Source organism: Coloeus monedula, assembly GCF_965178545.1.
Source record: "Coloeus monedula genome assembly, chromosome: 8".
Lineage (NCBI taxonomy): Eukaryota > Metazoa > Chordata > Aves > Passeriformes > Corvidae > Coloeus > Coloeus monedula.
Window position 1 is genome coordinate 21,061,819 of NC_138788.1, and position 72,089 is coordinate 21,133,907.

General features: G+C 39.3%; 2 protein-coding genes across 3 annotated transcripts; both read right to left on the reverse strand.

Annotated features, from left to right (window-relative positions):
- Positions 1-2,328: 2,328 nt before the first annotated feature.
- Positions 2,329-7,243, reverse strand: LOC309575844 (bone morphogenetic protein 2-like; the record flags this gene model as incomplete). The annotated part of the gene is given in 6 exon segments (XM_082286678.1): positions 2,329-2,777; positions 4,386-4,587; positions 5,731-5,847; positions 6,558-6,697; positions 6,791-7,123; positions 7,126-7,243. Coding segments are annotated over 6 exon segments (1,359 nt in total).
- A 7,175-nt stretch (positions 7,244-14,418) lies between these two features.
- ERCC6 (ERCC excision repair 6, chromatin remodeling factor) lies at positions 14,419-57,740 on the reverse strand (the record flags this gene model as incomplete). Of its 2 annotated transcripts, XM_082285893.1 has the most annotated exons (21): positions 14,419-15,260; positions 15,687-15,765; positions 16,090-16,291; positions 16,873-17,565; positions 17,650-17,795; positions 19,577-19,671; positions 20,678-20,797; positions 21,239-21,349; positions 22,070-22,288; positions 23,038-23,133; positions 24,513-24,629; positions 25,964-26,140; positions 26,578-26,748; positions 33,701-33,836; positions 37,746-37,904; positions 41,636-41,761; positions 49,048-49,771; positions 51,434-51,542; positions 53,842-53,962; positions 56,397-56,830; positions 57,608-57,740. In XM_082285893.1, 20 exons carry the CDS (start codon positions 56,825-56,827, stop codon positions 14,832-14,834), a joined length of 4,461 nt encoding a protein of 1,486 aa, XP_082142019.1. In that variant the 3' UTR covers positions 14,419-14,831. The 2 variants fall into 2 exon arrangements, with proteins under 2 accessions (XP_082142019.1, XP_082142018.1); XM_082285892.1 differs by lacking the exon at positions 57,608-57,740 and having other exon boundaries at positions 56,397-56,896.
- Between the last annotated feature and the right edge of the window lie 14,349 nt (positions 57,741-72,089).

Consider the following 72,089-nt stretch of genomic DNA (forward strand, 5'->3'; position numbering starts at 1 on the left):
CTAGGAAAAACATAGGGCAGTTCTCTGGGTTGAGCAGTGAAGGATGAAGCTGATATACAGCTGATGATGCTGGAAGCATTTGTCACACGTGGACAGAAGATGTGATGTTGGACACAGAACCTGCTTCTGCCAATCCACTCCAAATGCTGCTAGCAAAAACTTCCGGCTTCAGTTCTTAGGGCCTCTCCCAAAAGAAGCAGAGATAAAACATTAGCTGAAGTCACCACTCAGAAACAACCTCGTCCAGACTCTCACTGTAGATACATCTTGCCACGCCCAAGGTATGGTTCCTACAGACTTAAGACACCACAGGTACTTCTGCAGTGAAAAGAGAAAAGTGCAAAAGAGCAGCTCGGGAAATAAACCAGTAAAAGGAGATCCTTTATGGCCCTCTATGCTTCCCAAGGTCCCTTTGCCAATGGCACTGAATCCCAGGCTGGGTGTGGCTGATGCAGCAGTGAGAACGACCCTGCTACTAGATTTACATTCCACTTTACCAGGGCGACCAAGATCAAAATGCTTTCACTTGAGGAATAACTACAGGATCCTCCCTGAAGGGAAACATGTCTATTCTGCTTATCTGTTATACTCCTTAACACAGAGTCAGAGGACTTGACACAGTATCCACTGAAGCCACTGGGAATGTCCTCTCCTCTGGAAAATTATTTGATTCATGACTCCAGGAAAGAGGTTCAAATACAACATACAAACCATACCAATGTTACATTAAATTTATTCTAAAATTACCATTTCATATTACAGATTAATATACCTCAAGTATTTGGGTTTTAAATAAAATAAATTTATTATAGACATCAGTATTTACAGAAAGAAAAACATTACATATTTTTTTCTAAGTTTCACTGGAGTAAAAATATTCTCCATGAAGACTCTGCCCAGGGGAGATGTCACATTCTGTGAGAGGTCAGCCTCCTTCAAGATTAATGGAGACAAGAAGCCTAACCAGAGTTAAGATATAACTCAATGAATTGATTGGGGAACTGCAATGGGCTGGTCACCTGCATGAAATCGTAGCTAGACTGAAAGACCTCTAGGGGCCCATTCCAAGCCTGTGTCCTGTTCTTCAAGTAAGGGAAGGGAATCAGCAAGTACGCTCCACCAAACTCGCCTCATACACGGGACCAGGCCAGCATCTAGCATTGTGGCATAGGAATGTGAGACTCATAAGCTGAGAGCAAAATGAATCTGTTTATTGCAGAGTTAAGACAGTACTTACACACTCAGTGTGAGAATCTCTGTTCACTCCTTCGCTCACAACCCACTTGCAGGCCTGTAATAAATCCGTCAGCCTGACAGTTTTTCAGTTTCCTCAAGGTTTGCAGGCTTCGAAGAAAACAGGATGCCTTTCCTGTTCTCAGATAATGTGTAATTTACTTTCTTCTGTGCTTCCCAGGAATTTTCTGCAGTGTCAGGCTTGTTTCTTTCTCACATAGCATGCTCTCATGGACCTCCAAAGCTTCAGTTTTCTTCCTTCTTGCTAAACCATGAGCATTCTGACCCAACCTTAGGATCCCATTGTACAGCAAATACACAAAGGTTTCTAAATCTCTGGTGCCACACACCCCAACAGCCACAGCAGACTGCAGTGGAGGGGAATAGTATTATGGAGAGAGGCACTGGCCTCACCATACAGAGTTGCAGCCCTGAGTCAGAAGCCAAGTATGCTGGTTCCCAGACAAATACTGACCTATGTGCTCCTTCAGACTGGCTAGCAAGTCCCATGGGGACTTATGAACAGGTCTCTGCAGTTGGTAGAGCTGCATAAAGCTCAGGGGAAGAAGTCCATTTCCTGGTAACACATGATCTGCAGGTGGTAGAGGCCTCTGAGATTAGCTCTGGGCAAACAACTACCCTGAAAGCTCAAAGTAGGACTGCACATCCCCACTGGATCATGCAGCCAAAATTCAGTAAGGTTGTGTTAGACACTTTCATCCCTTCCTGGATTGAGGCAGGATGCCATGCCTGTTAAATCACTGGAAACTCTGAGCCTTGGTATACAGAAGATCTTAATTTGAACAGTCAACTTAATGTGTTTCAACTCCTTCATATAGCAAGTTCCTGATTTTAATAATTTCCTTGGTGTACAGGCACTCAAAGAGCTCTCCATGGAGGTCTTGAAGTCCACAGCTCTTCACAAGCCGGCCACCTTTCCACACAGCCATAGTGAGAGGAGAAGGATTTGAAGCGCAGACGAGTTTCTGTCTCTCCTGCCCTGTAAACTGAAATGCCATCTCCTTTGGTATCTTCAGTGGCAAATGGGGAACTGAATCCAGGTGCACACCAAATGCAGAGAAAAAAAATGTCTCGCTAGTGACAGCCACACCTTGTTGCCACCATGTCTTTATAATTTTTAAGGACAACATTCTGTTTGTCATCAAAGTAGAGAAGATTGAGGGACTTCAATTCATCTGGCACACAGCAGGGCGTGCTGACATCTTGAGACAGTTTCAGTGTATAAACAATGGACTGAACTGTAGCATGGTTTGTTGCATTTAGGCTTCCCCCCAAAGGGAAGAGACAGGATCCTCTGCAATAAAATGCATTGTATCCACTTGGGTGAATAATCCATCCTGACCAGCCAATAGCATGGAAGTCTACATAGAGTTCCCTTTGGTGACACGCTGTTATTGGGCTTCTGGCAGCAGCGGCTGCGGCAGCTCGAGGTCGCCTGCTCATGCTGGCACTGCTGCTTTTGATGACACCAGCGTCATGAGAAACACGTGAAGCATCAGATTTGGCAGGGTGCATTTCTAATTCTGAAAGGAAGTTGTATGTTAATATTTCACAAACTAAGTCAATTTACTAAGTACAGTATTCTGCATGAAAGTCTAATTAATAAGTCTACATCAAGTCTTCAGAGTAGATTTTGAATGAAAGTATCAGAAGGGGTGTATGTTCAATTGCCATTTCAGCCATACTTCTGAATCTGTCAAATCTTGTGTTCTTGTGTTTCGCTTTGTGTCCTGAAAAAGCCCCAGTTCAGCAGAAATAGAAGGGAAAAACACAATGATCTACCAAATATTGTGTGAATTCCACAGTCCCTCTTCAGGGATGAATCTGGTCAGAATGGTATTAACTGTCTTCATGTGGCCACTCCTACAACACACATTATTCTGGGCAGTGCTAACAGCAGGTGGAGATCACAGCCTTTTTCTCTCCAGTATTCTCCCAGGAACTCTACCCATACACTTGTAAAGCAGAGTGTGTAGTAACCTGGAAACGTGTAAAGTAACTTAAAAAAAAAAAAAATCAAATTTTTGATCCAAAAAAACCATCACCAGGTTTACAGAACACTGCTGAAGATTGAAGCTTACTGACAATAGGATGCTTTTTAAAATATCTTCTGAGAAGCCCTGAGGTCCATGGAGATCCATGTACACAAGCTGAAACTCACTGATATGGAGAACAGTCTCTGTAGTCACTGACCACTAAAGGTCTAGACAGTTTCTTCGTTGAGAAATTTCTCAATCCTGACACAGTATCCCGTGCAGAGCTTGATGCTCATTAAACTGGCATCTAGGATTTCACTATTAATTTTTATTTGGGAAACAAAAATGAACAGACTGACCTCATTTTTAATTTCAATCAATTTCACAATCTATTTCTTAATACTGATCCAAGTCCTACCTAGCTTCTTTCTTATGCAATACAACCGTTTACCAGAAAAGCCGGCAAAGCCGGAACATCATGATTTTTGCCCCTCCTCCAAGCTTTTGCTCTTTGCATTTATCAGGCCCTAAAATCCAGCCTTAGTTGATTTTACAGGAAGGCCAGTGGGAGAGTTAAGACACTGTTTTGTATTTTAAGGCACGAGGGCGTTGTCTTTGAAGAAAGCAGCCTTTAGTGACAATGCTAATTAGTCGTTGAAGTTAAATAGGTGCTTAAAAACCAAGCCAAGGACAGAGAAGTTTAAATTGCTTAATTAACAACCTCTTTCACTCTTAAAATCACACTTAATGACTCTACTTACAGATACTTTACCAGAATTTTCACGAAGTATTCCAAGTCACTGAGTTTCTTCAGCCTAAACTTAACATACAATTTTCATGCAAATTTCACCACCACAAAAATAATATGAGCCGTACTTAAAAAATAGAACTCCCACCCCCTTACAAATTAAATAAACCAGGCTCCCCTTAGGATTAATGAATATTTCTGGCAAACACAGTTTATGTGAGGGGAGGGGCAATTTAGGATGCTGGTGACCTACTAGCAAGAACTATCAAATAAAAACTCGATCACTGACAAAGCTGAACTTCAAACCTGTTCAACACTGCAAGTAAATAACTGAGGTTAGGTCTACATGAGGTAGCAGGTGGTAACAGAAGATGAACAGGCAATTCATGTTCTAAAAGTGCACTTACTTGTAGCAGAGGATACAAAGCTGTGAGACCTCTGTTTGTTACTGTTCGTGAACAGGACAAGGAGAGCATTTCTACTCTCCTGCAAAGCACCCTGGCTCTTGGCAAATGTAACCAGGTTGTGTTCCATTCCATTGTTGGATACATGTGTCGTAGTTATCCAAAAGCCGTGGTTGGAGCTGCTGTTTCCAACCCACTTGGAAACCTGGTGAAGACAGGGAAAAGAAAAAAATATTGTTTCAATAATCTAATTACGATTAATCAACGTTTATATTAGGAGAAGGGAATAGGCAACAAGCTATGAGAGCATAAGGACATATATTATAACAGAAGTGAGGTAACTGTATAGCTGAGACTCCATTGAGTTTAATATTTAAACCAGTAATTCAACACTTAAAAATACAAAATAGCATATGCATTCCCCAAAGCTACATTTACAGAAAGATAATTAATTTCAGAGGACTTACCAGTGAACACTTGAGTGTAGGAGTTAATATGAAAATAAACTCTCTCTGACTTTCAGCAGAAATTTATTTTTCATAGCTATCTTAACAGAGTAATATGAACTCTCCAGACTTTTCACACCATTAAGACTCATTTAAAAATCTAAAAAGCATGACATTTGAAGAAACTCACAATCAAGCAAATTTACTTACCTAATTGTTATAATTGCAAACTGATAGATAAGGCCAGGCCATTCTCAAGCAGGAATATCATGACTTAAGATGGAATTCAAGCAATCATCCAAGCATGCTGTTCAGTCTGATCATAAAGCTTAGACAATGAAAAACACTGTCCCAGAGTACAGTTTTAAGCCATGTGTGTGTTCTTTTGCTATGGAAAGGCATTCACCTACTGTTACAATTTATGGGTATCTACAAAACAAATCTTGAAGCTCACAATTACAGAAGTCTACGGAGGAAGTTAAATGACAGGCAAGCCAACCATGATAAACTCCAGAAACAAAACGCTGAAGCATGCTGCTCTACAGAAATGTTGCCAGAATAAAAAGGAGAAACGAAACCCTACTCTTAGTACACAACCAATGCCAAATGCTTTGGCAGTCTAAGGACTGACACAAGGTTTTAATCATGACATTCTGATGTCCCTCCATCGACTAGGTTTGCATTACTCAATTGTCACCATGCTTGTGCTCCTAGCAGCTCATAAACACTTCTTTAATTCAGGTAGCACCAGGTGTACTTTTAAGGGCAGAGAAAGCTTCTCCCTCTGTTGCTGTTCTTCAGTTTAAATTGACCACAAAATCCAGCACAATGACAATGCTGGAGTTATGAGGTGTCACCTTAAAAGATCTACAAATAAAATTAAGTCAGACTTCTCTGCTTACTGTCTGCGTGACATTGAAGACTTCCCAGCCTTCTGCGTACAGGGACAATAATCTTGATGTAATGAGACGTTTTTTCTGTGGCTTATTTTCACTCGCCAAGAGCTCATACACTTCCACCTAGATAACAGCAATACAACAAAAACAATAAGAAATTAATTCAATTGTTCTTACAGCAAAATAGGAGGATGAAGATTATGCAGGTTTCTGCTACATCAGAGCTGTAAAACTGTATCGTCATTCTAAAAGACGCAAAAAGTAGATTTTGGACTTAACAGAAAAACAGTTATTGCTACATACATCTACTTCTATACGTGTTCAGAGGCAGGATACCAGACTATAGATATTACAGAAAAATATCCTGACCATCCCTATCCTGTTTTGAACACCTGATACCATCAAAGTCTTCTGTTCCTCCACTATTTGTCTTCAGGTTTGCAAAAACCTTTGCCAGAGGAACAGATACACCCAATTTCCTTACCTGCCCTGTTTTCCCATGAATCCCTGGCTGCTATTACTATTTTTCGGAGCAGCTCCAGCAGATAAATTTCAATTCGAATTTCGAAACATCTCAAGTCGCAGAAAAGTACAGTCTGATTTGGGATAGGTCTGACATTGGTATCTTTAGGGAAAGCTCACTGCCATAGAACAAAGGACAGCCAAAGTGAAAACTTTGCATTACTTCTTTGCACGCTGGAGGCAAAGAAAAAGTGAGGACGACAAAACAAAAATAACAATAAAGCAGGTGGTACGTAGTTACACTCCACATTTTCAGTATTAGTAACAAAGATAGCACTATTAAGTGTTTAACTGATAATTTCCCCACTTACTTTGCAGAAGTGTTGCACGTCGGACCTTCTGGACACACGTGTCCTCTTGAGCTTGAAGACTCTGAACTCGGCTTTCAGCATCTGCTCTCCCTTCTCCATCGCGCTGATGTCGAAGTAGAAGTGGTGGTGGTCCACGTGAACTGGAAAAGACCCTTCCTTAGGACCACCGCCCGACCCCGCCGGGCCTGCGCCCGCATGCACCGCGCGGCTCGGCCCCGCCGCCCCGGGCCCACCTCGGTTCTCGAAGCTGCGCACCACGTCGCCCTTCAGCAGCCCCGGGGCGCGGGTGATGCCGTTGGCGTCGGCCACCTTGTAGAAGAGATCCACCATGAACTGCGGCGGCTTCTTGCGGGGCAGCACGTCGGGCGGCAGCTCCTCGATGTCGAAGACCTCCCGCAGGCGCTGCAAGGCCGCCGCCAGCACCTGGTCCCGCGGGCCGGGGCGCAGGGGCAGGGCGTTCGCCGCCCGCAGGCTCAGCAGCCCGGCCAGGCACAGCCACAGGCACGGCGGGCGGGCCGCCATGGACGGCGGCCGTGACCGCGCGGCGTGAGGGGCAGCGGCCCTTCCGCGGGCCCGGCCCGGCCCGGCTGAGCGCGGCCAGGCGAGTGCGCGGAGCGCCGGGCAGGGCGCGCAGCCCTGAGGGCCAAAGGCCCCGGGCAGGGGCGGCCGCGCCGCGCCCGGGCCATCAGCGGCGCTTAAGGGCTCAATGGGGCATCGCCGAGCGCTCGTTGGCATCGGAGCGGCCGCCGGGCCGGCTCGGGGGCTCGGGCTGCCGGGGAAAGGGCAGGTGTCAGCGAAGAACACCGCACTTGCGAAAACCCTATTCTTTAAATCTACCGTCTTTTTTTTTTTTTTTTTTTTTTTTTTTTTTTTTTTTTTTTCACCCGAGAAAAGCTTTGATTTGGAGATTGCTGAGCCCAGGTGCTGTTTCCTGTCGTTGCTGCAGCAGTAAAAAGTATACTGGGACCTGGGCGTGAGCTTCTGTACTTCCCTGCCTCCGGAATGCCCGGGATCGCCGGTACCCTCCCGTCTGACAGCCTGGGGAATGCCCGGGATCCCCGGTACCCTCCCGTCTGACAGCCTGGGGAATGCCCGGGATCCCCGGTACCCTCCCGTCTGACAGCCTGGGGAATGCCCGGGATCCCCGGTACCCTCCCGTCTGACAGCCTGGGGAATGCCAGGCTTCAAAGTGTTCAGAGATAGAGGCAGGAATACACATTCTGAAGAGCTATTTTAAGGCTTAACTATTTCCCAGAGTCAACCAGCTTTCAATAATTTGCCTTTTTTTCTCAGCCACTGGTTGATGAAGGGGATTCCACACCCCCCACTCCCCAAAAATACTAGAACAGAAAACCAACCCAAACGAACCCACCCCAGCCCTAACGATCCTGCGTAGTAGTCCTTTTTCACAGTAGTCTTTTTTAAGGCAGTGTGGCAAGTTACAGAGGAGCAAACAGAGCTTCCTGATGGTTCATGCAGCAGTGCCTGTTCTGCTTGTGCCACACTGCGCTGTGTTCTCTTTCCAGGCAGGAAAGCAATGGGAGGTAGTTCGTGGGACAGATAAAAATGTCTACTGGTTCCTCTGCTTAGCCACACGATGTTAGACAGGAGTACTTGCACTGAGCAAGCAGGTGGACCTATAGAAGAGTAAGGGGGAGGCAAAGAGACCACGGTTCCACACGGTCCCAAATGGGCCGTTTGAAAAATAAAAAGTTTAATCTGAATTGTTCAAACACCTCTGACACAGGAAGCACCCACCTTTTGCTGCTCTAAGGCTGAAGTTCCTTGGCACTTGGCCATGCATCTCTTCAGTCTCAGACTCCTTCCCACTGTCACTCATTCCAGCCCTCAGCTATTGTAGCCACGTTTGAAAAGAAAAAGGAGTTATTAATGCTGTATTTTGGTTCATTTTTTCGCCATGAGACAAATGTGCTGATCTACTTTGCAGCATGAAGTGCAGGAGACTAGTGGAGGAAAAATGAGAAGCAGTGATGGATTATCAGACCAGTGTAAAGAGCACTGTTGCTACACATAAAGCTTCAGCCAACTTTGATCCTCAACACTCTCGAGTTGTCTTCTAAGTGCTGCAGGTATCTCAGCTCATGCCTATTAACAGTGCTGGATAAAATAATACCCATTCAGCTACCTGCCTGAGAGCTTGGAAAGAGACCAGTAAGGTACAAGAAATCATCACCAGACTGTTTCTCAGTTAACCTAAAAAGCTTTGCTTCCACTCCACTGCTTCTTCACATGCTTATCCTCACAAACCCTATCCTGCCCTTGGGTCTCTTCATTTACTCCCCGTATCCTCCCTAGACATATACCTTCATTTTTACTCTCATGGTGCTGCTTCCAGACATTTATGTCTGGGAACACATAGCTAGGGTTCCCAAAGAACCTTAACTCTACCCCAGAGGCAAAGATTTATGAAAAAAATCCTCTCTGTTTAATATAAGCTGGGACCACAAACAACGAAATGCCTCTATCGTAGTGCAACTGCAGAAATTCCAGCCTACAGTTAGCCAAACGTAACCCACTGAGTGCTGTGTTCTTTTATTTTCATATTTCTGATTAGGCAAACAACATAATGAAAGCCTCTCTCCCCATTCTTTTGTAAGACTGCATGACTCACCACTTATGTAAGCCTTATGCAGGAGTTGGTCATAGCTCCTCTGATGATTCTAAGTCCTGGTTTGCAATTAGTGCAAGGCTTCAACCTCCCTGTTCTGTACAATAAAAATAGGTTCTCTCAACTTACATGTTGTGAGCAGTGTGGCTTTGGGAGCCCAGGAAAAGCTGGGAATCTGTAGGGAGCTATGATAGATAGTTAACTTAAAATTTTAGGTGGATTCTCTAGAGCTCAGCATTGGCATTGCTTTCCCTTCTCTCTCAAATGACTGGATAAACAGCTTGTTGGGTCTGAAGAGTTCACAATCATCTGGCTTTCAGTTATAGCTTATGGGTAAGAATGGTGGTATTTATTATATGGCCTGCCACATCATCTTTGATGCCATTGTGGTGAATATAGGATAGAGATATTGAAAAAGCAGGGTTCTTGCATGGTATCATTAGTGGGCAGAGCAAACTTGGAGCCTTCACTGTGCATTTCAGAACTTTATCAAGTTTGGACTGAAGGGCACGTCCAGCCCTGCCGTTGCAAAAGGAAGAGCTCAGCTCAGAACACACTCTCCCTTCTCTCATTTGTGTCATATTAGCATGGACAGTAAGAGCCAGGGGATAGAGCAGGCTAGAAGTTGCTTCTTTCTCAACACAGCTCCCTGACACTTCCTATGTTTTCTGTGCTGGTTCTGTAGTTCCTGATTTAGTGACTCACAACAGATCTATTCTTTCTGGGGAAAAGATCACTTTTCTGCTCTGTGAATGAAACAATGATGCTCTGCAGTCTTCTCTGGGTTTTTCAGGCAGGGAACAAGAACATGAAGTGTTTCACTCACTTCCATAGCAGCTTAGGCCCATTTAAGAAGGAAAAGAGGAATGGCCCTTGCATGAAAGATGTCAGACTCCTCTTTACTTTTAGTAGTACCAGAGGCAGAAAAACCACACCCACCAGAGTAAGTTAAGAATTACTAAGGAAAGCTTCATCTTCTAAGTTTCTGCTGAAGGCACAGGACTGTACCACATCAGCAATACTATGTGAAGTAGGAGTGGTGACATCACCCCAGAGCCTAGAATAGCAATCCCGTGAGGGCTGGGTAGATGGAGAGAGCCACTGAGTTAGTAAGCATTTAGTATATTCAGCATTTAGCCTGAATGTTGGAACATGGACATTATAAATGGCCCTAAGTAGCAGAGAGTGTTTTTACCATGTATCTAATATATAAATACCTTTCCCAGAGGACATAAACTCCCTAGTGCAGACTTGCCAGCACATCCTGACTCCTAGACATGTGCCCTATGCAAGCCCTTCAAAAACTGGACTCTCAGCAATATTCTATGATAGTTTTGTGTAAATTAGAGTTGCTGAATTAATGATCTAGACAATAAAATGCCATATTACCTGTTTTTCCAACCAGGAGTTCTTTGTACTATACTATCATTTCCTGAAGCATTTTTGAAGGACCAGAAAGATCTACTGCTTCCCTCTTAAGACTGTATCCATCAGATGGAGAAACCAATGCAGGAATTAGAGTGCTGCATCCAAATTACCCAGAGATGTATAGCAGGAAATTCCAGACACCTCTGCTCCTAAAAGAGCAAGCAGGTAGATTACTCCACATTTTAAATCATCTCAGTGACTGTGTTACCGAACATAAAATATGAGGAAAAATCAGGAAGAAATTCAGTACTTTCTTAGCCCATACACTGGAAATAAGCCAAATTTGGATAAAGTTGCTATAGGGTCTCTTCATATTTAAATTTTGCACCATCTTTATGTATCATTTGAGAAAGCACAGCCACCGGCAGCACAAGAGACATTGCATCATTCTTCCTTGCTGAATCACTGCAATACAGCTGTTCCACTGTTCCTTAACACCTCCTCCCTTCAAGAGAGAAAACTGCTTGAACTGTAATCACTGAATTTTACATATGAATCACAGCAGTATGCAAAAAGAATCCAAGTTAGATATTATCCCACCAGTTTAATTATTTATCTACCCAGTTCTTTATTTTAAGGATAAAATCATTGTAGAATGGGAGAAAAAGAAAATAAACTATCAAGTTTGTCCCTACTATTATAGCTTCTTGAAAGGCAGAGAATTCTACTAGAGGCACTAGTAGAAAACAGTAAAATTGGCCAAGTTTAGCAATCTTGGAATCAAAAGCAAAGTTGGCCTTATGACTTGAGTACCACTGTCTACAGGTGACTGTCATCCGAAGCTAAAACTTGCAGATGTAAAAACCCACTTCTTTACAGCTTTATTTGGGAGGATGACATTTATTATCTGCAACAGACTCAATTCTCTACATGGTGCAGCCCTTTGCAAAGAGGCTGAGCCACAGACAGAAGTTAGGCATTTAAAAATCCCATTTTTAATCACCATTTCTAATCAATCTATCAATTCAGCATCTTACATTTCTTTTGTGGTGGGTCATTATAGTCCAGAAAAGTCAAAGGCCTACAGCCTTTAGCTGAGTCTTTTTTCTCTATTTAGTTCTATACCAGAGATGTGTTGGTTGGCTACACATCTTCAGCAAAAGGGTGAACACAGGAGAGTAAGCACCTGGAATACTGTAAAAGGAGGACTGGATGGGGGGACAAGGGAAAACATCCTAATAAACAAGAGGGGTTTTTTTACCTCCCCTTTACAAACACGGTTTGAAACCAGAAGGAACAATTAATGATGTTTTAACTTCTGCTGTTAAAGTATCACTGCAATACGTTTTACCCAAACAGGGTACACAGTTCACACAACTGCTTACAGAGCAATCAAAATTTCTGCTATTTAGCTTTCTAAATTTTTATTCAACTGCATTTGCCTGCTTAGCTGTGTGGATGGTAGCCACATCCCACAGTTGCATGGTGCTCAGCTTTTTGCATCTTTACAGGAAAGAAATTTTCAGTAGTTCCCTGTAGTATGCTTGTTTTAATTTAAACTTTATAATCACTGTTCCATGCTGACATGTCTTTCCTTAGTAAGATTTAATGTTTTTTCCCAGCTTGATTCCTAAATTAACATCTGTATTTTGATTTTTCTTTATCCCCTTTTTACTGAGGTAAGAAAACAAAATATAAGAACATTAGCACTCCACATGAGTGATTTTTGGAATCATGCACAAATAAAGTAGCAACTACCAACTACAGCATTAACTACTTGGAAATTGAGACAGCTAAAATACAGCATTTGTTTGACTATGCAATATTGTTAGTCAGGAATTGCTTCAGATATTCTGTGAAGATATCAAAGGAATTCACTTTACACAGAGAAAGCTAAACAAACAAAAATCAGATAATGCTTTATGGAACAAAAGTAGAAGTATTCTGAAATAGCTCTTCTACATTAAAATGTATAGTAGCTATATTATATTCTAGAAAAACGTACGTATAAATCAGCCTGTAAATCTTTAATCACATATGCTTTTGTGATTAACTACTTACAAATACTTTTTGAGTATTACATTAATACTAGTTCAGTCCTTAAACATTTTCAACAAACACAGGTACTGGAAAAAAGCTACTTGTTAGGATGCATGGTTTGAAATTGTATGAAAAATAGAAATACGATTAAAGATAATATGAATCATTTGGTCAGTGCACAGATAATGGAGAAGGTGCTCCCTGCCCACTCTCCCCAGTGCCCAATGACTTCTAGAACACACTTTCGTTTTTCCTTTTTTAATAAGTCCATAAAAGCCAAGGATTTATAAAAAGTACATGCAAATCTATTTACATTAACAGATTGAGAAGCTGCAAACTCTCCTTAGTATACAGAAATTATGTCTTTAAAACTGGGAGTAGAAACAACAAGACACCAGTACTAACAGATAAGGTGACAACAGCAGCTTTGCCGACTGCTGAATTCCTGGTTTGTTGCTGGGATAAGCAGAGATGCATGAGGACATGACACCCAAACCAATTCAATTCCCTATAGCTTTGAAGAAGACAGCAAAACTGGTTTGTTTTTACTCTTTTTCTGATCCATTTCAAGTCATATCAACAGCAATTGCAGCCCAAGTTCCTTGTTTCATCTTTCTCTTGAAAAAGGGAATGTAAGTGAATATAAATGGGATCAGAGAAAGAGATGTCAGAAGTCCCATCTTCAAATGCTGTTAGGAAAACAAACATTCTTGGACTGCCTACCCTGTCCAATTGCAGTCCCTGAAAAGCCCATTGACCAGTTACTGAAACAGTGAAGCACCACTCCTTGCAAATCTCTACAGATCCTTTATCACTGAGTAAAAACAAGGGTAAAAGCCATAAGTGTCTTGAAGTTGCTTTTTTTTTTACAAAAAGAAAGTAATTTTATATTCTTGCTTTACCATTCATCTTTGAATATTTGTACTTCCACTTAAAGTAAACAAGATAATTTCAGAGTGAACAAAAAAAGCTAAAAGTAGCTCAGCTTTCCATAGCTTGGGGCTAGGAAGGACATTAGGCACATTTAACTATTCCTAGTTTAAGCCATACAGTAATTTAACTGCAGTTGCTGCAACCATATGGTTTTCTCAAAATCTGTCCACATTTTCCACCTTAAAATTTCCTTGTGTAGCACACGAGTACCTTGAAGACAGACTCAGTGTTGTACTTGGATTTGCTTAGAACTTCCCAACCGTCACGAAGCTTTAAGTTTTCCCTACCTATAAAGATGAATGAGGTGTAACTTCTATATATGCTCCAACTATGCCCAACTATTATGGTGAGTAAAATACACTGACACCCTTCCCCCTCTGACCAGCTAACACCCCAGTCTATGTTAAGGTATAAAATTTTAAGTGCTAGGAGGTAACTGGAAAGTTTTGGACATAAATCACAGTGAAACACATAAACATTTAATGAGATTTCAGTTGTAAGTCCAAACCTGTGACAAACATAACAGTTACTGTCACCTCAGTGTTAAGAAATACTGTAGCAAGCACTTGCCAGTGGTGTATAGGACTGTAACTGGATTGCTCATTATGGTGTTAATGGGTGTTCTGGAATTTAGTAGGTTTTCCATAATTATCAATTGTCAGTTAACTCAATATCCTGCCATGCTTTCCATTTTTTGAGATTAAACCTCCATGGCAGTAGAATTATTTCCCAAGTTAGTTAAAGATGAAAACAAAATTCTCACTACTGATGAAAGTTACATAAAATTATTCTGATGCACTTGTCAGTACAAGTGAATATCTCATGTTGACTACTATCATCTCCCCCCCTGGCCCCACCCTTTTTTTTTTTTTTTTTTTTTTTGATGGCACACTGTGTGCCCTTTGACCATTCAAGTAACAAACAGGAAATCAAGGAAGCAGTTTCCTGGAATTTCACAGAAATCAAGTCTTACAACCCATGGCAACATGCATGGTTCTTATTATAATACAAGGTCAGTATATGTTCTTCATCCCATTTATATTAAGATTTCTTTTAAAGAAAAGGTGCTGATATGATATTTTGTATTGTTTCATCTATGAGGTAGATGGCACTTTCATATAAATAGTGTAAATCAGAAAATAAGTTAGCTTTAAGCTTGCAACAAGTCCTGCACCACTGACTGTTCAAGGCATTAATTAATTCAGAAATACAAAATACTTAAAAATTTAAAAAGTCAAACAATGTTCCTCCTTTGAGTGGAGAATGGTGGTCAAGTGGACAGAGGTGCCTTTGCTGGTCAAGGGTCATCGGAATTCCGGCTTTAGCCTCCAGACCCCTTCCCCATTTGGGCTCCTATGGAAGGTGCAGATATTGCGGAGCAGTTCTCTGAAGACACAGGAGTGCTCTGCAGGCAGTTTGGACTCAAATTCCTGCAGCAGCTCCCGAGTGCTGGCCTCGCCGTCCACGCGGCCCTGGAACGCCAGGAAGTTCCGTAGATCTACGAGCAGCTCATCGTATTCTGTTGAACCCTGGACTGGGGCTGGTGCTGGGTGATGATTCTCATCACCCTCATTCCTCGTCTGCTGTGGTAAAACAAGGTGGTTTCTTGCCCTCATACGAGCTAATAAAGATGAAGAGTCCAGAGCACTTGATGACGATTCTCCAGATTTTCCATTAAAGTGCTCACTGGAACTGCACTTCTTTATAGTTTGCTTCTTTATTGTATCTGCATCCTGCAAATAAACATACAGACTATGAGGAAAGTTGGATTTTGAGACCCACAGAATCCATTTAACAAAATCTGCCTGTTGTTTAGACTTAAATAACAAACATGATCATTTAGAACTTGGTCATCTGAAATATACAATAAAGAGGTGATGTATTCTGGTCTTAACTTCAGAACTCAGGAAACAAAAGAAAAGCATTGCTGGTCTTGAGAGACAGATACCCAAACCATGGTGAAATTTGTGACTGCTGTATCTAATTAGACTTCATCAAAACAAAAAATCAAATTCACAGGTAACAAAAAATTCTAGAAAAATAATCATACAACAAATGTATATGAGACATCTATAATGTAAGTCAAATTTATTGCATAAATCATAACACTTCACATATACCAGCTATTTAAAACAGAAACATTATCTTGTGTTTCTTACCTTGTGCTTCTTTGCAGGTGATGCACAAGTGGAAAGTGAAGAAAGCAGCATGGAGTTTCTTTTTTGACCAAACCGACTCCTAAAAACCCATGAAAAAATTAACTCCATAAAACATCCTTCTCAAAATCACTAGGATAGTTTTTTCAAAGGCAGACTGGGTTTGTGTTTTAGGGTTCTCAAAAGCCCTCTGCTGTGCTCTCTCTTCTACTGTGCAACAATGCTTTCTTTGTACTTCAGAATGGACTACCTACGCTTGTAATATGCTTTCATGTCTATATTAAATATAAAACATGAACATGACTTTGATGCATGTTATTGCAAACACCAAGGCAAAAAATATAAATCTTTAATATTCTAAGTAACTCCTCTGTTTTTAGGAAAGCAGAGTGAGAACTGAACTCACTTTACTCCTGATGGTGCACCTGAGAGACCACTCATTCCTGTCCAGGTTGGGACACCAGAAGCAGCTCCTAAACATTGCTGACGAGAGAGTCTTAAGGCTCTCAAGGCATCCTGGGCCACTCTGCTTGCTTCTGCTTCCTCCAGCACATGATCTGCACTGGAAGCGTCCATAATGGCATCATGCTTCATAACACTGTGTACCCCTAAAACCAGAAGATACAAAAGATGAAGGAGGACATCTCTTAAGTTATGTGAAAATCGCTCACTTCTTAAGTGAATGCCAAAATTGCATTTTTCCTTCTTCAGAGTGATTATATCAAGCACATCAGTACAGTAATTTCTAATGAGAGAACCCCCTTCTTTATCAGTTAAGTAATCATTCTGACAGCAAATCACTTCTGGTGTGCTGATGAGGTCATTATTCACAACAGACCTGGCAATTATGTGGGTAAAGTGATAATTTCCATTGTTATGGACAGGACTGACAGAAGTGAAACACTTGTGTAAATGAAGGTTGATTACATCCTGGAAATATCCAGGAGAACACAGCATATACTTCTATATCCAGAAGTGCAGATCTCTCTGAACAGTTTGTGCTAAGGTAATTAGCAAATTCCTAACTGGAGCATTTGAATAATCAACATTTTAAGGTTTCACTATGGTAACAGAACAAACGTGTTTTGTATTTTAGCTCTAACCATCAGAGTAACAGATCTGCTCTTTCCCTCATTTGCATAGGTGCTAACTACCTCTGTTTAGTCAGCAGCCAAACAACAGCTGTTACCTGATTTTTTGAAAAGTTTCTGCAAGACATAGTCATCATTTTTCTTTGAGTCTTGCTCTTCTTCACTGTTCTCCCTTCTATACTGCTTTTGTTTCACTAGATGAGGAATGCGCTTTCCTTCAAATTTGGCATCTTTGTGATGCTTCTTCTTAGACTTATCTTTGTGGCTCTCATGTGACACCATATCCACCCTGTGCTTTGTTTTTGAGATACACTTAGAATGATTATTATCAAATTGCCCATCTTCAGTTTTAGCCTCCTGCTTTTCCCAAGAGCCAGCTGCACCACAAGAAAGGGTAAGATCTGCCCTGGCATCTGCTCCATGTCCTTCACCAGCCACCACAGCAGTCACACACTCGGCATTCTCTGAAGACCCTGCATTGCATGGCATCGAGCGGGACGTGCATTTGTCATCACCTTCCAAGCATTCCTCCTGGCTTTTATTGAACGAATTTACATCAGTACCAGCTTGTGCATTATCTTTTGTGTAGCTATTTTGGTCAGAGGCTTCCAAATTTCCCTTGGTTTCCTCACTTGTGTCTATTGCTTTAGAAGAAGAATCTTTCATGTGTGTGGTGGAATAGGAATTGGAGGACTTTATCTTCTTGTGCGAGCTGCTTTCTTCAAGATGGAGATCATGTTTAGAAGTGCCATTATCAGGTGGCTTTGGGACTTGAACATCTGAACCAGTACCTGAGGGATGAATGAAATAAGTATCCATTTAGCAAACACTTAAGACATTTTTTCTTCCAAACAAATAGAAAAAAAGACATGTACCTGCAAAAATTGCACTTGTTTCTGTCCCCTGAGATACATCTGGGCTGTTCAGAGTAAATAGTTCATAAAGGTCATTGGATTTGAAGAAGCGATTCTGCTTAGGGTCTTTCAGCACTCTGTTTGTTAAAAACTGTTTGAAGATTTGTCTAAAAAAGAAAAAAACAAGTACTTTGTGCATGAAACAATGTCTAGCTATGTTTAAGTACTGAGTACAGTACTTAAACAGAAAACTATAAGCACAAACATTACCCTGCAGGACAATTAAGCAGTGGGAAGATGATGTTAGTTTCCAAAAGACCATCTTGAGTTAGTAACTTTCAAACAAGCAAGTAAATTGTTAAACACAGGGATTTATTATTTTGCAACAACCCCATAACACAACAGGTAATCACTATCCTGAGATGTCCTATGAGGCATCCCTTAACTGAGCAATAAATAACTTCACAGCTAGAACTTTCTTGTCCATTAAAATTGAAAAGCTTGCATATGTTACAATAAAACAATCAGAAAGCTCCTGAAAGAAAAACAAAAGCTTGTAAAAATGACAACATTTTATGGGTTCAGTTGATTGGAGGAGTTAAAAGCAGCAGAGTAGCTCAGTCTGATGGCGGTAAGTGGATGACAGCCACTGAAAAGGGAAATCAGACTTGTGGCTGAGAAGAAAAGAGCCCACCTGCAGAGGACCAAAAGGAAAAATCTGTAGGAGAACAAAGCTGCAACAAGTCTTCTAGGATTGGTAAAACTGCTTCTGTGCCATGTTTGTACTACATAGTGCCTAGAGCAAAAGCTGTTTTACTCTGTACAGAAAATACATCCCTAAATAAAACTGGAAATCAGTTCTCTCGAATAGTTTTTATCATGCTTTTGGCTCTGCTGACATTAAGCAGGGAAACTATTTTTAAATCCAGTGGTCAAAAATGAAGTTTTTATTTGCAGGCAAGAAAACACAGGAAAAGAGAAAAGACAACTGCTTAAAGTTCAAGGTCCATTGCACTGTTCTGGAAAGGAATTAATTTCTGATGGCTGTCCTGACTGTTAAGAGTCCAATTTCTTGATGCAGTCAGTGTTCTTCAAATAGAAGTGTGCCAGAGGGATGCAAGCCAAACAACAGCAGATGCTTTGTGTCCACGTGGCAAAACGGACTAAAAAAAGGCATTCAGTAAGTGCGGGAATTTCATTATTTAGAGCTTTTTGTTCATCTGAATTTTCCAAGAGGGCATTTCAGTTCTGAAGAGTAAAGTCTAGACAGAGGATTCCCATGTACATTCATTTGGAATTCATGTGAGTGAAGCTAACTACTGAGAAAGCTGAATGGGAAAGCAAACCGAAAAGATTTCATTGATTTTGAAATACAAAAAATTAAAAGGCTTTAGCTACATTTTGGAATAAATAACATGAATATGACTGGTAGTTATTGGGATTTAATTCTTTCACTTTGGAATGAATTGGGAATAAAATTAAATTGGGTTTGCACAGTAGTAAATAGATGTATGTACCACATACATCTTGATCTATCCCAAGGAGAATATAAAGAACTTGATGATTTCAATTTGCATTTCAGACTTGTTGAGTCTCATGTTCTGAATAAGGTGCTCACTGTTTTCTGTCCATGCCTTGTACTCTCTTTTACAGTGAATTCTGTGTGCTGGACACAGCTGCTGGAACAGACTTGTAAGGTAGCCTTTTAGCACATGGGTCTTGCAGCTAGAGATGGAGCAGCACAGCTGGGAGTCTAGTACGAGAAAAAGGTTCTCCATTTCTCAGAAGAAACTTTTAAAAGTTTTCCATGATGTGCCCATCATGACCAAGGTTGGGGATTACAAGCAATGTAAAGTGTGCACAGGTATGTCACTGTTACACCACCTTGGATTTGTTACAAACATTTTCCTGAGCATGCAGCTGTACCCAAGAAATCATTCTGACTGACCTGTGGTATATCTTCTCCTCAATAGTACCTGCAGTGAGAAGCCTGTACACAGTCACCTCTTTCTTTTGGCCTATTCTCCAAGCACGTTCCCGAGCCTGCAACACAAAAGGTTTGGTCACCACACATGAGCCTCTCAAACGTGTCTGACAGAGAGCTAATGATAACACTGTTTCAAACTTAGTTTGGACATTTGACACATGCTTCAAGAAGTGTTATTTCCAGACCATAGGATAACTCAGCAGGAGAGGAAAAAGATTTAGGAAGTCTCCAATTGTACAAAGAAATCTATGCAAAAATTATGAATAAATAGATTATGTTAAAATTGGAACCTTTACCTAGAATATGTACTTTATATAGACTATTCCAGAAGGAAATTTCACAATAGAGCTTTAATACACACCTTTCCTTTGAACTTTTCTTCTTTAACTTAACTGAAATCTTTCCTACAAACATCTTGAACCAACTGCTAATATAGAGCACTCTACGTCAGACACTTGCAGATTTCAGAGCTACACAGGATTTCTACAAAAGTTTTTTCCTCTCAAACTTGTAAGCACCATGTAACTGCTACGTGATTTGATAAATCAGTCTTACCACACCATGAGATAGCGAACAACTTCTAAAAGCTTAGAGCAGCTCTGTAAGGTCACAGCTACATATCATTATCTAGAGAGAAAGCCAATTTGAGCAGCATCTGTTCTCTTCTCACCCTGCATTGTCACCACCAACAGTCCTCTCCTGTCTGGTCAAGAGCTTGCACAGCTGTACTTTCCCTTCAGAGACATCTGATTTATTTATTTTAGAAACACAGGCCATTTGAACTGGTTTTTTGACTGCACTGTAACTGACTACATGAATCAACAATACTGAACAGTGGTAAGGTATAACAGCATAAAGGGGATGTGGTGGGAATCACTTAAATTGGCTTTGCCACAGGAGTAATCATAATGTGGAGCTGCACCCTAAGTGACCATTGCTGGGAACAGCAACTTAGGAAAGAGCAACATAGTGCTTTAACACTATCTGAGGAGATAAATGTCATTTCATCTTCAGTTTTATTTCAACTTAGCTGGTAAATGGAATGTAATAAACCAAACTCACCTGTGTGTCTACACTGGGATTCCAGTCAGGATCATAGATAATAACGCGGTCAGCACCAACCAAGTTAACTCCAATGCCACCAACACGAGTTGTTAGAAGAAAGAGAAATATGGATTTGTCCTGTAACCCAAGTGAGAATTTACTAAAACAAGAATTACCAAAATGTGACATTAAAAAAAAAAATTATTTCCTGGATTATTTCATCAGCATTATTTGCAAAGATGCAAAGGGAGCCAAGAGAAGGAATATATTTCCTTGATCATCTAGTATTTCTTTTGGCAAATAAAAGTAGTCTGATCTAAATTTCATTTACTGTTATCCAATGAAATTGCTTTCCCCCCTTCTCAGATGTGGGTTTTTTTAGCAGAAAACCCAGTTTAAGTGTGAAAGAAGTCATGACTTTTTTCCCCTCTCTCACAAATACAGCGGTTTCATTTCACTGAACTTCCTAGTTTTGTGTCTCCAGTCTAAAGTAGTATATCTAAAATCAGAAGAAAACGGAATGGAAGAACTCAATCATACTCATTAATATGTATTCATGTGTGGGATGCAACATCTCACCTCATTGTATCTTGTTACAAGAGGCTGCCTGGAAGCTACTGCTGTGGTGCCATCCATCCTGAGGTAGGAATAGTTTCTATATCTCACAAAGACTTCAAGTATCTGCATCATCTGTGGTGATGGAAAATATTTAATGAAATCCAGATGTGAAGACTGTGCAACTGTGTGATCAACGTATAAGAATTTCTGGTACTAACTGCAGTGTCAAACAAACGATGACAACCAAAAACTTAAAAAACCTTCTTAAATGACAGAAAACCAACTTATGCAAATGGGGAAAAAAACCCTATTTCACAGCTGAATGCAGTGGAACATTTGTGCTTGGTTTGGAAAGTCCAGGGCCATAGTCTCAAGACAATTAAACAGACTGGGGTGCAGCACCCCAGGGAAATCCACAGAAGGAAGACAAAATTTTGAGTATGCAGGGAAAACAAACAAAGGTCACTGCCTGTGCTATGGTCCTGAAGGGACTGATTCTGAGGACCAGACATGCACAGGCACTACACAGAGCATGCAAATTGACTACCAACTGTATCCTGAAACCACACAGCACGGACAGCCTGGTAGGATAGGGGTATAACTGATACAAGCTTTGACCCAGTATATTGAAACCAGGCCACTGCCACAATGCTGTGTCATTCCAGTAAAGTTTACTGAGTTTGGGAACTGGTCTCTGATTACTCCAATGACAGTCATTTCAGTAACTTTTTCAATAAGATGTTAATTTTATGAGAAAGACACTACAAAAGGTGGTTCTAATTGCAAGTGTTTTTGGAACTCACACACATGTTTTAGTAATAGCTAAAACTAAAAACAATTAGCTCATCTTACCTGTCTTGACTGAGTAAAAAACAACACTCTGTGACCTTGCTTGTGCCATATTTTCAGCAAGGATTCTACCACTATCATTTTTCCAGAACGTTTCCAATATCCAAACTGATCTGGATCCTCCACTTCAGCATCTGGAACACTCTTCAAAATTCTGGGACTATCCGCAACAAAGTCAGGGTGGTTGCAAATCTTTCTCAAAGTTGATAGTCCTAAGAGAATCTAAAGAAGTTAAGAAAAAAGTATTTTTATTTTCATGACAAATACTTTTATCCATAGGGGCTGTGGACAAGAAAAAGCGGTAGATTATCCACTCACCATCAATGTTTTTAATGGTGTTTTGATATTAGTATTTGTTTCAGGGAAAGTTTTAGGAAAAATCAGTACAAAAGAAAATGACTGAAATTTTATGTACTTATGAGCCTATTCTGGTGACAATGTTAAGAGAATTCTGCAACAACTTCAACATTAGTAAAACCAGTCCCTCCCTAGCTGTAAGGTCAAATTTTTCTTATTCAAAAGGAAAAATTCCACCAGTTTGTTTCTTGAAATTATCATGTCCTGCTTTCTGTCAATACTGTGAAATCATCAACTGTTGTATCACAAAGTTATCACACCTGAACTGTACTCTCAGGACTAACTAAGCTTTTCCTTTGCTTTGCTTCTGCAGTTAGTTAAAAGCATGCATACAGTTACCTACAACAGGTCATCCAACAAGCCATAATTTGTTCCCAAGATCACAAACATATTGTGAAGCTCATTCCATTCCTACTTTTACCTGGTCACGTCACTAACTCGAATATATTTCATCTAACATTTCTGAGAAAAAAAAGTAGACAACTACAAAAGCTGAACAGACATCAGTGTGTTTGCTTCCTTTTCTGCTCAAAATCCAGCTAGAAGAATGCAAAGGCCACGCCATGATTTTCTCTATCAAACCCTACCTGTCATTATCCTTATTTAATGCCCACCTGCATGTCTCCATTGAGAATCTGGTAAACTTCTTTAGAGTTGATGTAATTTTGATAGATTTGACGCTGCTCCTCTGTCAAACGGCAAAAGAGGACCTACAAAACAAACCAACCACTTAAGCCCAACCCGTGTGAATTTTAAAATTTTACCCTGTGCTACAACGAAACTTCACAGATGTCTGACATACTGAAATTCTAAGTTAAAAAATACTGTATGCAAATCATAAGAAAAAAAAAAAATTAGAGAATGAACATGATAATTAAGATGAGTTTCATGAGGTTTTATGTGCTCTTTTCACAGTAGTTACATTTCCCCCCAAACTGTTTTAGTTTTTCAACTGCTGTCATTCTCTACTTTAATGAGGTAACTGTGCAACATTAACAATCTTTCAAAGCTATGTTCATAGTAAAATCTTTGCATTGTGCGTCTGTCACATCCCTTACAACTTGCAAATTCTTAGAAGTTTAGCAGATGTGATCTGTCCTGTCTTTAGACCTTGAGCATGAAATATGATTTCTCAGGTGCTCTGATGGGCTAAAATGGTACAAAATCACTTCCTTGCATCCTGCAAGGCACCCAAAACGATGCTCTAAATCAAACTGATGTAGTGGCCTATAACTGACAAAAGCAAAAATCAAATTTGTTTAAACTATGATCACATTCTTTAGATTAAGTAGCCCAGACTCTTTAAAGTATATGGAAATTAAAAAAATTGGTTAAAAAAAGATCATTAGACTGCATATACACAGTATGACCTGCTCCTTAATTATGCACCTTTCAGCACTGTCTTACAAAGACTAACATGTCTACTTCTCTTTTAGAAGGAGAAGACAGGAAAGGACTGAGGACGGAGCATGAAACCCTGAAGCACTGAAGCCTGAAGAAGCAGCTAATAATTACTACAAGTGAGTATTTGTAGCAATTTCAGTTAACTAATACTTTCAACCTCCTCTACTTTGAATGAAAATGTTTCCTAAAGAAACATACCACCTTTAACTAAAGCAAACAAGTTTTACACCACAAGGCTAATATTCTGGAAATTTATTAGAATGTATAGGCCAGCTAGCTTGCGCTATGTACAACTGCCACCAAGTATTTCTCTATTATTTGCTGCCCAAATTAATCTTTCTACAATAGGAAACAATGCTTAATTGTTTCCTGCTGTAAAAAAGAAAACAGACAGACAACTCATTTCAATGCATTTGAGACCCAAGGGACAGTATTAAATAGCCCTGACTACACTTCATCTATCCTTTGCTTTTTAGATGAGTGAACTCATACAGACCCTGCAAGGCAGCGATCATTTAATACTCCAAACACTGGTGAAAGAACATGAATCTTGAAAGCTCTGCACCTTATCTTTAGTTAAACCAGCACTTTATCTGCTACTAGCACAGATTATTTCCAAATGTTCATGCAAGACTGAGTTTTGGGGAGGGAGAGGACTCAGATCCAGTAGTGAAACTAAGCAAACCTGTTCATTTTTATCTGGAAGCGAAAGGCTCATTTTTACATCAGCCTTCATTCTTCGCAGCAAGTAGGGGTTTATGGTGTCCCGTAACACACAGGCACATTTGTACGCAGTTTTTACCTGAAAAAAGGAAGAAAAGGCACAAGTTGTATTTTGATTCTTGATATTAATTTTAGCAACTAGCAAAATTACATAATTAACAATAGGAAAATCCTAATAAAATTAGATAGCTTATTTTACATGGATCTACAGTTACATGTTCAACACGAGTTGCAATAAAATTCACGTTAGCAACAATAAAATTGAGTAAGGCTTCCTCAGATACCCCAGATTTGTCTTTAAAAGAGATGAAAAGTAAGATTATTTAATTTAGAAACCAAAGAAAGAAGTGAGTATAAATCGGTACGAAACCAAAATCCTCATGAAAAAGTAGCTAATGCATATACTGAAGATCAAAAAAGAAGCCTGCAGCAGTGGTGGTTACTGGACAATAAGTGAAGATTAGTGCTCACTTGAGACTTCAAAAAAAAAGGGTACAAGAAAATCCCCATGATCACAGAAACTAAAGGTCACTCCAGCCCTAAAGGGAGCATATGGTTCTATAATGGGTAATGGATGTGTGAGATAGGTATTAACTGTACATAATGGCTAAAAATACCTTAATTTGTCTTGAAGCAAAGCAAACAGCAGAATAAATTATTGATATTAAAAAAACAATTCAAAAGCCAACTTAGTAATGTACTAATATTTATATAAGAGAAGTACTTGCACTTGAAAAGAAAACTTTAGCAATGCATGCAAAACATTACAAACAGTAGTTAAAAGGATACAAGTTTATTAGCATTTATACAAAACTTAGTCTGCAGATTATGAGGCAGACAATTTGTCATCTAATTAGAAATCAATACAACAGCCTGCCATCAATACTGAGAACCACAATACAAAGACTAATAGACACTTATTCAAAATAATTTCCCAGATAATTTTTTGCTTTCAAAATTAGTTTATCTACTTCCAGACTTCCAACACCTAATTTAGCTTTTTAAAATAAAAACTGTTTTCAGTTTGGATTTAAGGATTCCTCTTATTGCATAATTTGCCAAAGCTTGATAGCAAACAGGAAAGTTCTATTTAAATACATCAAAATGCAGGATCAGTAACCTCCCACCCCAGTTTGTTTATCTTTACTTCATATCAAAGAATACTTCTAATGACTTAAACTTTAGGGCTTTTGACAAGAAAACCTTGTATATAAGCTGCACTCCTGTATAAATGAAACAGTCTCAGCTGAATGGTTTTTTTACACAACCAGCAGTAAAATGACCACACACAACTCTTTCTTGGGTTAGTGTCTAGAACATACAGCATTAAGTACATTTAGAAGTCAGTTTAGAAACAACAGTAAGAGTTGGAAGAGTTTCCTTCAAGCAAAATGCTATTTTGGATGCATTTACCTGGACAGGAGAGGCATTGCAATATCCTCCCATGGTTATTGGGACAGAAAACTGCTCCATGAACACAGGTAGTGTTCCCAGTTTTCCTGGGAATATAAAGTCAAAAAGGGACCAGAGCTCCTTTAGGTTATTTTGCATAGGGGAGCCAGACAAGATGATTCGATGGGGTGTGCGGAACTATTAAAAAACCACAAAAGAAAGTTATTTTCATGGCTCATGGTGTATCCTGCCTCCTGCCTCAGAGGATATTCAATTTCACCACCAATAAATTCTTGTGTCAAAATATGTGGCCTCACACTCATAAAAAGTACAGGTTTCTGCAATACACTGTTCATATACTGTTAGCAGAAAATTCACACCAGCAATCTGACATTTATCCCTACTGGTAAATTACTATGCAATTTAAAATTTCTAATTTTTTTTCCTCCACAATACTTCTGTAAATTTACCCATGTAAATTCATTAAAAATGTTAAGTAAGTTAAATAGTCAAATATAGACCATTGTGATTTAAGCTTTTATTCTTTATTAATGATCAAACATGTATTTTTATGATAGGCTATTAGATACTGGAACCTCCCTCCAGAGCAGTTAAATTTATTTTTTATAAAGTACCTGCTTGCATGCAAGTGTGACTGCAGCATTTGGATTTCGGATTTTGTGACCCTCATCCAGAATGACATAATGCCAATCATACGTGTGGATGTTGTCCTGCATCAGTCGAATGTACGAGTAAGACGTAATTAAAATTCCATGGCAGGAAGCGATTTCATGAATTAATTTCACCTAAAAGCAAAAGGTGCACGTTGTCAGTGAGGCAGAATTCTCAGACCTCCTGAACTACACACACAGAGATTTGCTATCCAAGGTACACCAAAAAGTATTCTAAAAGCAGATCTATAATATACTTTGCAAAGAAAATAAGTATAGGCAAGATTTTGATTATAGGATTCTTAGCTCCTCTGTCAAAGAATGAAGCACTTGAATACTGTGTTATAGCAAATCAGAATTTGAATGAAAGCCTGGTCAGAAGGAAACAGTGGTTTTTATTTATAATTTTTTACAGGCAATGTCTGAAAAAACAAACATTGGATTTGTTTCAGGTAACTGGTCTCTTCAAGTTCTCCTATATTCACTTCACAAACCCAGCTTTGCGTACTGCAAGCAAGATTAAGAATGTTAGAGGAAAATTAAACAAGTGCAATACTGAAAAACAAATACAAAAATCTATTTGTTTAATCCTAAATTCTGTGTAACCATTCTCATTAACAGGATTACTATAGTTGCTATCAGCCTTCAAATGTTGTGCTTCTCTTGTAAGCTTTAACCTTTCCCCAAGTTTTAACTAGCCTTTATAGCTGCAAGTTATGTAGGGCAGGAACAGTCTATGTCACTTTTGACACTGTTCAGGACTCATCTTTATTGCATTGATCCTCCACATAAAAATCTAGAAGACTCAAACAGCAGATGATGAGACAGGAAAACAAGAAAGTACAACCACCACCACATTTGCTAAAGGAAAGACAAACCCCTTATTACCAGAAGTATCTTTAAGAAAAAAAACACCCACAAAAAAACAATTAGAAAAACCAAGCAAAAGGGAAAAACCCGTGTCAAAAACTCAGATGGTGTCAATATCCATGATCTTTTATTGTAAAATTACTTGCTCACACGTACCTGAAGATTCAAAAAACTCTTTTAACTGTTCAAGAATATCTGCTTTCTGATTATCATCAACACATTATTTAATGCTGATATAATGAGTCTCAAAAGAATAAGTAATCTTTAGAATAATTTGTATTTCAGACAGAGTAGGATTTCTCTGCAGGTGTGGACATCTAAAGCTTAATTCTACCTGGTGTATTATCCACAGTCTGCAACTTTTCTTGAGTCTCAGCAATGGTCTATCATAGAATATTGTAGACACCTCTACCCAAACACTTAAGACAAATCATCTCGGGTGATTTAAAATTAAAAGCTTGTAAAATATGTAACCTCTCCTAATTTTTGCAATTAAAAGGGTATGTCTGCAATTAGCCTGACTTACAGAATGCTACTCTCTTGTCATTAAAAGATGTTTTGTGAAAGTGCTGCTGTTATTATGGAGGCTCAAGAGACCAATCCCTCCTAGAGGGCAAACAGTGGACTGGTAGAAAACAACAGCCATAAATCACGCTGTCAGGTAGCAGAGAGAACAGAAGTGAAACACAGGCACATGAAGGCCATTCACTGTAAACACACCACAGCAGAATCCTAGTCAGGATTTACTGAACCTGTAATTAATTAAAGTTTCCTTCAAGCTAAATTTTTAATAAACAAGGATTTGTGCTGACAATGAAGAAATACAACACAATTTTATCAACTCACACTACAACACTTACTAAGTCTCATTTTACTGCATTGAGTACTTTTTCAAGGTTGCCTTCACTTTAGGTGCAGTTCTTGGAATAATTTAAAATATTTTAAAACATGCTAACAGATCTAATATTGGACACAAACTCTTGAGGGAGTGGTATTTCATAATTTATCCTATTTTATAATGTATTCTTTAGTCTAGAGTTCTTGTTTTGTTAGATTAAGGCACATCTAACTTAATTTTATTTTTTCTCTGGAAATACACTTCAGTGAAATATTTCAGGTCATGCACTGTTAACACTAAATTAAAAACAGTCTGCTTGAGAGAGGCAAATCCTACTAATGCCAAAAGATTGGCACAGATAGATACACAGCAGTTACCTAATTTTGAAATTCTGCACTCTGGCCTTTATCTGATTGATGCTAATGAATAGAGGAACATGTGAGTAAATTGAGTAATTATGAACTTGCATTTTTGTTCAGCACAGTACTTCAGGCCTTTACAATTCAGGGACAGTATTTTCTCCCAGCCTTGGGTGATAAGATGATGGTGTTGCCTTGTCTTCACTGGACCACGTAAGATGTACAAAGACTGGATGATTTCTGGCAAGCACCATTTCTTAAGGCTGAAAGATTTATGATTTATTCTAAGGACATACTCCAAGCAAATACTTTTTTCCTGTTGGTACCTCACTGTACCTATAAGTTTGCTTCTGAAGGTACAAAACCAGGACCATTGTTTGGACTGATGCTTAATAAGGTTTATCGTTTTTTGGGATAAAGCAGTCTTTAAAAAAATATTTAAGAGGACCTGAATTCTGAACTCTTATATATTATGTATTAAAAACGGTCATTTTCTTGGACAGAAGTGTGTACGTTAAGACTAAACTTAAAGAAATAGACTAGTGATAACTACAAAATTCACTAAACATTCAGATACCTTTGAGGCAAGCGTGAAGTCAGAGATAGTATCTAGTCACTTATACAACCATATAACATCTATGAATCAAAAGTGCATTCTTCAGCAGGCTTATCGCTATCTCATAACCAACCATTAGGCCTGGGGATCCATAAATTCAACATATAAAACCTCTTTATTATTTCCCTGCCCCAACAAAAAAATCTAAATGGCACCATGAAGAGGCTTCAAAAGAACACATTATAATGTTTAATAATGTAAAAGTTGCAATAAAAAGAGCTAAAGCACTTAGTACATATTTAACAAGAATGCTACTTCTTGGAGTACAATACTAATTTTATCCAAGTTTGGTCCTTAACTCAGAAATAGAGCCTTTGGCTAAAATACAGGTTCCATATGAAATCATGCCAGTAACTGTAACCTCCAAAATTTATTTTCTTCACATGTAGATTATGTACTCTACTGTGAGGCTAGAAAGTCTAAAATTTTCCATGTGTAAAGTCATCTTCAAGTAGATGGTTTCACAGCTGCAAGCATCATGAACTGACAACTACTTTTTAGGGCTGAATTGTGTGTCCTGCATTTGACCAGAATAAGGGAATGCAAAGTTACACATTTACAAATGGTATGTGACTAACATCAGAAAGAATTGTTAACCTTGGTGATACCTGTTTCAAAGATTAAGAAATTAAAAGTTCAGCCTTGAACTTAAAAAATACAGCCTCCTGCCATATGTGAGATGTTGAACAAGATAACCAAAGTCCATGTTGCCTCTTACATTCTATGATTTACAAATGCTCATGTGCCAACAGAAGTTTTAAAACACCAGGACAAGCTCTTTGCTTGTCAGAAGCAAAGAAGGCTTTTCCCCCAACACTATCAAAGTTTTTTCTCCTTACCTTCTGTTCTATACCATAAATAAAACAGCACTTGTGATACACTACATTAGATTGAGTTCTTTGTTTTCTCTCATGCTTAGAGGTCTCAGAGCACTCAGTGTTTACAGATCAGATTTGAGTGTAAACCACAGTAGGAGCTTAACAGCGTAAGACTGCACTGCAGAACACATTTAGCCACAAATGCCATACCTTGCTCAAACTGAAAGCTGACTTCACAGGGGAAGACTATCATTTAGATGTGGTTCCACCTACTGCTCAAACTTAAGCACATTTATCATCATAGAAGAGCTAAATAATCTGTAATCAAAATTAATAATAATAATAATAGCAAGTTTTACATTTCATCTGAATGCTTTAAACAAGCTCAAAACTTGCTACTGTGTCTTCCTTTCATCATCTAAAGTAGCAATCTGCCTTCCTTTGTAGATAGCTGAAGGCCTTTAAATTAGTCATAGTCCAAGGGGTGAAACTGGAAATTTACACTTCCCTCTTTTACTGTCAGAATTTTCTATCATTGTTATTTTAGAAAAGGAATAACACAGTCTCTCTTTGAAAGCTTCACATATGCTAAAAACCACACAAATATTATAGCAGCAAGATGTCTCAGTGACTAAGCTGAAATGGGCTGACAAGGTTTGCAGCCAATCTGTTGCTCACAATTCAGGGTGCTATTTCATACCATTATTGTGAAAATCCTATAACTGCTTGCAAAGAAAACCAAAATGGACTGGTAAAAAGATAAAAATCAGTGAGCTTTTCACTTACCACATTGGTCAAAGTCCATTTGTAACAATAAAGAAGTGTCACTAACTGAATAGATGTGGGAAGTGTTGCCTAGAATCAATTTATGATGAAACAATCTGAACAGATGTCTTCCCCACTCTTCACTGTCAAGTGAAATACTTCTGTGGGCAACTCTGAAGAACTGGGAAACAGGCTCTTGCATCAATGCTTGTGTATCTTACAAGGTACACCAGAAAATGCCTATTCATAAAGGCATATAATTTCACCAGTGTTGAAAGATGTAGTATTTCCTAAGATTTCAGGGTTCCTGACAATGTTATGGTAAAAATTATGTACATCCATCTCACCTAAAATATCAACTTAAATTTTGTCAAGTGAAACTTCAGCTGTTGCCTGTTTCTGCTATGAAATACTGTCTTATGGGACATCTATCATTGCTTAACCCTTTTTCTCCAAAATTCTAATTCAATAGTTTTACAATTATTCTTTGCTCCTTAGAAATCATGTGCTCCTCTTTCATAGACCTGTAGAGACTCTTTCACAGACCTGCAGAGAACAAGCTGCATGCTGTGTTTTACCACAACCTGCTGGCCAACCACTACAGGATAAGGTAGTCCTCAAAATCCATTAGTATCTTCACTGTCTGATGTCCGGTTAGTCTGGAGAACAATTATGTTCCTCCACTGGTTCAGAAAATTGTAACCTCTTCAGAGGCTGAAATGACCTTTCTCACTCCAAAGCTGGTAACAAAGTTCAGTTCCCCAATCCTCTCCTGGAGCTGTCCAGCACAAAAATCTTCTCATTTACTTTGTGATAAACTGTGATACACTAATAGAACAGGTGAATCCTGGTTAATTCCCAACAGGCCTCTGCAACACTGAGACCCCAGGTGAAAAGGGAGCTGGCTTTTAACCATGTAAATTTAATCTCAAAAAATTTATGCAGTCTAACCACTATTCTGATATTCTTTAACTTACTTATTCTTTTATGTATTATGCCAGAGCATAAGGGCTGAATGGTCCCTGGATGAACATTACAAAGTTAAGATATGTAAAAGTGGTCTTCTGTAATGCAATAGGTTATCAGCAGATGGAATTTCTGGCAAACTTTTATTGCAGGTAAAAGGGGAACTAGAATGGGAAAGTTGGGTTTCTTTCCTTACTTTAGCTTGCTAGTCTCTGATTAAGAGGCATCTAGGAAAAAGATGTGCATGAGGTTAAGACCTTATCAGCAGTGACACTTGTTTAAAGCATTTTTGCAGCTCTTAGAAGATGAGGCATTAGGTTCAGTTCTCTAAATCTGCTTGAAAGTGCTAACATCTTTAAATTGTTGAATATGCATTTGATGGACAATGAAATCTTGAAAACCTGACTATTCCTGCAGATGGAAAAATTTGAGTCAGTCTGTCAAGGCCATTAATTAACCAACAGCCCAAAATAAACACACATGATTTAATTTAGGAAGACATGCAACCATGTTATTGAGGTCAACAGACTTTTAGGGCTTGAAAACACACCAAGTTAATTGAACAACAGGAAGCTATTAGCACATTAGAGTGTGCTACTCCTTTTTTGCCATGTACTGTAACTACATCAATTACTTCAGAATACGTTTAATCAAGTGCAATTAAGCACCATATAATCTTAATGTTATTACAAGAAATTCAATAAATATTTAAAGAGAAATTTTAAAATGCTTTGCTGAATCCTAAAAATCCATTTAAGCATCTGAAATATAAGGCTAGGGGAAAATAAAAATCTAAGTTTTCCTTGTTTTGCTCCTGCAAGGTACCAAAGTTTGAAACTTCAGACAAGTCAGACTTTCCAGCTTAAGAAACAGACAAAGAACATGCATATGAAGAGACTGACACAGAAAACTGAAACACAGAAAGGGCTCTGCTTGAAACAATGAAAACTAATGAAGTAACTCTGTCATTAAAGAAAATGAGACTAAGTGATATCAACTGACAGCAACCAACTGCAGAGAAATTGCCCATGCACGCAAACCACATTTGTGGTGATCTGTTTACCCACTGCTTTTCTGATCCCATATTGTTCCCCCACTTTCCCCTGCCCCTAGTCCTGGCCACTGCCTCGGGCTCTCCCTACTGGTTCCTGTACCCCAACTCTGCTCATGTACCAGCCCTGAGACCCTGAGAAAACCCCCCTGCACCCAGATCACGAGGTCTCTCTGCCTCTGGGGGTGCTGGGACAAGATGTAACCATTAAAGGTCCCTGATGGAGAGCCCCTTCTCGCCTCTTTCACTGGTTGCAAGGCTGATGGCTGCTGGAGCAAGAGTGCGGAGCCGTCGGAAAAGGACTACGGGAGGGCGAAATGCTCGCTCTGCCCTAAGCAGCCCTGCTGAGCTCTCAGGGAAAGCTGCAGCTTGCTAAACCAGACCTAGCACTACAACACACATTAAATATCACATCAATGACATAGTGATGCACAGAAATGCAAGAAGAGAATTCACAAGTGCTACAAGCATTTAACTGGTGTACAAGCAGTCCCATCACAAACTCCTAGCACGGACTAGAGCACAAGGAAAGCTCAAGCAAGAAACCTGTTACTATGCTTAATTTGTTCAGGCAATACAAGTCTTTATCATAACATACGTGTATTCCATGTCATCCCCCTTTTAGTCCAGTTTACTACGAAATCTATGCAAGACAATGAACATTTTGTTCTTTTAAGACATTCAGAGAAAGGGCACAAGCTCTTTCCTACACAGAAGCATTAAGCAACAGGGGATTTTTTTTTTGCTAGTAACAAGAAAAAAAAAAGAAGCCTCTGGGATTACAAAATGGATGTCAATCATTACCTTACTCTTTGTATAAGAACCAGTTTCATGGAGCACAGCGACTCTAAATGGAGGCCACCAAGTGTGGAATTCTTTTACCCACTGATGCAACACAGTAGCTGGACAAACAATCACTGTTGGACCCAATCCCTGGTACCTAAAATAGAGTATTCAATAAAAAAACCCTTAATGTGAAATAAATAATCTGTATTAAGTGGCTCATTAAAATACACACATATTAAAATGACATATTTAACAGCTGAAGTGGAATATGAGAGCTATGGAAATTAATTGGCAATTTGTTTTCCTGGAAGTCTGTTTTTTAAAGGAAGATGAAGAGGGTACTGCTAAAAGATTCTACCCATTGACCAGTTAATGGATGCATCTATCAAGATAAACAGGAATAGAAAAGCTCCAAACAATATGGCATAAGGGAACTTCCTCCTGTGATATTACAAATCATGTTTTAGTGACTGCTGTTTCTACAGGCAAAAAGAAATCATTAACAAGCAATTATTTTATTACTTCTATTATACAGAATGTGTAGCTAGAGTCTCACAAATGGACTTATACACAGGTGTTCTGCTTCATGTTGGTAATATACTGTACTCTCATCACCATAGTTTATACATAAGAGAAGGATTCTAAAGTGGCAGACTGTATTATCCATGGAAGTTGAGATCTGAGCTTGGCTCAAACTGTCTCATAAGTTTCTTATTCATAATTATATTATTGTTTCTGAGAATTACTAAAGAAGTCTGAAACAAAGTCTTTCTGTGTATTAAGTTGAGAGCTGCTCTTAAGGTTATGAAGGGAAAAATCTTTTGCACACTAGCCAAATAAAAAATACTGCTGCCACAAATACATATCAACAATCATGTAAGAAATACATTAACTAGTGGTTACTAGCAGTTACTTTTCAAATATATTTGCTCTTTAAAAAAATGGAACAAAATGATTTTGCAAACAAAGGCAATAGCTTCAGTTTTCATACACTGACCTGTGTCTATGTACTATCCAAGTGGTAATAAATAAACAATGCAAAAGTTCATAGTATACATTCAAGATCACATACTGATAGCAATAAAAGATTTCTCACACACCAGCAACACCCCACTTTAAAAAAACAACAAACCCCTTAATGCCTTCAGAAACTGCTGACATGAAGAAATAATATTCTTTATTAAAAGCTTATACATATACAACAACCTGGATGTTGCTTATTATAAAATACTAGAACACAACCTTACATGGTCTAATTAAAAAACTCCCAGCAATCCAAAGGGAAATAAGGACTTGGAGAGTAGCTTCAACTATGCTACGAATCCAAATAACCCTGCTACTGCTCTTAAAAATATCTACAGCAAGAAAGCCAGCGTTCCCAGAACATACTAGTTTCTCACTCCTTGTGGGTAGTAACAAAATACCACTGTTTATTCCCCTGGTCTGTATCACACAAGCTCACACGCAGGGTTTATCCAGATTTTTTTCCCCTTCGGCTTACACAAAGAGTTTACACCTCCTTGAATCAATTTTCAGAAAATCCACTCTCCCTCCACGTGGCTGTGTGAAAACTCTTCTGTGTCTAGTCTGACTCTAACCACTTTGCACTAGCCAACATTTTATTATTCTCTTGAGACCTTTTATTTATTTATATAAAAGAGTCATCTAGTTTCTTCCAGTCTGAGCTGTTTCACAAAACTAAACAAATCATATACTTCTGCTTGCCACACTTAGGAGGCATCCTTCATTCTTCCAATCACTGCAACACTGCAAGACTCGCTCTGCTGCCCATTCAATTTATATTTGCTTTCCTTGAACAAAGGTGGCACTAAAAAATTCAAAACTAAAGCCTTACTAGTGTCTTGTACAAAGACAATGCTGTCCTATTCCTACTCCAAATATATTGCCATATTGTATTCTGTCCTTTTTTCACAGACACATTGTACTGATAGCTTGTGGTCAATATCATGTATGATCAATATATCCAAATCTCTTTCTTCTGTTGCTTCTAGTTTATAAAGCCCAAACTCACAAGCATCCTTTATTTGTTGTTATTTAATTGGATGCAATTAGAATTGCACATAAGATCTATTCTTGCAACTTGCTACCAAGAAAAAGAAAGCTGTATTTATACTATATTTATAATCTTTAAATACACAAAAAATTAGTGGAGGAAAACATGTTTCATTATAACCAAATATTGCCAAGGACTGGCAAATCATGTTTTCAAGCTGAAACAATAACTAAATCCTAGCAAAAATAAGAGACCAGGGCAGCAAGAGCCATACATGTTTTCTGGGGCAATGGATTTTTATTTACCTAAGCACCATGGAAATTAATCTCTGCCACTCAAAGTAGAGATTGAGCTGTTTATGTTTATGTCTCAGTATCCTGAAGAGCACAGATGGGTAAATAATCAGTGTATAAACTTTCTGTCAGTTTCTCATCTGATGTCTCAAATAAATGAAGCCAAGCCTGTAGTGAAAAGGTTTTTGTTACACACCAAGGTAACGAGACCCAAGCTAGTCTGGAAGACACATAGAGCAGGCAACACAACTTTGTCCACTCTTAGTGCTGGCTTTGCAGCAGGGGCTGCCCAGAAAGCCTCCTGCCTATCAGACCACACTCTTTCAAGTAGAAACAAGTTAACCAGTACTACTGGCTACCAGGATTACTGCCTTCTCAGTCCAGGGGAGGATAACACTTGACTAGGAAAGATCAAGTAGTTTAGACTGTCTGCCTTACAGCACACAAGCAAAATCAGAGCAAACTTCACCAATATATTAAACCTTGTTTCCTCCCATGGAATCACTACCATGATGGACTCAATGACATGCACCAGCCAAAACAAGAAATTCAACACATTATCTTCCATGCAAAAAGAACACTGAACACTTAGGTGGGCAAATTGATTTTGGCCTTTTCAAAGTTTTATTGTAGTTTCACACTATTTAAAAGCGTCAAGAGATGTCCCTGAAGGATTTCCATCAACTCAGTGGCCTCCCAAGTGGGGTAGGGAATATAAAATAATCTGGACAGTAGCATCCTTAACCAGGCAGCCATATTAAAGTAAATCAACTGGCCTGAGTCATGAAGGACCTGTGGGGTTTTTTTATATTAAGGCTTTACTAAGAAGCAACTGGAGAAAAAACAGGAATATTTTCTCTTTAAAGCATTATTTTACAATCCATGTACAAGCTGAACACAATTTAAACATACCTCTATATAGAGGTAATTATTTTTGTTTGGGACAGTACTATGATAGTTGCTAAGTTTCATGTAGCTATTTACATCAGCTATACAGGCCAACAGAAGTAAAAAAATCAAGTACTATTCATGCGTGCATTTGCAAATCCGAGGACACAAACAAGTGTCTTGCCAGTAATTTCACCTATGAAGAAGAAATTTTAAAGCATTGTTCAGTAACAAAAAACCATAAAATATCTTGTAAGAAAGGCCAGTCACAGTAGCGTATGTTTTGAAAAGCAACAACAGAAAACCAAAAACTGACAGAAATTCTGCTGTATAACTTATTGGTTTTACTCTTACTACTAATTTTTGGCATGGATAATTCCCTGCCCATCAGAAACTCTAACTTTCACTGCAAATCAGCTTGCTACTTCCTGTAAAACATTTACCTGGTGGCTTGCCAGAACAAATATTTTAATGTAAAATTTAATAAATGGAACTAAAGGTATTACATCTAATTTAAAATTCCATATTGTGTAAACTACTGATATTAATGTAATTGAGTTTGTAAACAATCCATTTGTGGAAGGTAACCTTAGACACTGTATTGACCCAAAATATCTAGCGTGGCTCATCTGCAAAATGAAGCATCAATGCCTGGAATTCATTAAAAGTGTTACATGTTTAATTTTTCCTGCCCTACAGCTCCATTGTCTCGTAAAATTTTTCCTTTGATGTCCCCCACTAAAAGAATTAAAGGAATATTGTAATTGAAATGTCATTAATAATTCACAGGACCCTCCTCCACCAGTAATACATCTGATGAAATATTAATTGAGCTCCACAGACTGACAGTCTGCAGAGAAGCACTTGCCTGTAATTTGAACCACGAGTCCTCATATTGCTGTAGCTCAGACCTGCCAAGAAGGCAATTATCTGAATGGTCTTGCCCAATCCCATCTCATCTCCCAGAATTCCTCCTGCCTGCTGGCAGTGCAATTCCCAAAGCCACCTAACACCTGTCTGCTGGTACCTAAAACAAGGAAAAAGAAGATGGCAAATGTTTGATAATACAGATCATAACAGAAAGTACTCATGAATTAATCATTTGGCAAGGTTCTTATACCAGTTACAGTAACATGCTGGATGTGTGTTTTACATGAGTGCTGTATTTACTAGGTCATACATTTTTGATGCACTCAGACATTACATGTGACTTTCGTTCTTTATGCAACACTAAAACATTTCTAATTAAACTGATAGTCATGGTAATTAGAGGGTATTTTATTTCATATATATTTTAAGTGTTAAAAGCAACTTGGAAAGTTACTCTTATGAAGCATTATCTTTTCAGAAAAGACAACATACAAGGGTCTAGTAAATAATATTATTTGGAACATATACCTTGAACTGAAGGAAAAGATTGACTTGTAATGGGTACTGACTTCATACTCCACTACAAAAACTGATCAGATCTGCCAAACCATGCTTTTTTTATACATAAATTTTTTTAATAACATTTAGTCTCTTTCAATGAAGAAAAAAATCAAGGCTAAGCAATAGAAACTACTGCAGTGCATGGGATACAGCAGACCATTATGTGAGAGCATCAGAGCAGTTTCTACTCCCAGTCCTTCACTGGAAATTGTACAAGCAACAATGTAAAACACATTCCACTTAAAAGAAGTGGACTAGAAAGCAAGCTTTATGATGGCAAGCTAAAAAGGTGAAGATACGATGCTGGACTAAGAATCACTTTAGGACATACCTTTTTATAACAATATGAAATAGTGAGCCTAGTAAGAATAACACACCATGTGTGGGGGTTAAATTGAAAACAAAAGAAATAAATGAAAAAACATATCTTTAAATCCCATTAAAAAAAAAAAAAAGATGCAAATGTTTCAGCACCTCAGTGCCCTGTAACTTACAGGGAAAAAAAAGGTTACTGATAATTTTCTTGATAGTACACATTTCTGGAGTGCAGAGCACAGCAAAGAACAAAACACTTTAATTTTAAATAAGGGTTGTTCATTTTAGGTGATTTCTTGTGTGCATTTCAAAATCCTGTTTCCATCCTTGAACAAATAATATTTAGGACTTCTGACAGCTAACAACACTAGTGTCTACAAAGTACTATTAAAAATCAATTTGTGTGAGTTTGGTATGGATTTAGAGAATGCTAAATGGAGACAAACAAATGGCTTGAGTAGTTAAAAAAAGATGATCGAAGAACACATCTAATGTTCCGACATCACACTATCTGCTGGTGTCTCAAAAGCATTATGCCATGAAGCCCTTAAGAAACCCTTTTATTAGAAATTAATTCACCTTAAAATGCAGCAATCTATAGAACAACTATGAAATAGCTTGCAAGATTAGCTATAATTGGATTAAGATGCTATCATTACTACATTTTATGAAGACAAAACATTTTCTGACAAACATTAAAGAATTGAAGATAAGCCTAATTCCAGTCATAAGCTGCTCCCCCAGACTAATGTTCAGCATGTCTCTTCAGAAGACAACCATTCAATAACCTCCTGATATAAATTTGTATTATTTTTTAGGATTACATACAGAGCTTTAAAATTAGATGAATTTATAAGCATATTTCTCCCTCTCCTTCCTTCTCCTGAGAAAGCTTCCCCGTGGATAACTAAGCTTGTGAAAAATTCTGCTCTGTGGTTATTTAAAAACATGAAAGATGCAGGTGCTTTCTTTGTATAATCATATAAACATGCAATAATTGTAACTATGCAAAAGTTAAAGGAACACATCCCCCTCCATTTTTTGTGGTTATATGGAAAGATAATTAATTTTTTTCAACCTTACACTTTTGTTGCACCAATTTTTTTTAATTCCAAAAAATATTCTGGAAGTAAATAAAAGTGCTGCTGGTCTTCCAAAATAGTTATATTGGCCTGTTTTTCACATGAGCAATCATGCTGTGATGCATCCCTCAAAATTCACCACAGTAGCGACCAGAGTTCAGCTGCATTGTTGCAGAGACAAAACTGTGTTTCAGATTTATCAGGGAAATCACACACTGGAAGCAAATAATGATGAAGCCTGTTTCCTTTTTCATACAGAGAACATTCTCTCAGGCTTAGTGCAGGCAGGATAAGGCAAAGTTTGCAGCTCTGCTTGGTTTTGTTCCACAGCAGTATCAATGCTATTCCTGCTCAACGTTCATCAAAGCAGACAAGTGTGCAGGGAAGAAACTGATTGTCCACTTTAACAGGCTTACCAAAGAACAGACCTGGGGGTCTCCTACTTCCAGCATGAGCTAACTTCTTTGGACTTTAACTATGCAGGAAGATCACTTAAAGTACATGCTATACATATCCATGGGTCAATATACTTCCATGTTTTGTACTAAACTTGCTCAGAACTCAACAGTTTTTAATGACTATTGACTATGGGCTTTCCTACATCAGAGATTTCAGCATTTAAGCTACAAGTCAGACAAATCATTCAACTCAATTGATCTTTCTAACCACTTAAGAAGTTTTGCCAACTGACTCATGCTTGCAGGGATACCCTTCATTAGTGAGGCTTGCATCTTCAAGATTAATTTTTAGTGACTACTCTATTTCATTTCCCTTCGGGTTGCTCAGACCACACATCCGTCCTCAAGATGAATACTTGTGCAGTACCATTGCATAAACAACTGGAGACCACATATTGGCTCTGTATGGTCCCAGCAACCAAGTCATTAATTCAATCCCATTTCAGAGCTAGTGCTTTCCTTCTGAGGACTACAGGACAACAGTAATAATTTCTTTGAGGTCAAGACTAAGTGGTTCTCTTGGAAGGGATACCACGCACACCCATTATAAACCAGGGCTTTCTACTACAGTAAGATTCAAAGAGTTTGCTTTGAAAGAGAAGATGTTTTTCCTGCTGTATGAGATGTTGCCAACAAAACTGAATTCAAGCCCATTATACATGAAATTTAAGGGAGAGATTATGGATGAAGTTAACTGGTCAGCTGCTAGCTTGTTTGGGCTGTCGTTTATCATTAGTCTTTTTGAGATGAACTTGAAGCATCACAGGGCACTGTGTTTTAAAAAACTGAAACAGAAAACAGTTATGTCCAAATCTGTAATTAAGCATTAAAGAACTAAAGAATGAATTGTAGCATGCTTTCCATCTACCAGAGGAATTAAGAATTCACTCTCTATATTTTAAAATTTTACCTGACAAAATGTTCATATGAATTAAAAGCAGTTACTTTGAAAATACTTTGAGTAGTTACTTACAGAAAAAGTTGTTCATATTTTTTACTGGCAGAAAATTTCACTCCACCCAATTAGAGAAACACGGTATTTCTTGTCTTTTTCTTTTATCACATCTTGCCAACGTATTATGTTTCAAAGTAAAGTTATTCTACCATTCCACACCTTTATTAGGAGCAAGCATGTATCAATAAAAGAAAGCATGTATAAAAATAGACAAGGAGAGCTTCTCAATTCATAGTTTAGCTAACGCACATTTACAATATTCATATCAGCCAGTTATCATCTGTATTTTCATGTAATTGCATTTTGTGCTCACAGTAAGTTAATTACATTGAAGTTTGATCCTGAAATCTTTTTTAAAGAAAGAATCCTACTGAAACAATTGAAGTAAAGGTTGAGGCATCATTCACTGAAGTCAAAGTTACAGCAAAGGGCATCTGGAACTCACCATGACTAGTACTACTAATATTATTAACAGCATACAGCAGCATAATATAAAAATAATGTACACAATACATACTTAAAAAGCTTTTTGAAGAGAAATCCTGGTACTTTGAAACCCTCTTCAAATTCAACGTCACTTTCTTCAGAAAGTTCCTCAGCTGTTTCATGTTCTTTGTCCTTCAAACGTTCTTTTTGCCACTTCCTGGAGTGACACAAGGAGTCAACATTCAATTATAGCATGGAAAAGATACTCTATGAAAATGACACTGAATTTTCTATCAGGTAAAAAATCCAACAAAAACACATGCTCTGATGTCATGACTTAAAATAGTAATCCTTTGGAGGACAGAATTATGCAAATAAATGCTTGAAATATCCAATATATTAAAAGGTACATGTTTTATAGCTACTTATAATTTTCTATAGACAAAAATACTAATATAATGGAATCAACAGCTAACAGCACCAAAAAATCTGTCTACTTTAAACTCTTAAATCTCCCTCCCCTTCCTCCTCCCCACCCCTTGCCAAAACACTGATAAAGTTTAGGTATTCCAAAACTATTTAATTTAACCAAACACTTAAATTTAACTTCCTTCCTGTAGAGAAATGTGAAGCAGTGTATAATCTTATACACAAGACTCAGTTGGAAACATCATCACCATCTTCAGGATGACATGCTCGAAATCTGTAAAGCAGTCACTACTAAGAGAATGAGCTTTATGAGGTTTTGAAATTACAGTGTGATTTGTGGTTTGCAGCCTCATCTTATTTGGACTCCAGGCAGCTTAGAGAATTACCTTCCTGTCCCATCATTCCCCTGTTGCTGAAAAAGTACCAAAGGATCTTCAACATTCCAACAGAATTATGAACTTGTGTTTCAGTGGCCCAAACCCATCTGCCTCTAATGGTAAAGTGTACTCTAGCTGGGTATGTACTACTCAACCAACAGCACTTCACTGACAATTCAGATTTTGCTGGAATTCTCTCATGAAAGTGCCATTTACTGCAGGCACACTGAATGTGGTGTATAAATAGACAAAACCCCTACAGAAATTGGCATGGTTCAGAACAGATTGAAAACATCCATATGCTACTGTTCTGGATGCAGTGCAAAAGCACACCTCCACTTAATGGTCTCTGCATATCTGGCAAATTTGTTTCAAAACACTTGTGTTAGGAAAAAGAGAGCAGGGAAGAAGTTCAACACTTCACAAACAAGCAACACAATCATACACTCTCATGAAAGAAAGCTAATTATGCGAGGTTTCTAGATGGGACTTTTCAGCAGTACCTTTTGAGAAAATACTTTGAGTCTGTCTTTATGGAACTAGTAACAAACTTGGTATTGTTTTATTAACTGAAAATAAACATCATCATCTCCAAATACACACAAGTTACAATCACTGCCAAGAATGAAAGCACTGAAGAACTAAGACAACACTATGCTGGACAGGTTTAGAAAGCCAGCCTCACTGAAGCATATTTTGATCTCTTAAGTCAAGAAGTCTTCAGAAGCAAAAAAAAATAATGATGGAGAGAAAAAAGAGCATATATGGGGAAAAAATTAGATGAAAAAACACAGTCTTCAGTTTGCTGATTAAAACTGATGAGTTGCAAATGTTTATTATCAGATTCTTCTTATTTCATTATATGAAATCATGTATCTGGTTAAGTAATAAAACAGAACTCACTAAAAATACATGAGGTGTCAGTGTTTTCCTCTTTTACATACCTATCCTAACAGGAATGGAAATCTCTACCTTAGACTAGGAGTCTGCTAAATGTTTGACTTAGAAAAATTACACTCATGCTCTAGAGTCTAACAGGAAGATATGATACATTCTAGAGTCACAGCATAAAAATGCATTTCTTCAGTACTACAATGTTACTCTACCAGGCACAGAGGGCCTTACTTTTCTGAGTTCCAGAAAAAGGAATTCAAATTGACAAATGCTGATAATCCTTGCTTCAGACTGCGTCAATGCTGGAACTTCATTATTTCATTTGACTGGGTTATGACAGGACTCAAACTAAGGAAGGAAACTCCTACTTACCACACTAAAATCAAAACAACTACAGATTACAAAGCTTCCAAAGAGACATCTAGGTAAACAATCCATACTAAACCCAAGCAAGCAATAATTTGTACAAGAGTTTGCTATTAATTTTGTACTCCAACGCGAATCACCGAGATGAATCAATCAGCCAGCGCTGGAGCGGCAGCCTCCCCTGGGAAGGAGCAGACTGCCCTCTAGTGTGCACTGGGAAAACTGATCCCGAAACAACCAAGAGGAAACTGAGGTTAACTCCAAACTGCGCAGGAATTTAGGCACTTCACCTCCATATAACTGCTACATTTTCTGCAGGAAGTGTGATCGATATTGGGATTTTTCCTAAAATTATACCTAGAAAATATATACATCTAGAATTTGAACTAATAAACCCTGTACTTAATTTTCCTAAAAAACATTTCCTTTTTACATGCTGTTATCTGTTACTTCATTGAAGTACTACATCTCTTCCAAATGTCTAGAGGTTTTTTGCCATCAATTACCAGTTAAAAAAGCAGCAGCAACTTGTTATCACAAACAACTATTCAGTTTCTGAAAGGCTGTGAACTTAATGTAACACACACCATTATCATATTCTACACTGAAACAACACTATTTCCAAGACCAGATCAGTCTGTTAATCTGGTCTTGTGCCTTTCCATGGAAGTCAAACTTTGTAGGGAGAAATAGTGGTAGCTCATCTTTGACTTATATACACAGTAACTTACTGTCCATTTGGTCAATACATTCCTTACACACATCAGTTAAACATCATTAGTATGCCTAAACAATCAGAAAATAGAGGTTTTACTGTATTACCAAAGTCTCTTCAAAACAGAAGCATGATCTTTGAGAAATCTGTCTTATATTGTCCATTGTCACCAACATAAATACAATGCTATCCCTAAAAGTGAAGTATGAAAGCCATATATCATACAATTAAATTTCTTCTTAATATAAGAATGTATTCAGATTCTAAGCCCATTTCCCACTTATTGCAATACCCTAGAAAGAAATTCTGCACCCAAAACAGTAATAAGCACAATTTGACTTAAAAAAAAAAAAAAATACAGTTAGGAACCAAGCTGAGTATTTAATATAGTTTGCATTTGTGAAGCACAATATGTTTTGTATTTTATACAGCTAAGAATCCCTTATAGATTATTCTAATTTGCTAAATTGACGCATACAGTATTACTTTTTTGATCTAACTTTTTATGGTCTATATGGGTGGATTTAATTGGTATGTCCTAACAGATGAAATACATGCAGTTAGTACCACAAGCCTCAATAAGTAAATTAAGACTGATGTACACAATTACACACTTGAGTTTTGAATGAAAGGTGTACTCAGCGAGTGAGACAAAATATATCTTCATTTGTGTCCTGCCTTTGTCACTTTAAAGAGCAGTAAGGATGCTTTAAGAAAGTATCTTTCAGGAAAGGTAGTATTTAATCCTTTTTTAATTTATAACTTTGAACTGAGAGATTCAGTAACATCAAAGAAAGCTAGTACATGAAAACTGATCTATGAAAACCAATTTAATTCAAACCAATTTTTTTTTATTTGAATCAACTGCTTTGTATACTGACAGCCAAAACTTCCTGCACTCAACTGCCAGGATATCACTTGAGAGACATGAAAAGAAGCAGCTTTCCTAGCCTTGCCTCTGTGCACTTGACAGCAATAGAAGTCAAATACTGTACTCCACAAACGATACAGAATACATAAGAAAACACAGATATGGCACTGATCTCCCATAATGACATGTAATTCCTTCCTTGAAGCAGCAGGCAGATACATACTGATAACTGGTATGGGGAGAGTGTCTCTAAGACTGCTTAAGGTTTATTTTGACTCCAAGCTATTACCTTATACTGACACCTTACTGATGTCAATAGTGTAATATAAAATTACATATAGGCAGAAAAAATTACTTTATACTTATGCTTGGCATTTTAAGACATGCAAAGAAAAACTTTAAGTAATAGAAACAAAGTCTTGATAATCTGCAGTTTCCACATCTGCAAAACTTGAGAATAATAGAAGAAAAACACACAGCAGTTTTCTTGTTGAGAAAAAAAACAAGCAAAAAAGTTTTTTTTCCTACACACTTAAAATGCATTCAAAGTTACTTTTGTTTTGTGATTCTATGTAAAAGAAGTTGAAAAACAGGTCCATTTTCACCCCTTCCATAGACTTCAAAGAAATTGACTCTGCCATGACCTGATGTGCTGGTTTTGGGTGGAGTAGTTAATTTTCTTCACAGTGGCTGGTATGTGGCTGTGTTTTAGATGTGTGCTGCACACAGGGCTGATAATACAGAGATGTGTTGTCATTGCTGAGCAGGGCTTACACAGAGCCAAGGCCTTTTAGTGCTGCCACACTGGTCAGGAGGCTGGGGGAGCACGGGAGGCTGGGGGGAGACACAGCCAGGACAGGTGATCCCAACTGACCAAAGGGATATTCCAGAGCAGATGGCATCATGCTCAGTACATAAAGTGGGGGAACAAGGAGGAAGGGGGGAACATTTCTAGTGATGGAGTTTGTCTTCCCAAGACACTGTTATCTGAGATGGGGCTCTGTTCTCCTGGGGATGGCTGAACACCAGCCTGCCCATGGGAAGCCATGAGTTCATTCCTTGGTTTCATTTGCTTGCGGGTGTGGCTTTTATCTTCCCTATTAAACTGCCTTTATCTCAGCCTATGAGTTTTCCAGCTTTTACCCTTCTAATCTCTCCTGGTGGTGGAGTGAGTGAGTGGCTGTGTGGGGCCTGGCTGCTGGCTGGGGTTAAACCATGACACCTGAGCATTCCACTGGACAAGAGAGAACAGGTTTAGATCCCACCAGCTCCAATTCTGAACACTTCCAGATGAAGATGGTCACTATTGAGTATGACAAAATAGACATTGATAACATATCTGTTGATGGGGATCAAGTCTCTGAGACATTCCAGTACCATCCTAGAAACTGATTACCTAAGCCCCTGGGTTCAGCTGGTAATAGGCAGTACGATGCACAGCTGGGAATGACAACACACTAATTTTCACTGAATATTTAAATTACCTTATAGGTGTATGACAGTATCCTGCTTATTTACCTTACTCTCCATAACCCTGATGTTCCTTGGTACTGTTCACTATTCCAGCAAGCTATGATTCACCTTAGACATTGACCTTTCAGAACAGAAGATTTTTTTCATCTGGATGTCTACGCAGCAACATGGCTGCAGTAACAGTAACTAGAGAAAGGCAAGACCCATGCAAGGGAAAAAACCTGAAATTCCTGATAGCCTAAGCTGAATTCTGCATAGCTAAATTTTACTTTTTCATGTTCCACTGACCACACCTTGCTTTGACTGACTAGGCCAACCACTGGAAGTAGCCTTTAGAAGGACAGGGAAGAGTCAGCTACTCTCCTGCCTGACACTTCCTACAGACAACAGCTCCTGTTCTAACAAGTCTCTTGCTCTAGAGATGCTCTGCAGTCGTGCAGTTAGCTAATTAGCATGCTTTAACAACATCAATGTAGTTTCCCCTTGACACAGACCAATCTCTTGAAGTCCCATCTCTGAAAAGTTTTAATGTTAAGGAAACTCATTTTCAATCTCTAAGAGTGTAGGACTGAATTCACTGCCAAGCACAAGACTAGATGTTCAGAAGAATAAAGTAATCCTGAAGGATTTTCCTCTGCCTCTCTCACGGGTAAAATATACTATAATCTCACCCATTCATTTGCATTCAAAAGTAAAACTGACATGAAACAAGATATAAATGTAAGCAAATGACAGCACTTCTACAGCATTCTTAATATGTTTCTTAATTCACTACATTTTATTTTCTCATGGCATTTCCCATAATGAGGATTACCTGGGGGTGTCAGCATAAAAACATCAATGTGGACAGCTGCAGCTTAACAGCCACAATAACTGTAGCTATGAAATTTTTAAGAGATGTAGTGTTTTGGTAGCAATTACAGTTATTGATATTTCTAAAATTCATTTAGGCTTTTATTGTAACTTCAGTAACCAAAAGAAATGTAGTCTATGATATGACTTTGCTAAGGATAAATTGTCACAATCTTAACGTTATTAAAAAACGTTTTTGAATGAATTTAAACTGTGAGTCATATTAAAACTTTCAATCAAAATAAATTACTCTTGATGAAAACACTGAATTAAAAATGATTTAATATTGGTCTACTTTAAATGTGAAGAATACAGTTTTATTCAATAAAACAGTAAATATTTTACCGATTAAGAACAATTAATTTCTGTTAATGCATCCAATAGAAAACATATTTCTTTTTGACCCTTTAGACATAGTTCAGATTAGCCTCTTGCTGAAATTTCTATTCAAGGGCAATAAACTATGCTTTAATTTTGAAAAGCAACATCCTGGGATTGCAAACCTATTGCCTTATATCAGTTCCCGATCTGCCTTTGTAACCTGGGATATGAAAGTGAAGTTGGGTTCTTCCTATGCGAGCTTTTCCACAACTGAGGGCACTTGTGCCACCTCTTCCTCCACAGCAACTCAGGCTTGCACTACAGGAGAGATGGTGGTTATACCTCTACTTCTTGGTTCCTTCTCTGACACAGCATCATTTAAATCCATAAGATTTTATATTTCCATAGAAGTGTAAAATTTGAGCCTCCCAAGCATTAATCAAGTTCCTATGCTAGGGTTTATCTCTACATCAGTCACCCTTCACTGACAGTCCTAATATATGTTCTTCCTTTCACCCTAGAGAAGTGTTTTCAAGTTCCATTATTTTCTAGAGGACTGTACAACTTCCTGAAGGATATTCAATAAAGGTAACTAATTAAAAGTACACATGCCATCAACAAGCTGAAGTTTATTATATGAAGCTCAACCCCTATACTAGAAAAGGGACAACGATGCCAGTGGTTAGAGAACAATTACAACAAAACAACCATTTTAGTGACCTTGATCTTTTGACTGCCAGTATGTGCAGAAGTCTCATAACTTCACAAGCTTGTCCAGAAAGCATTTTAACAGCCTAACAAATTGCATGTCATTTCATTGCCCCTTCAAAATGTTTCCCAATGAGTTTTGAAAAATGGAAACACTGCTCAGTCATTGTTAGGAGCTCAAAAACTATGCTAGCAGGAGAGAAAACATCTCAACGGCACACTGTAGCTGCAGAGATCACCAATACAAAGGCTATACAAATTTCATAAATCACAAATTAGCACAAAGTGATACACAAATAAGGACCTATAACTACCAGAAAAATTTAACAGCCAAGTTCTTCTAATTAGGCTCCATATCTGAATCCTTCTGGAATCCTTCTAACTGCCTCATTTCCCTTACTTCAATACACTCCCTAGCAGTCTATAATAGACATTGTCCTTTGCATTTTCAACATACTAATTTGTTAGCAATACTAATAAAAATGTCTAGGACTAACCTTAGTCTCTGTTTATAATAGTCCACATCTCCATCATCTCTCCATCGTCTCATTTTGTGCTTCCCTGGTGTATCCTCTTCTTCTTCAGAGCTTGGAACGAAGTCAGCATCATTTTCAGCTTCTTTAAAACTCTTCTTCACCAAATGTTTTCTTTTTCTTGATAAATTCTTAAGTTCATAATCAGAATCGTTCTCAGCAAAAGAAGACGCCTGCTCTTCCTCTTCTGCTGCTTCTGGATCAAACATCTCCTCATCAGGAACACAGTCAGACTCCCCACTATCATCCTCTTGTTCATGCCTGAATTTCTTGGTCTCGGGATACTTCTTTTCTTTTGGAATCCTGGCCTTTGAATGAATCTGAAGGGCATGCTTCTGAAGCTCTCTCAAATGTTTTTTTAAGCGTTTATCTGTTTTGGAGAGGGCTTTACCACTTTTTTCCTTTGTAGCAGCTGCAGGAGCCACGCACTCAACATCTTTGGCTTGTGCTTTCTTCTTTGCTCCTTTGCGACGGGATAACTTCTTTCTTTCAGATGACAGCTTAGCTTGGTCTGCTAAGTACTTCTCAAAATCAGATGCTTCATTTAGTCTTAACTGTCGTGCCTTCCTCTCTGGCTTCTGAGGTATTTTAGTTCCAAATGGAGTCATCTGACCAGTTCGAATGAGCTCTGCCCACTCTGTTTCCTGAGCAGGCATAAGCATACTGCCAAGAGAAGATGGACCAGGTTCTGCAACAGAAGTCAGAACACAGAGCACGCCTTTAACACCTTCTGTATAACTAAAACACAGGAACAAGGGTGTTAGACACACTGTCAAAATGCAAAGACTTCTGATACAACACACAGCAGCGAGAACTACCATAAAATTACAGTTCCAAATGATGCACGAACTCTAATGTACCACCTATGCTGTCAATTCCACCCATGTCACCATGTTCTGTCCAAGAAACCACTGGGTTCCCACCTCCAGCAACACTGCCCATTTCAATTTTATTATTGATTTTTCAGTCCTACTCCTAAGCTTGAAATCTGACATTTTGATTACCACAACAGAACAGACACAAATCTCACAAAACACAAACTGTCCTACCATATGCTTCAAAAAAACCCAACAAAAGACCAATAAACAATAAAACCAAACCAAAACACCCAACACCTGTCTTCCTAGCCCATGATACTAATATTAGGATTATGACTTCTAAAGTCAGATTGGCTGCACAGTACTCTGCCATAAAAGAGCACTTTTCAGTGCACTTACAGTTACTATACACAAACTGTAATGGGTGTTTGAAACCAAAGAGAAAGAAAAGCTCTCATACAGAAGAAGCTGAAGGGGAATTCTGGCCTGAAATCTATCATTAGGCTCCAAAATTTCAAAATAAGTCTATTAGCACTGCCAGCACAGCTTTAAATGCCCCATTTTAAAGCACTGTATCTATCATATGTTTAATGAGTAACGACAGTGAAACCCCTCCACCTCCAGCCCCTCCTACTGGAACTGCTCCATTTCTTATGTTGGGCTCCATTCACTTCTTCGTTACATTTCAACACACTGTGTGCCTAAGTTTTGCTGCATGAACCCATTCAAAGCAAAAGGATTTAAAATGCTTTTTTACTGAGAAAAGTTAACTGAGGCTTTGACTCCTTTAAGTTTTGTTTAATCAGGAGAGCAGCATGAGCTTTGTGAGGCGGGAATCTACTCTAGCCAAACGTGCAAGAGACAAACAGCACAAAGAGTTTTTTCACCTCTGCAAACAACAATAAAAGCCAAAGGTGAACAGACACCAATGGGACCCAAACTTGCCCTGCAGAATACTGCAGGTTACTGACTGTGACCAAGCTTAGTTTACAGAGAGCAGAGAGAAAGAACACCTAGTTAAACACTGAGGTAACACATATCCTACTCTGGAAGAAACCTTATGTTTAATTTAAAAAAATCACACTGCAGCCTGAAAAGAAGAAGCACTTCCCCATTCCATTTCTAGTGATACTTCCCAACAGTAAGAAAAAACAATTTTGTTAATGCTGATTGATAGCATCCAGCATATAAAATGTAATTCAATCATGATGTTAGTCATCTTTATCAAATTAGCTGTGAAAAAAATGTTAGGATTTCCAATTTATTAAGCCCAATACTCTAATGTGCCTCAGCCATCCCTACTCAGCTGAACGCAGATTAACATCCAGTTTTTAAAACTTCCCACATGAATATGCCAAGATTTGCAAATCTGCAGGTGTACAGAGTAAGTGTTCCTAACTCTCTCTTTGAAAGCCAGCCACTGAAATTTATTTCCTTACTGGCAAAAATCTTACAGCATAGCTTCGAACAAACAAACAAAAAAGGCATTACATAAAAGTAGAACAGAACTTTCAGCCTTCTTCTATACATACCTTCATCTTCCTCATATTCAATCTCATTTGCTTCATCAGCAAACTCTGTTAAACCAAGTATTCCTTGGAGACGTTTTTGTTTTGCTTTTATCTTCTTCAGCTGTTGCTCCTTCAACAATTAGATAAGTAATTTAAATTTTAATCCAGTTTATAAACTTGATAACCTTTTAAACAACACTTAAATCAATGTATTTGCAGTATTTTCAACCAGAATCTCATATTCAAATGTTACAGTATCACACTTGAAACAAAAAGAAGTGCAAAAGAAGTGTCACCACAATACCTGTATGGCTCCAACCCACAGGAGACACAAGATTTTGGGTGTGTGATTATCTCACCATATGTGTATAGTAAGATCAGACTGTTTACACACACAAAATTCACGTGCATACTGCATTTTTATGTACATTTCTTAAGGTCATTTTATGAATGTGTTGATTCCAGGAAGCCCATCAAAGCAGATTGCTAAGATGGACAGAGAACACCAACAGATTTGTTCATGATTGCGAGACTGGGTTCATGATTACTAAGCCACAAATAACAGCTCTAAGATTTACTAAGATTTCTTTATCATCCCAGATGTTTTGGAATGTTTTGTTACAATGAAACTGAAATTATAAGTGAGTCCAACATCCTGACAGGTGTTGGCACACGGTTAAGGGCTAATTTAACAGCAAAAAATAAGTGAAATGACTTCAAAAGATCAATGTTACAGATGATGTGAGAAGTTGACTACTGCTAAGAAAAGAGTTCTTAGCTAATAATTCTTCTGTTACATCTTTTATCTGACTGTAATATCCTCAACAGTGCATCTACTTGTGATGTTATGATTCCTAGGTGTTGCTAATTTTCATTTGTGAAACAAAACTTTCCAACCAGTAAAACAAAGACTCAGACAATGTAACCTTCCACATTTGTAACTCTATGCTTTGGAAGTATTTCCTTACCTAGAGAGGCACATGCTTCAGTAAAAATCAAGTCCATTACAAAATGGCAATTTTTTTTTTCTTTTGATGAAGGACAGTTCACTATCTTGCCCATGCCTTCACGTAGCACTTTTCAAAACACAAAGAGCAACTGTATTCATGTATGGTACAATATAGTATCTCTTGTGTATGCATGTATCCTTGCTACCAGAGTACTTTATATCATAAAACATGCCCTGTATGTCAGCTCTAAGGAAACAGTTGTCTTGTACCAGTCATCAGTTTCCCATTTGTCTCAAAACCAGAAGAATTCAGTCATCTTTAGCAATTTTCTTTAAATACTACAAAAGGAAGAGTACTAAAAAGCACTTTCCATGCAACAAGTAGCTCAAGACCAGATTTAAATACACTGCCTGCCTGCAAAACACTCTTCAAGTTATTAGAACCACTGGCTTATAGTTTTCAAAAGGAGATTTCTTTTCTTTTACTTCAAAGATGGTTAACAACAAACTTGCATGGAGGTCTGAACTTCCCCTGCAACCAACATGTGTAAATTTCTTCAAGCAATATGAAAACATGCAGAATAGTAATCATTCTTTAATGGTAACTCTGGTTTAATGTATTCCTTCCTATTACTTCCAGCTATGTTTTTGTAGTCCTTTGCCACTGCTCAGTACTGTCCCCACCACTCTCTTAATAGGCTAGCTTATGAGCACAGTGTTATCCAAGCTGCTGAAATTATCAAAGTTAAAAAACTACAAGTGAATGAGTCAGTGGCAAGACTGGGCTGTCTGAGGGCAAAGGACAGTAAGTTTCACAGTCAGGTTTATAATTAGAGGAAGTATTAGGGTGAACTTTCAGCAGACAGTGAGCTGATCAAAGGTGCTGCATTCCTGAGTAGCAGAAATTTCTCTTTGCTGAAATCTCTTCCTACTCACAGCTGTAGAGGTCCATTGCCTACACTACCCTGGTGCCAGCTAGATTGATTGCTCTACAGCTCCCTTAACTCATTACTATGGCAGAAAAAAGCTGCAGCAGTTTCTGACAGAACAATGAGTTAAAGAGGCTCACAGAAGGAAACTGTGTATTGGCAAGATACAGATAATGAAAGAGGATTAAGGAAAAGAACACAGGGAAGGAAGACCATGAGAGCTGAGATTTAGTTAAACTACTGAATCATGCCCTAACAAGGCTTTGTTAATTCTTCAAATACTACTTGGAGGGTTTCAATTAAATTCATGCAAATCAATCTTCTGAGCAGGTCCTAAAACTTTAGTTTTACATCTTGTTCCAAAACTTAGAAGAAAAAAAAATTCACCATTTTAAATTCTTTAAATTAGCATGAAACCATTTCAAAGGAAAGGAACAGCAATTTTAGACTGACTCTGAACAATATAATTAAGAATTATATCACAAAAGCCAAACCTTAAGACAAAGCACAAACTAAGTATTATAAAGAGGAAATTACTGTAATTCAATTACCTTGTTATATTTTTGCCGTTTTACTGAATCTAGTTTTCTGCTAATATTTTTGTTGTCAGCAGCTTGAGGTGAAAGTTCCTCAATAATTTTATTTATGTGTCTCAGAGATGTTGTACATGATCTGAAAAAACAGTAAGATTGCAATGAACTGGTAAATTCCAGAAAGAAAAATAGCACATTCACAATTCAGACAATTTAGAAATTCCAGGAGATTTAAGGTAAGACTTAAAAAGCTCTAAAGCATATTATATTTAAACAACATTGGAAATACTAAACACTTTAAAAAGTTGTACGTTATAAAATATTTAACTAAATTTTGCTAATACTAAAATTCCAGAAGGAAGTAAACTGAACAACCACTGTAATATTTAGTATTCAAAAGTTACAAGTCTGATGATGCCAAACAAGAGCAGTTGTTTTCATTATTCAAGGTAAACAAAACATGAAACAAAAATATAAATGGGAAATCCCATGATTTCATTTGCTAAAATGTTTCTAATGGTTTGATGCCAATATATAAGGAAACCTGTATTTTTTACCTTTTACACAAGAAATAGATTACAAGATAAAAATGGAACTTCATGAGACAGACTAGCTCAAAGAATTAAAAGCACATCAACATTAAACTTCCCTTACTCACACACTACCATTTTTCATGTTTCCATTCAAGAACCACTAGCTACAACCTAATATCATGTTTCTGCTGTTGAATTCATTTGCAAGGAAGGAACTGCCTGACCATCAGAAGCAACAAACTTAGGTTTGTTAATTCACATATCAAAATATTTCATAAGGATGTACAAATTAGAATCGCAAAGCATTATGAAAAAAGTCAAAGAGAACTGTTCACAACAACCTGCAAAGCAGCCATTATTCCCCCCAATTGCAAGGAGAAGCACTAAGGAAGTCTCCTCAGTTGTCAGGGAGGAAATTGTTGGGCCACACTTACCTCCAGCTCTAATGTGGATTCTACCACTGTTATCCTTCCTAGGAGACATATTCTACCAGCTCCCCAGCAATCACTGCCATCTTCTCCACTCGCTTTCAACATTTTTGAACCACCCCATCCCATTTCTCACTCTCCAGTCATGCTGCTTTGTAGTACACCTGCATCCTCCTGCACATCTCCTAATTTTGGCCCTTGCTTCCTTGGCCCTCTTGACAGTATCTTCTTCTGCAAAACTTTAATTAACAGGACGTTGGGATTTGAAGAGGATTTAACTTCAAACATTTTTATTCTCCTTCTTCTGCTTAAATTTGTGGGTATATTATAGAATGATGCAGCTTCTACTATGAACTCTGTGCCAACTACTCAAAAAACACTTACTGCCTGATTTCTTCTCTAGTCATGCATTCACTGTGCTACAGGATTTTAACCAATTCTATCACCCTTTACTCATGTCTAAGTTTTGTTAGTCCCTCTGCTCAAAGTCAGCTATACCTGTTAATTTGCTCAAAAATCAACTTTCAGATTGTCACATTACATCTTATGCAAACAAGGTTCTGCAAACCTGCATAAACTATTTGCATTCTCTCTTGTAAATCTTATTTTACGACTTGAAATGCAAGGTGAAAATAGAGGGGTAAGAAAAATCATAGGATGCTTCTGGAAGAAAAATGGGAAAACATAAACTAATTAACAGTGCTGTGCACCACATAATCTAATTGTAATGGTTACGCTGCTCCATTCTTCCTCTCAATACCATCTTACTCATGTTCTTCTGCTCCATAACACCTGAAATTAAATTTCAGTGTTGCATACTTATTTAATTTCACATCTCCACACCCAAACTGGAAAACTAATGAAGTGCATAACATTAAGCATAAGAAAGCTGTGAGAGCTCACACAGGTAACTGAGGCCTACAGCACTCCTGAGCACTGAAAAAACACCACTAATGCAATACAGTGAAACATACCCAGGTAGAATAATTTACCTGCAACAGTCCACACATTAACTCTACAATGAGACTAGAAGCAGAAAGGGAGATAAAATTTAAAAGATTAGCAGCTCCTATTCCTCAAAGTCTTCTACTATCAATAGTATTGATGTTACTTAAGCATTTGATTCTTTCAAGGTGCCATTAAGTACTTCCTACAAACACTTGTGACAAGGGTGTTATGGTTGCAGGACATTCATGAGAGGGAGTCATCCAAGTTACAGAAGGAACATAACCCGAAGCATGTAACTCCATCAAACATACAGAATTGAGGAAGTGACACTTTTTCTGACTAACTTTGAATAACAGAGTATAATGCCATTCTCCACTGCCCAGAAAACAGATGCATCTTGGTGAGGTAGGAGACACAGGAGAAAAAGGAGATGCACTCTGTCACCTTGATGCATGACTAGAATAGTCAAATAAGAGCAATGAAGCACTGTCTGATGTGAAAAATATTTTCTTCATTTTTAAAAGGTGAGTGACTCCAAAGAGTACATATGATCTAGTGCTTTCAAAACCTCTTTTCCTCTTTCAGATTTTAAAAACATGAGATACCAAGTCTCACTATATCATCAGTAGCAGAAAGGAACAGTAAGAAAAAAAAACCAATTTACCTTAAATCCTCCAGTACTGACTCATATTCTTTTGATGCATTAGCTATTTTTGCTGCTTTAGTTGCTTCATTAATTGCATTATCTACTTGCTGAAGAACTCCTTGCTCCAACACATCCTGGTCATAGACATCAACTCCTAAATCTTTGAGCTCAGCAGCATGTGCACTACATGAGACAGACTGAATCTGCTGTCTGTTGATCTGTAAAAGGGGATGTCCTCTTCTGGGCATCTCCAAAGGAACAGCCATGGAAGTGGAAGCCTGGCTGTCAGAGTTGGGAATTCCAATACTATTACCCGCACCATTGTCACAAATGCCATTTTCCTGCCCAATTCCCAATTCCTCATCATTATGCAGGCAATTATTGCTTGAAGTAGTGGCAGACTCTTGTTCTTGGATACTGTCTGGCAGATGACTCTTGTCTGTTGGCATCCTCTGCTCAAAGGCAACAAAGAAGAAGCACATTATCATAAGAACATTCACACATAGAAAGCTCCTCATGAAGACCGTGACCCCCCCAAAAAGTAAGCAAACCAATAAGCATGTTGATGATAAATTCTTGTTTCAAAACACCTGATAGTCTACTTCTCCATGAGTCCTCCCTGCAGAGGCATCTCCACACCAACTTCCACAATCAAAAGAGTAGCCAAAACCTCTCAGAGACAACTATGTTTAACCCTCCAATGTCTTTCCGACGTTGATATAAAGACAAATAAGACAACATGTAAAAATTACTCTCCTTGCCACATAGTGAACTCAGTCTTGTGTGTCAATGCTCATGGTCCAGAAGACTGTGACATAACAAAAAACACACGCAACTTAACATATCCAAACCCCAAAAATACAACTTTTTGAAACAAGTTAAGGCTTGCCATTGAAAGCACTAATGAGTGTAGTTAACCGTAAGCTTTAGTTTGACGATTCAGCTTTAAAGTGGAGAATAAAGCACCTTAGTTCTCAGAAAATTAATGCTGGACTAACTTACTAAGGCAAGCCTGGAGCTGGTATGGTTCAGCAACCTCTCCTAGCATGGCAGCCTCAGCAGCTCAGCATGGATCTCAGTCCCAGCGCAGTTTTCTCCCGCCCGCTCGGAACACGCCCGCACCTGCTCGGTCCCGCACTCAGGCCCGGCCCGCCCCCTGCGAGGAACCGCGGGGCCCTTTGCTCTGCCTGCACCAAGCGGTGCCGGGGCAGAGCGGGCGCTTCACCCACCTCTGTGTGCGAGCGGGCGCTGGGCTGGCACGGGGCCGCCGGCCCGAGGTCGTCTCCGCCGCGGCGGGCGGCAAGGCCCGGCTGGGAACGCGCGGGGCTCCGGGAGGCGCCGGCTCCCGGCGGGCAGTGCCCGAGCCGCGGCCCCGCAGCGCAGCGGGAGCGGCAGCGCCGGGCAGCGCCGGGCCGGGCCGCACTGCTCCGACCGGCACGGCTCCGGCACGGCTCCGGCACTGCGCCTGCGCGGCACCGCGCCGTCACTTCCGCAGCGGCGGGGCTGCCCGGCCCGCCCGGCCCGGCGCTCTGCTGCGGGGTAGCGCCGCTCCCGCCGCCCTTCTGCCCATCCTGCCCGGTTCTGCCCATCTTGCCCATCCTGCCGTCTCCCCGCGTCAGCCGTGGAACTCCCGCATCCAGCTCCCCCACCTATGGGCAGCAGAACTGAATTTATTGCCTGGCAGACTTGGGCCAACTGTGAGAGCATAAATGTATAGCAGAATACGTAGATATTAATGAATAATTCCCAGAAATGTTGATGGCTCTTTACCGGCTTTATTCCGAACTACAATTTCAGGTCCTTGAATGAAGATGTTCCGTTTCTCCATTAACTTGTTCCTGCCTTGTAATGTCTACAAGCCTCAGGAAAACACAGAATGGGTTCTCTAATATTTCTAAGGCCAAGACCCAAAAGGTCATCAGAGGTCATCAGGCAAATAAAGCAGTGCTATGTTGATAAACTCGTTTGTTTCCTTTGCTCTGAAATACACTATTACTGCAAATACCATATTTAGTGACTACAATGAGGAAGCTTTTTAAAATCTTCATTGCCATATTCTAAGAAGGAATGATGTTTTGTAACTGCAGAAGCAATTTAAATGTGAAGCGCAAAGTCTTTCAGCGGACTGAGAAAGGCAGCAACCAGGGGGCATTTAAGGACAGAGCAACACCAAGCTGTTGTCAAAACTAAACTATGGTGTGGAGGGGTAGGCTCCATTTTCCAGAAACTGGTTAATGAGGGTCAAAAGATAAGTTGTCCTGGAAGCAGAAATAAAGAGCTTTGTATTATTTGCTGGGAGAGAAGTCTACAAATGACAGGCTACTTCTTTCCTAAGCTCAGGCGGAAATTGAAGATTTTCCTACATTTCCTACAGACTTCTATGGGTTAAGAGATCACTAATGTGAGAGATGGTCACTACTAAGATCGGAAGAAGATGTTAAATATTGCTTCAAAGCAGGTACTTGCAAAACAAAACAGTTACACTGTATCCTGACTGTGACTCCAAAGATCCCAGGTAGAGCTTGCTGATAAAGATCCATACTGTGCTCTGTATATAAGGGCATACATGGGACTGAAGATGGTCTTTCTGGGAGTGTTCGAAACCATAATATAAGAATGTGGGAGTTCCCTTTGGAGACTTATCAATGACATCTGTCTGTGAAGCACCACAGAGTAAGTTCTACAAATAGTCTGGGCAAACTGGGCCAGGCTCACAGCTCGTGTGAATGGAGGCTGTTTGACTGAAGTCTGCTGAACCAGATCCTCCAGCAGCTGAAAATCCATATGGCTCCATTAAAATCATAGCAGGGAAAGATCCCTAAGGCCTTTAAAGCTTGTTCAGTGGTGGTCTGTCCTTGATACATTTGCAGCATTATGCCTTTAACTCTTCAACCTCAACACACAATTTTACTTAAGCAAGGGTGATCTATTGTTTCTCTCTGTTCTCAGCCTCACCTGTTGCCTGGAATGGTGCATTACAAAGGCTGTAAAAGTACAAAATCTGTATTATAAAACAGAATGTCTTCAAAATTATATTTTCAGTGCAGTCATTTTCACACAGAAAATTAACTTCTAATGAACCAAAAGATTCAGTTCTGGTTTCAGCTATATATGCATATGGCCTCTGATATTTTCATGTAGCATGTATGCATGCATGTTTATCTTTTACTTAAGCATTTAATTGCATTTACATTAATTTTGTTTTCCTTTTTTTTTCTACATGTAGATAGCTGGTTGCTGCAGTGCAGCTACTCTGCTAAACCATTGGCAGTGTGGTTTCGTGGGCAAGACAAGTTCTGCTTGTTTGATCAGTTTCTTTTAATGTTGCAACACAGCCACAGTCTTCACCCCCCTTGCATGCAAGCATTAGTGATAACAATTCTTACTGGAGCTGGTTCTGGCAAGTTTTGATATGCAGATATTGTGCTCTTTTACTTGAACCAGCAAGATTGAAAATTTAAACTGTGTGTCTTCCCTTACTATCAGCCTTGTGGGGTTTCTGGGAAGGATCCTGGCAACCCATGTGGAGCAGCAGCTTAGAGCTCAGCTGTTGGATCTGGAAGGATGAGAAAAAACTCAGACTCCCAAGGAAGCTCAAGCAGAGTAACAACTTGGAAAGGAAGCAATTTGTTTCTGTGACTCTGAATTGGGTAATGAAAAATTAGGTTCTGTAAATTATGGTCAGTGATTAGAGGGAAAGAGGCAGCAATTTAATTTTTAGTCCATCATTTTTTCAGTTTCCTGCTCTAAAGTTATGCCTCTAACTATGATAAACACATCCTGATTATGCACCCAGTATCACCAATAATAACCTAGCATGTCTAAGTGCTGGTTCTTGGTGGGAGAGAATCCTCTCAAGCCCTTTGGTTGTGCTGTTGAGGGTGTGACCTGCTGGCAGTTGGCCAAATCTTCATTCTTGCTTTTCAAGTAGGCCTTTCCTCCACAGATTTTAGTACGTATTTTTCCAGACTGGAGGCTAAGGAAGGACTTTGTGACAGAACATGTTTATGGATTTTGTTCTGAGGAAATGCTGTATGTGAACTATGACTTATCACAATGGAGCAACCACACAGAAAGGCTTGGACTGACTGTCTAAGAAAAAACAAATCCAAACCACTACATTTTCAGACTTAAGTGACCATGGGATTTGAGCATCTTCGAGCTTTCATCACACCAGTGTTTACATGCATTAATGTGACCTGAGATGGCTGAGCCTCAGGCATGTAACTGCTACTTTTCTTTATGGAGCAGTCCCAGTGGATGCAGTGCTTTGCTAAATATTTAAAGATGCTCCTTTGTCCCAAAGTGCTTAGGCCTAAGATTTTCATTTATTCATAGAGCTTCAGGCCAGACAGGACCATTAGATCATTCTTTCTGACCTCCTGTGTGACACTAAAAATACTCAGTAACTTCTACATCAGGCCTGGGTCTTGGAGGTGGGGTGGCACAGATGGCGTAGCAGGACATTGCATTTTGATTTAAATACACTGAACAGTAGAAAATCCACTGCATGACTTGGTAGGTTGTTCCAGGGGCTGATCCTTCTTGCTATCTTTCACATAGCCTGAAACACACTACGTTTAAAAGAAATGCCATGTGCTTAAAAGAGAGGCTGATCTGTTAAACACAGAGGGAGGAAAGACTTCAATGGAATCTTAGAATAAGCCTCAAACACAACTTTGTAAAATCTTGAGGCTGAATTTCAGAAGAATAAACTTTCCCTTACCTGCTTAGAGTTGTGAAATGGGATTGACACCAGAGGTTTCACCTAAAACTGCCCTAAGCAGTTATGTGCTTCCCTGTGCTATAGCTGTTCCTAGAAATGCTGCTTTTGTGGCTGAGCTGATCAGCTGGCTGCACTTGTCCTGTCTGAGGCCAGCTTAGAAGCCAAAAATCCCAACACTATTCTAGAGGGGTCAGTTAGTCAGGTATGGAGTGTCCTAGTGCCCACAGGCAGCACTGTTCTGCTAAAAAACAGATGGCAGTGGCGGATTTTAATGCATATCCGTTAAGCTTCTCTATTTTTCAATCCTTTCCTGATGAAGTATCAGCTGTGGGTCTGAGCCAACACCCTAGGCGATTTCTGTGCTGGTGGTGAAAATGCTATACACTGAGGCACACTGATACTTTTAAAACAAAATGCCAAAACTGTGAAGTTGTGATGAGAATAGGGAATGATTTAAGGGCTGCATTACTTCTCAGGAGGGCACAGAATTGCCGGCAGCATTGGCAGAAATGGGAATCCCATCCACAGTAATAAAGCATCTGTATCTCTTTGTACCAACGAGTTGAGTGGCAAGTATCTCTCAGAGCCATGCCAGTGTAATAAAGCTAATATATCAACCTAAGAGAGAAGCTAAGCTCTTTGAAAATAATTGTGTAGTTGGCAAGCAATAACTGTTACTCTTTATATTGCAGAGAAATAAAATTGTTTTTTTTTCTTCCCTCACTCTCCCTGCTGTGGCGCATTTAAGAAATTAAATGCAGAAGTCTACTCCTAATGCACTACTAGGTTGAGAAACTAATGACTGCAAATGGGAACAAATTCCAGGAGTGAAGGTTTCTCCTGCTGCTTTTCTGTGGCTAGATTGCACGCCTTTTGTAATTCCAACAAATATTGCTAGACAACAGCTCACATGTAAGGAAGTTCTTGATAATATCAATTTTATAGGAAAGCTCCATGCTTGTGGTTATTTGGGCTGTATTTTTCTCCAAAGGAATTAAAAAGTGACTTTCTAGGTGAATCTGCTGCAGCTTGTTAGAGGCCTTTTTCTGAGCTTGCAGCCAGATCATTGCTTCACGTGTGTCTTTGCTATGTATCTTTTACAGGTGTGTGTGCACAATGTTTTTTAAGGCTCTGTATAAAAAGGAGAAGAAAATTATAGAAGTCTTAAGAACTGAGTAAGCATGTAATAGGATGTTGGCATCAATCTCCTGCAGGCAAAGAGGAAAGACAAGCCTGGCTGTTTATTGTCTTTTCAACCCAGCCTTTCACATTTTGTGTACTTCAGTTGTTCACTGAAAAGCTTAGGACAAGGCTCTGGCTTTTGCATCCCAGAACCAGATCTTCTACGGTTGTCTTACCTAGGCAGCCAGAACCTGCTGCTTTCCACCTGCTGTCGACCTCTGTAGGTCTCCTTGCAAGGACTGCTAGCACCTATGATGAGTCCTAAAGCTCGCTGGCAGAGTCCTGCTCAGGCCGTGTCGATGGTGCCAGGAAGAGAAGCATAATAAATATTTGAGTACTCGGAAGTCTTTCACCTCCTCAAAAACTGGGCTGTCAGAGACCCAGTGGTGGCCACCTGCCAGCTTTAACACTAGAGGGAGGCATCGCCTAAAAGAAATCACAAATACTTTCAAAATAGAATAATTTAAAACGATTTATATGTCTTGGAAGGGAAAAAAATGCTGATTTCTTTTTAAAGCCTCTGTTTTTATTGGAATACATTAAGGGAGGCCTCACTTGTTGCCGAGAACGCTCTTGGCCAGAGTGAAATCCAACCCTCCTGATGAGGTGGGCAGATTCAGCCTGTGCTGCTCTTCTTTGTCTTAGCTGGGTTCTCCTGGGACAATGCTTTGCTCCAGGCCTGGAGGTGGTGCAGCCTCTATAAATAGCCTGCTGCTGAATTGTTGTGTGAGCAGATTTTGGAGGGTGTGCTGAAGGGTAAAGAATTGTGTTGTTTTAGTTCACTTCAGACTGACACTCAAACCGATTTCTCTGTCTGGCCTCAGTTTGTACTCAGGGCAGAGGTCAGGAGGATGAAATGTCAGCGCTTCACTGTGTATTCATTACTCCCTAATTTCAAGCCTCTAAGCAAAGTAATAGGGATTGACTTAATGGTGGTGGCTATGTAGGAATGGTTGTTGTCCCTGAAGAGGTTTTCCCTCTCCCTCTTTACTCCATTAGCTTGTCCTATTGCAGCATGGATCCTGTACCATAAAAATGGGAGGTAGTGCACAGCTCCCTCCTTCATGGTAGGACTTCAATGTCTGTAAACTGCGTTTTTCTATGTGGCACAAAAAGACCATAGAAGAATGGGAATAGTTATTTGTGGGCTCCACAGCAGCTGGCAATAACTCAGAGTTGTATAAAGCGTATATTGTACTGAGCAGAGAGTTGAGAAGGAAAGAGTGGTAAGAGAAAGGGCCCAGGAGCTCTGGATATCCCCCTCCAAATCTTTCAATGGAGATGCTTATTTCTTCTCCTAGAATTTTATCTGCCTTGACTCAGTTGGTGAGCCCAGCTACACCTAACAGGGGAAGGTGGAAAAAGTGGTCTGAGGTAGTCTTTTCAAGTCAGGTAGGAAGGAATGAAACACTGCTGAAGGGGCAGGAGAGGCAGAGCTGGGATGTGCAGATGGGGACAGAAACAGATGTGAGAAGGAGATGTGTAGATGGGGACCAGAGAGGAAAGAACAGATGTGAAGAGTGAGGGATAGCCTATTATGAAATCTGGGGACCAGAATTAATTGCTGAGCAGGACGCTGCAGAGGTGTATGGTGGCTGCTTTGAGTGAACTTAAATCTTTGCATTTTGAGGTGTAGCACACATGCTGATGAGTTCAGGTGCTCAAAGATCACTGAGATGGAGGTCTTGAGAGACAGGTCTGTTGTCAGGGAGTGCAAACTACAGACTCTTCAAATGGATGACAGGAATTTAAAAGAATAATAAAACGTGCAAATCGCAGCTGTAAAGACTGTGTTTAGAGTTACTTAAGCTGTTCCATGAATTTATCCTTTAACGAGTTCCAGGAAGTGCCTCTCGTCCTTTTGGCAGCACTTAGAGTGTCCTGAGTCTCTGCTGGAATAGGACTTGGTCCACTGTTCCTATTGCATCATGCTGCTCCATGCCCTAGACTGCTTCTAATAAAGGAACTTTCACTGTGTCTGTCTGCAGTTTCATTCTGCTGAATCCCTTGGATACCTCATCATCTGTGTTTCTCACCAAAGGCCTTGAGATATGTTTTGTTAAACAGCTAAAAGAAAATTGCGTTGGGAAAGCTGCTGATGTAGTTCCTTTTGCCTTTCAGAACATAATCCAGCAGATTTGTAGTTATTATAGCAGATCCCTGTTTAGAGCAAGGAAGATTTCTCAAGGTGCTGTTTAAAACTTCCTGGTTTGTGCTGCAGATTGTTAATCAGTCCATGACAGCATAAATAAAATTAGAGGGTTTAATTAAAACTAATGAATGAGTGAATGGAGAATACACAGCGTGTTTCACTTGTAGTGCACTGGTGCTGTGAATAATTAAAATGTCACAGAGTAGGAGATGTCTTAGTAAAATTGTTAGAGCTGCAAAAATAGATGCCCCTGGACTTTGGTAGTTTGGGAAGGTTTTGCTCTTTAAATTGGTTGAAATACGTTTATATAAGTTAGGGGAAAATAAAAAAATATATACAACTCTGATTTTTATTAGGATGGAGTCAAAGTTGGAGGCTTGGTGCCAAACAAACCCTACTGCATTTTGGATAGGTTTGCATGTCTCTGAAGATCTAACTGTGTTCATACCATATTAATCCTACAACCGTATCACCCAGGGGATTAGTTTCCTCTTTTGACTCATCTGTGACTCTATTCTTGCAAAGTAAACTTATTATTACAGGCTATTATATTGTTGTTACTTGTTAATGTTCCATCTACTCAAATCACAAACATTCTTTTGATTTAAACCCAAACCTGAACCACAAGCTGAACTGGATTTGCCTCTGGCTCACGTTTGGTTTATATGACGTGGTCAAGTACCAGGCCAAGAAAATAATTTTAACTGGACTGTTTTAAGTAGATCCAGGGGGCATGAGGTGAGAATTAGAAAGATGAAACGAAGAAGCTGATCAGACTGTTGTAAAGCTTGGGATTACATACTAGACCCTGAATGTAAATTCTCAGAATAATATGAAAGCATCTTTCACCTTCCTGCTTTACAGTGGCATGCTGTTGCCTGTGGTACAATGTGCTTTATACCACCCCTCTGTGACTTATTCTGAGGTTGGTGTTCTCCTTCTCATCTCTGGACCTTTCCCCAGATCTATTCTGCTGACCCTATGATATCTTCTGAGGCAAGGAACCTGTTGGAACATGAAATAGGATCTGGATAAATGTTGTGGCTGCTGACATCGCTGATGAAATAGTAATGCCTCTGCAGCCTGCTTTCTGTGTCAGAATGACCCAAGGTGAGCATCAGTGAGGGACCTTACTCAGCGTAGGGGTTTAACTACATGTGTTGGGAGCTTTAAAAAGTACCATACCTCCATCAGATGCCTCTGGAGGCCATGACCTGATGGTAAGCAGTGCTGGATGCAAGTTAGAGTGGGGTGAAATGGTGAAACTCATCCATGAAGTGTTGTCGCTGTTGCTATCCTAGCTCTGTATAATGAAATTTCTTATGATGACTGAATAAATACTGAGAATTTCCACAGTGCAAGCTTCCAAGTGGCACTATGGAGTGTTCCATGACCGGACTGGGTATACAGAGCCTCACTACTAACAATATGTACAATGTATTCTCTCTCAAAGCCTGGCTGCCTGTTTAGCAGAAGATCAGACCAGATTATGACAATGGTCCCCCTGAGCCTTAAACATTTATAAAGGAAGAAGCAGACTTTGTCAGGAACTCAAATGATTTCTTAATGTTATATGAAATATCATTTAAAAGTAGGGTATAACTCTAACCTGTTCACCATTGGCTTAATGCTTTGGCATTAAGAGTCATGTGAAAAAAGGAGTCTCAAAAACGCATTTCTTTCAGAAGAAAAGATTTTGAAGAATATGGTGGTTTTTTTCTTAAACTTTTCTTTTCCCATGTATGTTTTTGGGCTGTTTTGGTCCAAAATTCAAATATTTTGGAAGCAGAACATTGAGAGATTGACTAAGAAAGAATTTAATTCTCCCTGCATATCACTTTGAATGTGCTTGAGTTGAGGGAAGTTATACTAAAGAAAATGTGGGCCTTTTAATTATGCTCTAAATCCCAAATATCTATATATTTTCAAAACAGACTAGATTTTATGTCTCAGACTATAGCATTAAGAGCCTTGGTTACTTGGTTTAAAAAAATAAAAATTAATAACCAACAATTAGAGTTAATTAGGTATGCTCAATTCCGCTCATAAATTGTACTGATTTTTGTGAGTTCTTCAACTTTAATAGTTATTTTATAACTCACTGCAAATTAACAATAATCACAAGTGCAATTTAGGAAATATCCTCCCACTGGTTACTTTGAGATTCTGTTCCAATTGAAGTGTTTGGTACTCTTTTTCAATCAACCAGGGTTTGGATCCTGCTCGTGGTGACATCACTGTAAATCTGGGGTGAGGTTTTTATTAAGTTAATGGCATTACTCCAGATTTACATAGATCTTGCCAAAAGCAGAATAGAGTACATCTACTAAAGCATTCCCTTATCTTCAAAGGGAATTGGTTTCATCTGTAATAAAATATCTCAGGGCAGCCTAGGCTAAGCCTAGTTATTTGGCTTCACTGAGCTGCTTTGTGTGAATGAACTTTTTTAGATTTGAGCCTAAAAGGTTGAAATCCATAAGCAACCTTCCCTAGACTACACTAGAACAGATCCAGGCTCTGCAGAGCCTCTGCTAAGATGCTTTTCATTATGACAGTATGAAGTTAAGGTTGCAAAAGTTTGTTGGGTTTTTCAGAAGAACACATGTAAAAACTTGTATTTCTTAAATTCCAGAGGCTGACAAGTATGATTAGAATGTAGCTAGAAACAGGCAGACATGAGGTGTTTGGGGCCCTGTCCATGCTGGTCTGGTTTTGCAAGGGATAGTTTCAATTAGCTATATTCTCTTGCTGTATATATCAAACAGTTCTTTTTTCCAAATATGGATCAATCAGTTACATTCTTGGTTTATTTTCTTAGTTAATTTTCAAGTGCTCAAGAGGCAGAACTTCAGATCAAGATTCCTTAGTGAATAATTCTACATTTTTAACTTAGGTTTGTTGAGTTTAGTGCTTGAGACAGTGTAAGGCATATAGTGTATACTTTTAGAATGTAGGAGCTCTGGCTTGTATTTTGCCACGTGGTTAGGCAGCAATACCTTTGTATAGGTGTCTACAAAAGCTATTGTTATGCTTTCCTTTAGGGCACAGTAGGAACTGGGAGCCAATAAATCCTGCATTAAAATACATGTCCTTGCTCAGTCTTGTCAGCATGTTGGCACACTTCTTCCCCATTCCTATATCTTGCTGCAAGAATAAGATGAAGTAGATCAAGGATTGGTTCACAGAGCCCAAGATTTTTCCTGGTGGAAGCTTTGCATCCGTTCCCTGTGTGGGAATGTTGTCATGGTGCAGCTTTTCCCTCACGGTCAGGTAGGATGTGTGATACTCATGGAAATGTCTGTCTTACTGAGTATCAGTATCAGTGTAGGGTACATCATCCTCCCAGCACTTCTGGGTGAGGGTAAATGGCTGCACCATGCAATGCACTGTCAGGCTGGACAAAAGATGCCTGGGGGTAGGCTGCTGACACAATATGACCTTGTCAGTGTTCAGTATACTTTCAAGATGACCAGGCTGAGCTAGCAGATCTAGGAACTCATAGCTCCTGCATCAGAAGGAAGCTTGCAAGAATTTTTTCATCATGTACATGAACAACTATGGAGTGAAGAGAATTCCTTTGTTCATGTGGGATCCACCTCTCACTGCTAGGGAAACTTTTGTGTTCTCTGAATGTTTTGCATAACAATAGGCTGTTTTCCAGTCCTCTCTGTAGAGATGCTGGGGACAACATTCATTTATAACTGGAAGTATTATCACAATGTTAAACCTCAAAATTTAGACTAAATATCGAAGAACTTAATGACTATCGAAGAACTTAACGAGCTAAATTTATTACAGTTAAGTCAGCCTAAAGAAACATCAGAAGGCCTGTAGAATGGGTTACATCCAACCATGATATACCCAAACCTGGGAGAATAACATGTGAGGAATAATCTTGGATTCTTGTATCTGAATAAAGAACAGTAGGGAAAGTAAAACACTGGGGCAGAGGTCTAGAGGAGTTCAGATATCTCCATCCTTAGTATGTAACTGGAATTGCTCTTGTTGCACCTTGTGTATTGCTGCTCATAATATTCACCTGATTTTAGACTGTTTATGCCAGCAGGCCATGGGGTCATGAAGCTGTGAATCAATTCCAATAACTAAAGTAGGATCAATACCTAATTCTATGAAGAAATCCTCTTAAAAAGGGCAGAAGACCAAAGCTGGAATTAATAGAGTCTTCCAGTGTACACCTCCAATTGCACGTCAGAGAGTTGTCAGCATCCCTGATAAAATTTACACTGCCTCAAAAACACAAACCTCAGCAAGTACAGAAAGTGAAAGCAGTTTTGGAATGATCTGTGATAGAGTGATTCCCTCCACAATAGGCCTAAGCTAAACCAAACTGATGCTTTTTATACAAATGATTATAAATAGAAGCCAAAATCTTGTCAAACCAATAGTGCAAACTTAACATATTGGCCCCTTGGTGTCATTTGAAGAAAATTAATGCAGGGGGCCAAAGAGACAGAGTCTGCAATATGTAATGCTCCAGAGACATAGCTGAGATTTTGTTCCTAGTGTAGCAGAAATAAATGCTCTTGGCAAGTCATAGGGGAGGAATAAGACATGTGCATAAGTAAGATTAATCAGTAAAGCCAGCATCTATCTCATGAGTCATATCTGACATCAAAAAGGCCAAGGTTGTTGCATGTTAAATTTGTGCTACTACAGGAAAGGAAAATAACAAAGAATGTCTTGTGAAAATTGTGCTGTAGATTTGGATAGTTGGGAAGCACTAGAGAAAATGGGGGCAGGGGAAGGAATGGGGACTTCTCTTTCCTCTCTCAATAGAAAACTACATGCAAAATCATGGCCCAAATAAAAGCAGTGACAATGCTCCCGTGGCTTTTAGCAGGGTCAGGTCCTGCACATGGTTTGTACATACTGGTTTACAGTGGAAGGGTAGAATTTCGCAGCCTTTTCTTAGGTAAACTCTCAGACAACTAAGAAGGAATGATGATGGGACAAAAAGCCTCTCTGCTGAAAATGCTAGATCTGTTAAATCAGAGGAAAGAGAATTTTTCCTCAGTGAAGGTCAAGTAGTCTTTTGTGAGCTGCCATTGTGTGACTGAATAATGAGGGGAATGGGGAGAAAGAAGCAGAATGTGCCTGAGTGTGCAGTGGTGGTCCCCAGGCTGCAGGTCCCCGGCTCACCTCCCCTTCCTGTACTATGTGCAGAAGTGACCTGATGCAGAAGTGCCTCTTCTCGTGTGCGCTGAGCAGGGATATCTCAGCGTGTACTGCTTTGCCTCCCCTTGCAGCAAACCACTGTGCTAGCTGTCTGCCCTTTCTGCAAGGACAGGGAGGTGTGAAGGACAGAAAATGGGTTTCTGAAGCATTGTTCTCTGTTTTACTCCTGGATTTCTGGGCAAAGTCAAACTTTGTGATGGACTGGACATGTTTTTGCTGTTCATCAAGGACAGCTCTCGACAGGGTACAGAAGAAAGCACATCAACAGAACCAAAAGGTGTTATTTCAGCACGTGAGACAGAGATACCTAGTCTTGCTTTTTTTAAAGAGTGTGTTGAATGGGACAGATACATGATCTCCATCTGTTTACTGCTTTTTTCCCACTGGTCCCTTCTGCCATCAGTTTACTGGGTCTTACTTTCAGAGCTTAGTGGACTTGTCAGACACAAGCCACGCTCACTGGTAATAAGAAAGGGGGCAGTGCTTTCAGCATAGTTGACTGTCAGTTGATGGAAGGACTGCACTTCCTCCTGGAGAATCACATTTCAAGCTTCTGCCCAGATCATGCAGCTCAGTGGTGCTCCCACATGGGCCCAAGCCTTCAAGGCACAATCTGGCTCTGTTAGTTTTGTGGCAGTGGTTGTCTAGGCAGATTCCCCCAGGATTGAAATGAGAGACCTCCTGTGCTGAAAGCACTTGGGTCTGTCCAGACTGAGCTAAAGTGGGTTCTGCAATTAAGGTTTATAATGGCTTATATCCTTGGGGAAATGACCGCAGGGTTCAGGACATGGATGAGCAAAGGCTGGCCAAGCAGTCGAAGTGGCCACACAGGTGTCAAGTGTTGAGAATACTGGGCACCAGGGCAGGAGGGTGGGTGGATAGGGATCCCCATTTCATTTGGAATGATATGTAAAACACTGTGGAAGAACATTTGTTGCTGCAGTATCAAACCCAAGCTGGAATTTTGTCTTGCTCTCTGTGATAAAAATGCTGTCCTGCTCCTCTCTGGCAGAGGGAAGGCTAACACTTCAGGGCATTTTCCCTTTTTGTTCAAATACGTTTTTCACTTGCAAGTTTCCCCAGAACAGGAAAACAAAGTGGTACCCTAATACAGTTTAGAGATAATGACTGCGCAGGCAAAATGGGACTGAGTGGAATAAAATCAGAAGGGGAAAGTATACCCAGCTTGTACTACAAACTCATCGTGTGAAGCACTTCAAAAGGGTTTTGGATATTGATGCGAGTAAGGAAGAAACCATCACCCACAGGGTCCTACAAGATGGGAAAGGGGTGGAAGGTGCAGCAGGGCTGGAAGAGGAGCCAGTGGTAGTGGCAGCAGGCTGAGCAGCCCCAGCCAGCTGGCCAGCCTGGGTCTGAGGGCCTGCTCATGTTTGGGCTGTGGCAGAGTGCCAGGCTCGCTCCCCACGTGTGCATTTACAAGGCACCAGTGCCCAGTTTATTTGGATGCAAGGGGATGCTTTGCAAGCGCTGCACCCAAACTGGCATGCAGATAGAGAGCTTTTTAAAAGCAGCAAGGCTGAAGGCGAACTTGTGTGTGTGGGAGCTGTTGGTGTAGGAATGTGCTGGCTGTCTGCTGCTCACTCATTCATATTAAGTATTCTAAATAGAAAATGCAGACAAGAGGAACTGGCTGCCAAGTGCATTTCTAGATAAAAGATGTAAGGATGGATTTAAAGGTGAGGTTGTGTATCAGTCATTTAAAGGTTAGAATCATGCTGTAATTGGCTATGCAGTTTCAGGAACTTCCGAATACAGATTATATTGGCAAGACAACCTGTCATGTTAAGAACATGCAGTTAAAGCTTTTCTTTGTCTTCAAGTAATGAGGATGAAAAGATGATAAATATGCTACGTCTGGATTGAAAAATCACCATCACCCAGGCCTGCCCTGGCAAGTTGTGCGAAGAAAGTCCCACTCATATGGTTAACATATGGATTTGTGCAGTGAAGGGACCTGTTAGATACCCTGAAGTTTGTTTCTTAGTCTTTGTAGAGCCACTCTGTGCTCCTTGGAGGGAACGAATGGATGAGTGTGAGTGCTGATAAACTTTCCTGCTCCTGGAGTCCCTGCACAGTGCAAGTGCCTTGGGACAGAGTACTTGCCCTGGGTTAGAAAGTTCGGTGACTTGTGCCTCCCTGTTTTCTGGTCTAGCTTTGTGTTGTCTCATAGCAGAGACATCCTCTGCTCTGCAGCTGTCATAACACTTGCAAACCACCCACTCTTCACAGGAGCAATTACATGTAACCCAACCCCTTGCTGTGTGTGCAAGCTGATCTCTCCCACTGCCCTAACTCAGGCTCCAGAATCCCTTTGTTTTGCAGCGCTGTCACCTCTATAGCAATCGCAGCAGACCAGCTTCATTATTTTCCAATTTGTGCTCTGGGCTCTGAGACCTCAGACCTGCTGGCCTTCTCCCAGTGGAATTCCACTTAG